The sequence below is a fragment of the Arachis hypogaea genome, chromosome 19 (genome assembly GCF_003086295.3).
Source record: "Arachis hypogaea cultivar Tifrunner chromosome 19, arahy.Tifrunner.gnm2.J5K5, whole genome shotgun sequence".
In the NCBI taxonomy this organism is placed as follows: Eukaryota; Viridiplantae; Streptophyta; class Magnoliopsida; order Fabales; family Fabaceae; genus Arachis; species Arachis hypogaea.
This window is the reverse complement of record NC_092054.1, coordinates 99,426,104-99,498,192: the sequence shown is the minus strand read 5'-3', so window position 1 is coordinate 99,498,192 and position 72,089 is coordinate 99,426,104. Positions and strand designations below refer to the sequence as shown.

At 38.0% G+C, this 72,089-nt stretch overlaps 1 protein-coding gene and 2 non-coding genes across 4 annotated transcripts; all 3 read right to left on the bottom strand.

Moving 5' to 3' along the window:
• Positions 1–12,249: 12,249 nt before the first annotated feature.
• Positions 12,250–19,961, bottom strand: LOC112775248 (uncharacterized). 2 transcript variants are annotated; one of them, XM_025818763.3, is made up of 20 exons: positions 18,678–19,961; positions 18,461–18,505; positions 18,035–18,116; positions 17,832–17,900; positions 17,519–17,689; positions 17,371–17,436; positions 16,922–16,990; positions 16,757–16,825; positions 16,418–16,692; positions 15,393–15,529; positions 15,180–15,274; positions 15,072–15,110; positions 14,908–14,967; positions 14,671–14,772; positions 14,499–14,550; positions 14,359–14,414; positions 13,167–13,231; positions 13,017–13,068; positions 12,758–12,858; positions 12,250–12,621 (listed from the first exon to the last, which is right to left on the bottom strand). In XM_025818763.3, exons 1-19 carry the CDS (start codon positions 19,232–19,234, stop codon positions 12,796–12,798), a joined length of 2,124 nt encoding a protein of 707 aa, XP_025674548.1. In that variant the 5' UTR covers positions 19,235–19,961; the 3' UTR covers positions 12,250–12,621; positions 12,758–12,795. The 2 variants fall into 2 exon arrangements, with proteins under 2 accessions (XP_025674548.1, XP_025674547.1); XM_025818762.3 differs by having other exon boundaries at positions 12,250–12,858; positions 18,678–19,944.
• Positions 19,962–29,825: 9,864 nt separating this feature from the next.
• LOC112780221 (small nucleolar RNA R71) lies at positions 29,826–29,933 on the bottom strand. The gene has a single exon (XR_003191073.1). It is a non-coding gene; the product is annotated as a small nucleolar RNA R71 (small nucleolar RNA).
• Positions 29,934–70,107: 40,174 nt separating this feature from the next.
• Positions 70,108–70,215, bottom strand: LOC112781776 (small nucleolar RNA R71). Its single transcript, XR_003192536.1, has one exon. It is a non-coding gene; the product is annotated as a small nucleolar RNA R71 (small nucleolar RNA).
• Between the last annotated feature and the right edge of the window lie 1,874 nt (positions 70,216–72,089).

Below are 72,089 nucleotides of genomic sequence, written 5' to 3'. Positions count from 1 at the left end.
TTTCTTTTGCTAACTAACTGTTTGTGATATTGCCTCACTGGAAATTTGCTCATCTATGACAAGGGGAATTCCAATCTCTTTTATCTTGGTGATTGTTGTTTGATACAGAGTAATTTGAAGAAAAATAGAGTATAGATCATCTTTTGGTCAATCAAGTTACTTGGGATACTTTTCACCACCACAAAATAATTCATGCTATTATGATAATGGTGGTTGGGAATATCAAGAACATGAAACGGGGTGCTTCCCAGGGTCACAAAATGGTCCATATTTTGATGACTTTGATCACTACTCAAGCTGTGCCTGGAAAGATCAAAACTAAAGAAATTTCACTTATTCACACCCCATTCATCAAGAGCCATCATCCTTTAATTATTCAACCTCACATTCTAGCTTTTCGCATCAAAACCCTTCATCACTTGAGTATAACTGAGCACAAAATTCTGTCCCAAATCCATACAATTCATTTTACCATCCACAAAACTTAATCCACTACCCACAAGAGTCATACCACTTTCAAAACACACAACCAACAAACAACCAATTCCATTCACAAGCCAACCCCAACCAACCATTACAACCTACCCAACCTCCTTTAGATAGACTTGCTAGGATGGAACTCATCATTGAAGAACTCAAAAAAAGTAGAGAAGAAGAGAGACTCGCTATGATAGAACTCCTCCTTGAAGGAATGATAAAGACAAACGAAGAGGAGAAAATAGCAAAAAGGGACCATGAAGAAAAATTGAGACAGAATGCACAACTCTATTCTGAAGAACAATTCATTGAAGAGCTGAGATCACAAAGAGAAACCACTTCACTCTCTCCAAAACAGAGGAGTTCATTCAAAGGTCAAGAACAAGGGAGGAATTAGAAGAACAAGAAAAAAAGGCAGCCATACCAAGTGAGATTCATATGAAGAAGGAGGAGGTTGTGATAGTATATAAGCCCAAAGCTCCATACCCACAGAGGCTACTAAGGGTGACAAAGGAACATGCAAGCTCACTCCCAAAAGGCTCAACGCAACATCATGCAGAAGAAAAGGAGGAAGTCAATCAAGGGAGTCCACACTACTCCAATAAAATAGAGAGTTGCATAAAGGATGAGTTCATTGAACCACCAATTCAAGAAGCTCTTGATGAAGAGGATGCTCCAACCATCATACAACACCCAAGTACTGAAATCAAGGTGGTGGAGGCAATCAACATGAGCACTAAAAAGAGGATGGTGACCAAAAAAAGAAGAACAATATCCATGAAGATGAAAAGGTTAACCAAAAGCCATCCCACCCCTACCCCAACAAGCAAGTTTACTCAAGCTAACAACAAAAGAAAGCTTGCTGGGGAGAGGCACTCAAAACAAGGGCCATTAACTGGCTCCTCTTTCCTCTCGATATCATTCCTCTTAACAAACTGGAAGAAGAGGAAGAAATTCATGAACAACATGTCAAGCTAATGACGTTAAAAGAGCGCTTGTTGGGAGACAATCCAACCGTAGTAACATTTTCTTTCCTTGCTTAGTTTACTTTCAATAATTTGACATATGATTGCATTCTAAGTTTGGTGTTGCCATGCAACAAAATGATTTTCAATCTTCACTAGGTATTTGCATCATTCTAAAATGACAGTGTCACACTAAGTTTGGTGTTGCCACTTAACTTTCATGCAAAGTACCATGCCAACACCACTTATTAATGCCATCATAATGTTTCTATTTTTAGTTCTTGTGCCTTTATTGTGATCCTTAATCTTGCTTGCTGAAATACATGCATACTCACACTTTATTCTAAGACATTCATGATCCATCATAAACCCCATCACCACTGTTTTACTTGTTGCTTGAGGATAAGCAATCATTTTAAGTTTGGTGTGGGAAGGGGAAGAATAGGAGGAAAAGGGCAACAACAATGAAGATGAACTACAAGGTGGTAAAGTTCCTTTTTTCTCTTACTTATTTCCGGCACTTTAAAATTGCATGATTGTCTTCTATTTTCTTTGTATGCATGTGTGATTACTCCTTGTGAATAAGCATAATTTAATATTTGATTTGTAACATGTTGCTATGATATCATGATTATCATCTTGAATTTTACTTGCACCCAATATCTTTAAGAATGCAACAAAGAAATCATTCTTTTGAAAAGAAAATGTTGAAGAATTTTATAAATCTTGGGGCAAGCAAAAGATTAAGAGGAGTGGAGGTTCTGATTGTATAATTGTGTATTGAGGTTGCATGTTTGTGAAAACTTGCATGGAACTCATAGACAGGAAATAAAATTTAGAGAAGTATTATGGAATTTCTCAAACATCTATTGATCCAAGAAGAAGCAACAAAAGAAAACAAAAGAAAAAAAGAAAAACAAAGAACAAGCCCAAGGCTCTGAGCATCAATTACTAGGAAGAAAAAGAAAGAAACAAGAACTCAAAGAGTTATTGTCCTAGTTAAATGCTTGTGGTGGATTTGTGTCAAAGAGAGAGGCTTGAGCAAGTATATCCTAAGGGGTGCTTCAACACCTAATACCTTAGACCAACTGGTTTGGGAGTATTGATTGAAAGCTTATCATAAAAAGCCGCTTTGAGACATGATACCTAGAGTCGAGGCTAAGATACAAAAAAAAAAAGAAAAATGCTAGAAAATAAGTGCTGCTTCAAAGGTGACAATCTATAAAGAGGATTCCATAATATCATTTGAATGAAAATCCTAAGATCTAAGACTTCCAAAATGTAAGGACTAATGAGTACTGGAATCCTTGCATAAGCATACAAATTAGAGTTAACCCCACTGTCACTTATTCACTTCACCCACTAAGGCATCATAAGCAATTCTTCAATGCATTCCAATTAAGAGAATTCTTTGTGCATAGTTCTTTTCTTGCTTGGGGACAAGCAAGATTTAAGTTTGGTGTTGTGATGCCAGGGCATCTTGGCTAGTTTTACTAGCCATTTTTTGTAGGCTTTAGGTTGGTTTCATGAATTTTCTTAGGAAATAAGCAAGTATTTGGTTGAAAATGCATTCATACCATGATTCAAGAAAACATTGTGAATTTTGAATGATTTCATGAGAATTATGCATGAATTGAATGATAAAATGGATGATGCATGATCTCATGATTAAGAACAAGACTTTGATGTACTTTGTTTGATTGATTTCAGGTAACAAGAAGCAGAGAAGAGCCACGTTAGTGGCTACGTTAGTGCCACTAACGTGGCCATTAAAGTGGAAGGAAGGAAAGCTTGGAAAGTTAGTGAGAATGTTAACGCCACTAACGTTAGTGAAGGGCAAGAAGACCCACGTTAGCGACCCCGTTAGCTCCACTAATGTGGGCACTAACGTGGAAGAAAAGAGAAGCCCCAACGTTAGTGAAAAAGTTAATGGCATTAACTTTGAAGAAGGAGCAGCGTTATTGGCAAAAGTGAGTGCCAATAATGCTAGCGAAGCAAGAAGACCCACGTTAGCTTCCACGTTAGTTACATTAACGTGGGAACTAACGTGGAAGGAAAAGAAAACGCCAACGTTAGTGGAAAAAGTGAGTGCCACTAACGTTTGCGAAGCAAAGAAAGACCCACACTAACGTGGACACTAACGTGGACAAAAGTCTCACCTGGCAGCCTGACCATGTCTTCTTCAAACAAGAATAACTTGAGCCACAAAGATCCAAATGAGGTGATTCCAATAGCATTGGAAAGTAGGATTCCAGATCTTTCCAAGAATATATAGCACTACATGGTGGACACTGAATTTGAGGGAGAAAACCTGCCCCGAAAGTGCAAAGATGAACATGGTATCAACCTGTAGTAAGGCCAGCTGACCTCTTTACCTTCCAAGAAGTGTAACTCGAGCTGTAGATCTCCAAATGATGCGCTTTCAAAGGCGTTGGAAAGTAGACATCCAGGGCTTTCCAAAAATATATAATAGTATGGGGTGGACATTTAGTTTGAGCTCCAGAACCTGGCAATATTAAGCCCCTGATCGTTAACGTTATTGTGACTCGCTTTTTCCAGTAATGCTAGCGACTATGCCAGCGACCCTGTCTCGTTCAAAGGAGCATAACTTGAGTTACAGAGATCCAATTGAGGTAATTTCAGTTGAGTTAGAAAGCTGACATTCAGAGCTTTCCAACAATATATAATACTCTATAGTGGGCATGAAATTGGAGCACAAACCAGAGGCATCTTTTAAGCCCCAAAAACACCAACTGGGTAGCAAGTGTGACGTTAGCCATACTAACTTCAGCACTAACGCCACACTTGTAGCGTTAGTGTGGCTAACATTAGCACTGACATTAGCACCTGGACCTCAACTTAATTCACTTACAAAGACCACCCAACCTCAAGGAAGCAAGCCCACAAGTATCAATCAATCACGGCCACAAGAAGCATCTAGAATAGTTAATTTTCATTTCATTGTAATTTGCTTTTAATTTCATTTTGTAATTTAGGAGAGCCTATAAAAAGACCTTAGTTTCTATATTAAATTGATTCTGGAATTCGGGATTGAAGAGGGGTCTTCGGACTCCCTTCCCTCACACACTTTTCCTTCTCTTTCTTTTCTTTGTACTTTTCATTTATGAATTTTGAAGTTTCAATTTTAGTTTTAATCTTCATCTTTACTTTTCTGCACTTTCTTTCTTTTCTATTTTGGTAGAGCAATGATCAACTAACTCTTTTCATTGGGTTAGAGAGCTCTATTGTGATTCAATGGATCAATTGTAGTTCTTATTCTTTTTCTTCTTTCTTTTCTCTTGATTTTACTAGAGAGCTTTCGATCTTCATCCAATTGGGTAATTGTTTCGGAAGAGAAATTGCTCATACTTGGATTTCCTCTTAACCTTGGAAGAGGAATGAGGAAATCATGCTAGAAATGCTCTCTCACATTGGATTAGGTTGGGGGTTGGATGGATATTGTAACATTTAATCCTACTAATACTTTGATCTATGAATGTGTGTGGTATAATCAGTGACCAAACTTCATCTCTTCCCGTGAGCAATTAAATCAAGGAATTGGGAAATTGTTCAAGCTTAGAGAGATTGGATTGCCAAGGAATTGGGATCCAATCACTTAAGATTGCCAAGGAGATCAATGAATGCATTGATTGAGGAAGAGATAAGAATGAACTTGATCCAGAGGATTGCAATATCTCTTGATCCCAATGTTCATTTTATTTTTAGTTCTTACATTTACTTTTCTTGCCATTTTACTTTTCTGCACTTTATTGCTTTCTTTACTTTTATGCCATTTACATTTCCTTGTTGCTTATCACTCCAATCTGATTCGTCTAACTAGGATAAATAATCAACTATTGATTGCTTAATCTGTTAATCTCTGTGGAATTTGACCTCACTCTATTATGAGTTTTTACTTGACGACAATTCGGTATACTTGCCGAGGGAAATCTGTTGAGAGACAAGTTTTCGTGCATCAGCTTGTTAGGAGGCAACCCAACCTTAGGTAACATTTTATTTCTCTGCTTTGTTTATTTTATCTATTTGCTTTGATTTCAATAAATGGGCATATGATTACATTCTAAGTTTGGTGTTGCCCTACAACAATTTGTTTTTAATCTTTATGGATGATTGCATCATTTCTAAATCGAAAGTGTCACACTAAGTTGAGAATGAAGAACAATCTGTGAGTGAGGAAAAGGAAGAAGAGGTCCCTGAGTCGAGTGAAACTTCAACAGAGAAGGAGGTTATGGAGGTATATGAGCCAAGGATTTCATATCCACAGAAGCCACTTGAGATAACAAGGGAACATGAAAACTCACAACCCCTACAAACCTCCCTGAACCAAAGACTCTCAACACTTGAATCTGTGATTGAAAGATATGAAGAGGAGATGAAGAAATCTTAGGAAGAACAACAAACCTCCTCCATGAAAGTGCTATTAAATCAAATGTTGAGTGAAAAAGAGGAAGTGGAAGAACAAGAAAGTGAGGAAGACAATCAAGGACGTCCATACTCAAGCGAAGCAGATAATTGCATAGAGGAAGGGATCATTGAACCATCAATTCAAAAGGCTTTTGATAAAGATAATGCTCCAACCATCACACAACCACCAAGTCTTGAAATTAAAGAAGTGAAGGCAACTGACAACTACACCGAAAAGAGGATTGTGACCAAGATACCAAGGACAACATTCAAGAAAAGGTCAACTGCAAACAATCCTACCCCTGATCCAGCAAGCAAGTTCAATCCAGCAAATAACAAAAGGAAGCTTGCTGAGGAGAGACTAAGACAGGGGACAATAGCTAAATCTTCTCTTCCCTTAAGGTCATTCCTCTTAACAAACTGGAAGAAGAGGAACAAAGTGAAGAACAACATGTCAAGCTAATGATACTAAAAGAGCGCTTGTTGGGAGGCAACCCAACCTTAGATAACATTTCATTTCTCTGCTTTGTTTATTTTATCTCTTTGCTTTGATTTCAATAAATGGTCATATAATTACATTCTAAGTTTGATGTTGCCCTGCAACAATCTGTTTTCAATCTTTATGGATGATTGCATCAATTCTAAATCGAAAGTGTCACACTAAGTTCCTAAGTTTGGTGTGCCACTTAATTTTCAATGCAATGAATCCAGCAACACCACTTGTCCGCATAATCATAATCCCATTACAGTGTTATCTTTCTTTTGTTTTGACACTTTATTATTCTTTGTTTTTAGTCATTTCGTTGTTTTTAATGCTTTCTTTTATTTTGCCCCTTAAACTGTTTTTGTTAAGAACTCACCAAGAAATCCTTATTCATGATAGATTCTTCGCTTGGTGATTGTATTTAACATATAACAATTTCATTTGCTTAGTTTTACTTCAAATAAATTGACATGTGATTGAATTCTAAGTTTGGTGTTGCTATGCAACAAAAATTTGCTTCCAATCTTTACTGGATACTTGCATTAATTCCAAGTGAAAGTGTCACACTAAGTTTGGTGTGCCACTTATCTTTTATGAAATGTATCATGCACACCCTCTTATTTTTGCAATCACAATGTCTCTATTTCTTGTGCCTTCATTGTTATTTTTCATCTTGCTTGCTTAAATACATGTGCTACTGACATTTCATTATGTAAGACACTCATGATCCATCTTAGCCTCATCACCACTGTTCCAATTGTTGCTTGAGGATGAGCAAACACCCTAAGTTGGTATGGGAATGGGAAGAATGGGAGGAAAAGGACAACAACAATGAAGATGAACTACAAGGTGGTAACGTTCCTTTTCCTCCTACTTATTTCCAGTACTTTAAATTGCGTGATTGTCTTTATCTTCTCTATATGCATGTGTGCTATGAATAAGCATAGTTTGATTGCTAAATTGTAACATGTTGCTGTGACATTATGACTACCATCTTGAATTTTGTGAGTTCAAAAGCAATAAAGTATCATGATCATAAACAAACGAGGAATTAAAGAAGAAATTAGCATGAGCTTATAAATGTTGGAAAGCTAGTATGGTTAATTGTTGCTCAATTGTATTAGATTTTATTTAATTGAAGTTTTCATCTAGGACATTTTATGGAATTTTTGAAATCATGAAAATCTTGAAGAAGCAATTGCAAATTAAGGCAAGAAAAGAAAAAGGGAAAGAATGAGAAAGCTAAAGGCTCTTAATACCAATAAAAATTCAATTGTTAAGTACTTGTGGTGTTTGTTATCAACTCATGGGGCAAAGCACCCAATAAAAGAAGCTAAGAAGAGAATGAAAAGCTTGTTTCAAGTAAGAAATATAAGGAAAAGATTTCATAAAATGAGCTAGATAGAAGCATCAATCATTTACATTTCTTTTATGATTGTAGCATGCATAGAAAACTAGCGAACCATAAACATCAACTTGCTATTCTTCTCACCTTGGTTTTTCAAAACTTACTGCATGATTCTTTTCTTACTTGGGGACAAGCAAGGTTTAAGTTTGGTGTTGTGATGACATATCATCTTGTGGATGTTTTCTATGCTTTTTCATACAATAAATTGATGATTAGTGCTTAAATATTGACTGTTTTTAGCTTAAATAGTATATTGTTTTGATCTTTTGATTCTATAAACTTTGTAGGAAATAAGTAGAAAAAGAAACAAAAAAGCACAAAATAAGCTAAAAAGGAGAAAAGAGAAATTCTGGGGCACATTTTGGAGCTTGGGCACACTTTGGAGTCTTAGGCCATGCTTTTAAAAGTGTGGCCCATGATTTAAACAAGGAGAGCGCTCTTGGCGCAAAAACGCTACGGCGCGCACGGGTACAGGACGCTTACGTGTCAAGCAACAAATTTTGAAGACCCACGCGTATGCGTGCATGACGCGTACGCGTGGAAGTGATTGGCGCTCGTTTGGTAAAAGAGCGCTACGATCAATAAATCAGCGTTTTCGGGAAAAATCTAAATTTGCAATGGAAGTTCAGCCATCGACGCGTATGCGTGCATGACGCGTACGCGTGGATGTGACATACCTGAAGAAGCACGCGCAAGCATGGGGTGAGCGGCAGCGTGGAAGTGGCATGTTTAAAGACACACGCGTACGCATGGGGAGTGCTCAATTGAAGAACGCTACGCTCACTTAGAGAACGCTGCAAGGGACGCGCATGCGTACGTGAGGCGCACACGTCGATATGCCAGATTGCCAAAGCACGCGTAAGCGTGAAGGACGCTTACGCGTGGATAGGCGAAAACGCAAAAGCACGCGCAAGCGTATGCGACGCGTACACGTGGTTGAATGAACGCTGCGTTCAATTTGAAAACGCTCCGTTCTCCTGGAAGCTGCAGCTTTGGCTCAATCAATCTGATTCAAAACCCATTGAAAATTCAAAGCACGCGTAAGCGTGAAGGATGCGTACGCGTGGATGGGCGAAAACGCAAAAGCACGCGCAAGCGTATGGGACGCGTACGCGTGGTTGAATGAACGTGGATGGGAGAAAACGCAAAAGCATGCGCAAGCCTATGGGACGCGTACGCGTGGTTGAATGAACGCTGCGCTCAATTTGAAAAAGCTCCGTTCTCCTAGAAGCTGCAGCTCTGGCTCAATCAATCTGATTCAAAGCCCATTGAAAATTCAAAGCAAGTGGAGCCCATTGACATCACTCAAAGGCACAAGACACAGTTAGAATAGGAATTTCATTTGAGTTGTAATTTATTTTTAATTTCAATTTCTTTTGTAATTTAGGAATGCCTATAAAAAGGCTTTAGCTCTGTTAGAAAAAAGGAGGCACTGGAGAGGCTACAGTAGTAGTAGGCAACAGTAGGAGTAGGAGTATGAGTAGAATAGAAGGCTCTCTTGAAACACTTTTATTTTTCTGCATTTTTTACATTTCAGTATTAAATTCAATTTGGCTTATGCAATTTCAGTTTCTGATAATCCTCTTCTACAAATTTTCCTTTCTGAAATTTTACAATTCAGTTTACATTGAGCTTGATTTTAATCTTCTGTTCCCATTGCTTTCAATTTACTTTCATGTAATTTAAATCTTCTGCAATTGTTCTGAGTTCTGATTTACTACTTCATTTAATTTCCCAACACCCAATCCCCTTTACATTTGCTGCAATTTACGTTTCTTGCTCTTTAAGTTTCTGCCAATTTACCTTCTGCACTTTATACCTTCTGCAATTTACATTCTGTCATTACAATTTCACCCAATTCACCACTGTTAGCTTAACTAAACTAATCACCTCACTAAAGTTGCTTGATCCATCAATCCCTGTGGGATCGACCTCACTCTTGTGAGTTATTACTACTTGATGCGACCCGATACACTTGCCAGTGAGTTTGTGTGGAATCGATTTTCCCTCATCAGGGGACACCACCATCTGCCTGCTATCCAAAACTGCAAAAAACACAAAATCCTAAGACAATTCCAGGACCAAACATAACAGTTTCTAAACCACACTAACATAATGGCACCCCCTCCCCCCAATTTTCTCCTACGACAATGCAAAGGAAACCCCAAAAGGGAACAAAAGAACCAAAACAAAAGAGCAAAGTGTAAATAAGCAGGAAGAGAAAAAGAGGCAGCAAACAACGCAGACATAGAAAAATGCAGTACCACATCCCTTCGATAGCAACGGCGGTCAACTAATGGAATAATCACAAGAAAAAGCAGGAACGTTTGAAGAGATAGATGAAAAGAAAAAATTGAGAAGAAATGAAGAAGGCAGTGCGAAGGAGGTAAAAATAAAACCCCCAACGTTTTCAAAATGAAATACGGAGGGATAAGGGGAAAAAATGGAAAAACAAACCTTTCTCTCTCTCACCCATGCGTCACTATAATGTCTCGAAAAGCGCAACGGGCATATCCCATCATTGAGAAACACAATGGACGGATACAGTGGTAACCCCGCATTCTGACCGTGGACTCGCGAGCTCCCGATCTACGGAAATCCAAACTCACCTACGTCAATGATGAGATCAAGCTAGTATGCTCTCATGCTCTAGAGACAACTATTCCAGGCCCAGAATCCAGAACCTTAACGAACCTGAAAGTGACCCGGTCCAAGCACCTTCCGCTATCTTAACTACCCAGAAAAATCGCTAGGCCTAACCACCTTTTAAATCTTAAAGAATGGGCCTCCACAAGATAAGATAACTCCATAACACTATAAAAGGGGAGTTACACTGCTCCCCAAGGTATGATCCAATTTCCACCCTAACATTAAAATCCTACCTCAATAACTCTCTGATTTGGACATCAGAGTATCTTTGCAGGTACCACTTATCGCCGCTCCTGAGGTCCAACCACGCCATCCGCCGAGACCGACAAATTCCTGATACATCCCTTCAACCCGTCTAAGGCCATCCTTGTACAGTATCCACGTTCCAACTTGTAATGTTTGGGTTGAAGAATTTGGATCAAGAAATCTAGCGATGCAAGTTTGACACAAACAGCATACAACCCCGACTTCAACAAATGTTGATTGTTACATCTCTATGAACTATTGGCGAGAACAATAATGATGCATGTAAGACAAAGCATACGTTGTTCCCCTAATATTCACCTTCTTACTATATATATATATATATATATAGAAAGTCTAGCGGACAGCACCTTTATTAAAATTTAGTCGGTATTTAACCAGCAAAAAAAGTAAGTAATCTCACACCATTAGATATAACCTCACACCATTAAAAATATTAATGATGATTAATTGATGGCTATAAATCACAAAATATGCTAACTTCTTAGCACTCTTCATATATATAATTGACTGATTTGTTAGAAAATTGAAAAAAAAAATGTTAGTTATCTACATTTTTCGTAATAACTATATTGTTATATTATAAATTATAATTTTAATATATTTTATTTATCTCATGTAAACGGCATGTGTATAACTTTTTGGGGGTCAATACATCGAGATTATTATTTTGAAGTTTAAAAATATATTTGTAAACATTTTTTTTATGCTCGCTATGGTATTCCTTATTTTAATTGTACTCGTTATTTTAGTAATACTCATTTCAAAATGTAGCGATTTATTTGCCCTTCATAAATGTAATGTATTCTTTGCTAAATCATCGGACTCTCCAACGAATTATACTGCTCCGACTAAATTGTGGTTGCCTCCACCCTCATCCAAGTTAAATCGTGGGAACTAAGCACGATTTGTTTTTATTGTAATATCATTATTGCCCAATACAATATAGACGTTTCCTAGTAACTCGTTGCTCCCTTACATGATTTACATATAAACTTGAAGTCGTTGCAGCCTACAATAATTTATTTAAATTTCAAAGACAGAAAATATAACCAAAATTTATTTGATAATTGAATAATATTATAGTTCAACTACTTATGTAATTTACACTCTTATTAATATAGTATAAGAAATGCAGTGATGATTTGTGAATATTTGTATATTAAAACAATATTTGATAGATCATAGATGTAATAATATTCTTTTTTAGTTTACTTTTTTACTCTTAACGAAAATAGCAGTTATCACCTTCCAAATTAACAAGTAAAAAAAAGGTGGCAGAATCACTAGAATGGTACTGCTGTTATACTACATGACCAAATTATTTTAATAACTAAGTTCAACTCTGCTAATCTAATAGTTTATTGACATAAAAAAAATAATTGAAGAGAAGCGATACATAAGAAGAAAAAAAAATTAGTTAAACTTGATTACAAAAATAATTTATTCACCTAACATTTCAACCAAACGAGGACAAGAAGAAAGTATTTTCAAGGTAAATACAATTGATAAAATATTTGACGAGAGAGTATAACATAATTAAGGTGTTAAATTCAATGCCAAAACAAACTTGAATATTTAGCAGCTGGAAAATATATATTTCACTAAGTTGAGACTGATTTAGTATCAACTCATTATTATTCAGTTAGCAAAATACAATAACAAAACTATACAAAGCTAATATGCAACAATATAGTAATAATAACAGGTCCAATATGTAGGAGGGAATGGTCACATACTCCTCCAGGGGTTGTGTCCCCATAACCTTGCTCTCACTAATTGTCACAGTTCATAGCACTTAGCAAATATGATACAACAGATGAAGACGAAGCAGCAGCTCATTTACATCACAGAATTTTCAATGAACAAATAATAATGAGATTTAACCTTTGGCAGAATATCATTTCGGCATATTTTTGCGCTTGCCGAGCCTTGGAATGCCACAAAACCTTATTGAACACAAGGAGGGTTAGATCAGAGAAGAAGATATCCAATTCAAAATGCAGTGTTCTCCTCAGCAGAAAGAAAGAATGGAGTTTCAATCATCAATGTATGACTTTATAACTCCCTTGGATGTTAATGTACCTCACTATAAAGATAAATCATAACTTATCTCTCTGCTTTCATGCAACTCCTCTTTTTCCATTTTGTTCTTGACTGTAAAGAGCATTTAACTGTTGTTGCAACTGTCCAAAGCAACAAACAAATCCTTCATTAATTTTACTGAAACCTTTAAGACATCAAGTTCGACCGTTTCAGCTGAAAATATATGCTAGGCATATGCAACGTAGGCATGAACCAAACATGTGTAAAGAAAAACATGCAGGCATAAGGAATAACCTACCTGCTGGTATTTTAACCTTTCAGAATTCAATTCATCGGTCAAATTCATCATCCTGTTATACGAGGAGGAATGGGAAGGAGGGAGATACTTAAGCTTCTTGTTTTCAACAAACGAGTGCTCAGAAAGTATTCGCAAACTGGTTTAACTTACCGTGCTTGAAGTTCTGAAACTTTTAGCAGTAGCAGTTGCTCCCTCTCCGAGGCTGTTGTTTCGATCTATAACCGACTCAAATTTTAGCTCAGAAGGGGGAGAAAAAAACTCATAAAAATAAAAATCATTGGATATCTTATTGCAGAATTATTCCACCAAAAATTAGTACGCTAGAGATGAAAGCTATGAAGCACGGACACTTTGCTTAGTTGTAATGTCAACGGATCAGACCTATTTCGGACACGACACTCACCCGACACTCGTTCGGCACACGTGTCTTCTGTGTCCAATCCTGCCTTAATAAAAAAATAAAAATTGCTTTTCTGGACAAGTTTAGACACACTTAAATACTACCATGTGTCAACGTATCCAAATCTTATTCTTAACTTGTACTCTTGAAATGAATTTAGAAATAGTATATACTATTATTTATTAAAACAAAATTATTCTAAATACTTTATATAATTAAAAAAGACATTAAAATGGTTAAAATATTAATTTATATTTTAATATCAATTTAAAATATTAAAATGTTCTTACAAATTATCTAAAAATACTTTATATTTTATATATATGTCGTGTCCCCGTGTCTTATAAAAATTTAAAATTCATGTGCCCACGTGTCCCATGTCAGTGTCAATGTCCGTGCTTCATATGATGAAAGGTTTAGGTTATTTGCATGAGATAATAAGTTATAGACAACAACAACAATAGTAAGAGATGACTGGTCATTAATATAAGGTGAAAACTCAGGTACAGTCATTTCACGTGAAGTTGACTGCACCTAAGTTTTCACCTTAATATAAAAATGTCGTGCTGATAGGTAGAAATGATTAAGCATGCAGGATCAAGATTCTCTAAAGTGAAAAAATTAGTAAAGTGGTAAAGTGAGAAATTAATCACTCTCAACAATAATAGTAGTAAGACATGACTGGTCATTAATATAAAAATGTCATATGCTGATAGGTAGAAATGATTAAGCACGCAGGATCAAGATTCTCTAAAGTGTGAAAATTAGTATAGTGGTAAAGTGAGAAATTAATCACTCTTAAATTATGATAATGAGACACAGATTTAATGGAAGTTATAAAATTAATGATGATTAACCCTTTACTACTTTACCAACTTCTTCACTTTAGAGGATCTAAATTCAAGCATGCAAGTGACAGTAAATTCAAGGAAAAGTACTCACATTCCCATTGTTCTCTGGAGTGCGAGGTAATGGTGGCAACTTTCCATTCTGAGAAGCTGAAAATTTTAACTGTATTCATTACACGCCATTCAACATCATAGATAACAGAATATTTGTCAAACATAATCCATGAAACCCACCATCAACTGCCTCGGCAGGTTGCAAGCTATTCAAAAGATTCATTATGAGATCCTGAAATTAAACAGCTTCCAATAAGATTATAAATTGAATTGCATTTAAGATGAATCAGTTTCTCAACAGACAAATACAATCACATTATAAACTATTTCTTCAAACCTCAGTTTACCTCACCTGTTGAATAGATGTCTGATGAAAAAGGTTTTGAAGGTGAGGTATAAGAGGTGAGGCAGAAACATTGATATTCGCAGAATCTTTTGATGACTGACCAACTGGCTGAAGAGAAAAAAAAATACATTTAGTTAAAGACAGAAAAGCATGATATACCAAATACAAATACAAAATTTTTTTCTTTTTTACTTGGGTAACCAAATAGAGGGAAAATATGCACAAAATGGAAAATCAACAAACCATTTGTTTGGCATCCGGCATCCAATCACCAACACTGGCAGATTTCCTCAGCGGTGATCCCTACGTGTAATGTAACAGAATATCAGCTCCGGAATAATTAAAAAGATAAATTCGAGCAACTGCATAAACAGATATCTGTCATAATCAAAAGGTTATCCACCAACCTGTGAAGATCTGCGTGAAACTGAACTTACGGGGATATCCTGTTCAACATCATGAAGTCAGTTAAAGTTATAGATAGGGACAACTTAATCTATAAGAAAATAGCATACCTTCACCAGATCTAAATTCTCTCTAGTCACTGAGAATCGTCCTTTGATTTGCACTAGATTAGTCTTAGATTTATCATCCAAAGTATCTCTGTATCCTATCAGCATAATGTTAACAAAGTTAATCCCATGTTTAAAATAAAAAAAATGCCTGAGTTCCCAAAATACCATAACTCCCACCAAACACCCTTGTGGCACACACAATAGTCCAAATACCTCCAGAAGATTTTATTGGAGCTGATAAACTATTTGCTGAAGCTCTGTTTGGAAGCATCAATGGACCACTAAAGTTGGGAGCTCGTCGGGAATCACGACTACTTTTGTCACCTGATGACTGATTTTCACTCTCTAACCTAAAATGTAAGAAAGCATTGAGAATTTTTACGAGAAAACGGTCATGCCCATAATAACAAGAAAATCTCCATCACCAAGAAGCATAAGAAATTGGAAGATGCACACAACATTGGCTTTTCCATTCATTTAAACTTCAAATTACACTTAATACAACGTTATATCTAGACATAGAATCAATGATAAAAGTAAAAGTAGGATTCTCCTCCAAACATGTCCTCTGCCTGTAGTTTACCTAACAGTATTTTTCAGACTAAAAAGCCACAAACTTTTTTACTTTTTGCAGCCTCATTCATTAATAATCTTCATTTCATTCGTTAGACATGATGGTGAATCACCAGATTCTTTACTAAATCACAGAGAGCTAGAAGGATACTACGTTCTACAGGCTGTGTAACATAGGCAATAAATGAAAGAAAAAGCAAGATTGAAGAGTGTGTTTCCATCAACAAGTGTTAAATGCAATGGAAAGTAATGATCCTCTCAACAGATAAAAATAGAGCCTAGAGTTAGCTGTTATTACCTCCAATCAGCAAAAACGAAGAATTAAAGGCAAGTATAACTATGAGAAACCTAACCTCAACTTTTATATTATGCCATCATGCTAGTTATTTCAAAATGCTGATAAGGGTTATACTGAAATTGTACAATAATAACTAACACTTTATCACTTTATCAGCTGCTGTGTTCCCTCATTAATCATCCAAACATGAAAAAGTTTATCAATCCATCCCTTGCCTTCCATTTTATCCCATTATTTTCCCTCCATTTCATTCCCTCTAAAACTTCTACTATAGGCTAATATAAGGGAAAGGTAAGATCTAATATAAAAATACTATGGGGAAGAAACGAATATATAATATAATATATACTATGAAAATGCATTGTACCTTTCAAATGTAGACCCTCTATCAGGTAAAGAATGACCAAGAACTGTGCCTGGCACCAGTGGCCCACTCTGGGTTTTACGAATCCTCGTTGATTGAATTTTGGTCTTGCTCAATCCTGTATCCTTATCTAGGGTAGAAGGTGATGCCTCGGCAACCAATCCATTTCTCTTCTCACTTTGTGGTGTGTGATGATAAACACCTACTTCTAGTCCAAACTCATCTTCTTGTGAGTTTTCTGAATTCTTGTCCACATTAAGCTGAAAATCAGTTGTATCCTGCAATGGCAAATAAAATATCAAAGAATTATTTTTATGGATAATTTAAAATAGTTGAACCAACCTTGTACTCGCTAACACTTTTGGGTTCATCTTCTTCCCTCATCTCGGCAAAACCATCATTGTTCTCTACCTAGTAAAATTGGAAGCCAGCACTTCAAAGTCAAATCAAACAAAGGGAAAGAAAAAAAAATAGTCAAGCAAATTAACATCTGAAACATGGTAATACCGATGAAGCCTGAGCTTTCAAATCATCAAGATCAAAGTTCCATGCACTAACTCCTCGCTTATATTCACTCTGCAAAATAAGATTGGACGATTATATTTTAGCAGTAATAGAAGCAATAATATATTTTACAATGTTAACTTAAGCTTTTAAATGTTAAAATCAAAACAGAGAAGTGATTCTCATTTCTACTTTTGTCACTTCAAAACCCCCCTTTCGGGATCAAAAGACCGATTGCATAAATCATCTCCAAGGAAACAGATGAAGGAAAAAAAAAGATAATTGAATAACGGGGAATGAGAGGAGATGCAGAAAAGTTCCTGCCAAAGGGTTACAGTCTAGAAAGCATAACCATGCTACCATAGTGTCATATCCACATTCCATACTATTGTACCAAAATTTGCATGTGACAACTTAATTACATATTTACATATTTTGAAAATCAGACTTACCTGAGATATTGCTTCTTGCTCTGCAGAAGGCATTCTCTTTAGTGCTAGTTGAGCAGCATCTTTAAGCTGTAAGGTTTTTGCAAAGTCAAGCAAAAGCAGAAAGACAAGAAAAAAACGAGCTGTTAGCAAAGCACATGTGAAATCAAACCTGCAGAGCTTTTACGCGATTCCAAAGTGGAGGTAAGTCGGCAAACAATTTCTTTACAGAAAGCTCAGGAGGCTTGGCTTGCTTGAAGAAAGAATGTTTCAGTAACTTCTCCACCGTCGGTCTCTTTGTCGGATCTTTTACCAAGCACATAGCAACCATTTCCTTAAAAGACTGATCACGACTGGAAATTCTTAATTAGACTACTGCTACTACTATCAATAGCATTTTGATAATAAGAAATAAAAATATCATAACAGGCTATATAGCCTTGATACGTGAAACGAATAAAACCAGGCAGAAAGAACACGAATACCTTAGAGAACTTCCTATCCCGATCATAATCAAGGCCCGGAGGGGCATTCTGTATGGTCATTAGAAGCACCTATTTACAAAACAAACGCCAAGTCATTCTCTGATTCCTATGTTATAAATTACACAATGCGAGATCTTGAAATAGGTCCATTTTTAATACATTTCCAGGCGTCTCAAGTCTCAACTCAGACAAATTACAAATACCTTCATGGGAGGATATTTCGAGAAAGGTGCATGACCATGAGCCAGCTCAAGCGCCGTAATCCCAAAAGACCAAATATCAGCCCTGTCAAACATTCCATTCACACGTTTTAAAAGGGGAAAAGATCTTGCAAAGCTTGAAGGCATGTAAGGATAGGTTTAGTAGTGCTCTAACTTATGAAAGAATGAACAAATCTTTTCTATTCGGTAAATAAAAAATTGTGCGTTTTCGCTTCTGGCTTTTAGATGCCAAAGTATGCTCATCATGAACAGCCGCAACAATGCCAAGCCAAGCCAAAGCCAAATTCTTGGCAGTTCAACCACCTTTTCCCACAATTATCCACAAACAGCACAACAAGAATCAAAAGGAGGGAAGGGGGATAAAAATTGTACGATGATGATCAATGATTAATTATTAAAGATACTCACTTGAAATTATAACCAGTTCCAGGCTGCAGCACCTCCGGTGCCATCCTACAAAGATAAACACATACCTATCAATCTCATATCTATATACTCTGAGTAATAATACAGCACCCTAAACACCATCCTAATAACCAGTTGAAATCTTGAAAAGCAATCAATTCTTCCCTAGCTTAAATAAATGAAACAATTAAAAACAGAAAATAGAATTGAGAAATCAAACCAGCAAGGAGTTCCAACAAAAGTGTTCCTGGACCGCTGCCTATCGCCGGCATCAAACATGCAAGCAGAAACACCGAAATCAGCAAGTTTGATATCGCCATTGGAATCCAAAAGTATATTCCCAGCCTTAACATCGCGGTGGATGTGGCCATGGCGGTGGAGGTAGTCAAGAGCCTTGAGTGTCTCCTTGAGTACGGATCCAATGGCATCTTCTTCGAAGCCGTCGGGGTATGCGACCTTCATGAGGTGTAGGCAGGAGCCTTGGTCCATAAACGGCATAACCACCCAGAGACTCCGGTCGACGACGAAGGAGCAGAAGGCGCGGACGACGTTGGGGTGATCGATGAGGCTCATGGTCTGAGCCTCTCGCCGTATGTCGTCGAAGTTGCTGTTGCATCGGTCCAGATCCAGGACCTTCACGGCGACTTGCTCGTTCGAGGGGATGTGAACGGCGTGGTAGACGGTTGCGCTGGCGCCGAATCCGACTTCTTCCAGAAGCTTGTAGTCCCGCGGGTTCGCCGAGAAGCTTCTAGAATAATAGGAAGAAGAAGAGGTCATGTTCGTTTTGTTATTGTTGGTGATGGATGGATGAATGAAATTAGAGAGGAAGAGAGGGGATCTGCTTAGGTTGGTCAGACTGTGGGTTGAGCAGTGTTGACCTGCATCTCGATGAAGATTATTGGAACTCGGAAGAAAGAGAATTGACTTTTGTGGTGTGTTTGGGAGTTTGATATGATTCTTTGTTGCAAGAATGGGTTGGTGCTTGTTCCTGCGATTTAGGGAGCTGTGTGGGAGAGAGAGGGAGAGGAGAGAGGGTGTGTCTGGTGGTGTGCCGGCCTAGGAGAGGGAGAAGAGAGAGAGGAAGTACAACACACGCTCTCATACTATCGACTGGTCTTCTCTAGCTGCTGACGTGTCCCATGTTCCTGCTTTGGGCTTCATCTTGTCCCTCCATGTACTTGTACTGTTCGTTTCACTTCGCACCGGTTCGCTTTCCCTGCCCTCTTCACTTCTGAGTTCTCACTTCTCTCCTCTCCTCTCCGGATTTTTTTTTAAAATAAATAAAAAAAATTATATTTACACTTCTAAATTTTATAAGCGTGGAATCAAATAAGGAAATAATAACGCTTGCTATCATGAGTGAAGGTGTGAGCCGGAGCGAGGGTTCCAGGGCGAAACACAAGAAGATAGATGGTATTGCGGGCGGAAGTGATAAAGGAAAGAGTGGGGTTAGGTTTGCATTAGGAGATTTGGAGAAATTTTTTCATGAAGAAAGTTCAAAGTCGATTAGGGTCTTTTTTAGAGACAAAGTTATGAGTACAAAGACGATTAAAATTTTTGAACTGAGAGGAAGATTTGGCAGACGTGACAAAAAATAAGATAATTCTGTGCTATCTAGTGTTACCTTTATTAAGAAAGTGAAGAGTAGTCTGCAGAATTCTATAAAGTGATTTGACGGATTAAGAGTGGTTTTGAATTATTAGACGTGAGGTCAGATATTTCTTGGTGAAATTCGACTCTTTTGAGAATCGAGACAAAGTCATGCTAGGGTCCTTGGTTGATCGAAGGACATTATGTGGCGGTAAAATCATGGGACGGAGAATTTTGTCTTTGTGAATAATCCTTTGATTTATCTTTGGTATGGATTAGAGTTTCAAGCCTTTTGATTTAGTGTTACTAGAAACAAGCAATGCTTCGTATCGTGGCCGCAATAGGAAATCTGATTAAAGTTGATTTGGCTACCAAAATGGCAGAGAGAGGAAGATATGTCTGTACTTGTGTCCAGATTAATTTGGACTTACTAGTAGTTAAGAAGATCATTGTGAAGTACGAAAGTCTAAATTTAATATGTGAGTCATGTGTAAAGTTTGGCCATGATATGATGGCGTGCAAGGCAAAGAGTAGAAAGGTGACGGAGGTTGGCATGACTAATGTCGACACGGAACAAACTGTTCCACAGCAGCCGACAAGTTCAAATTTAAAAAAATCGGGGCATGTTGAAAAAGAAAATTTTTAATTTGGCAAAAATCTTGGAAGAGAACACGTAACTAAAGCTACCCCGATACTTGAGACAAATGTTATGCATGATAATAATGTGGAAACTTCACAAGCAGAAAAGATGTATGGTTGGACATAAATGTTACGTAAAGGTAAATTTCATGTGGGTCTAAAGCCCAAAAAGCAAGCCCAATCTAAGGGACCCTTCTTTCCATCATCATGATCTCATTCCAAGCCCAAATCCCAACACTCTCGTGTGGATGTGTCCAAGAGCAACGGAACTAGGGGTTTTCATAAAAGGAAATAAGAGAATATGATCCAAGGCCAACTGAGCAATCAAAAATAGGGAGAGGTTGCAAACCATTCCTATCGCGAGCGACAAAGACCACTTTCCTTACAAAATTCACCAGTAGAGAAAGATGGCAGAGAAACGGTGGCTACAATGTCAGAGGCCAGAAAGCGGTGGTTGTGGATGGCCAAGAGAAGGAAACTTTACATGAAAAGCCCAGATTATCAACATGTCCGCCGTTTTAGGAACCCTGTTTAGTTCTTCTTTCTTTTGGAGTTGATTTTTATGGATAGTCTTAATATCATTATTTGAAACATTACGGGTGCATCTAATAAGATAGTTCGGGTGCATTGTAGAGAATTAGTAAGAAAATTTTCTCATACTTTCTTTATTATCGTTAAAATTCATTCTCCTTTTCATAATCTGAAGTTCTTTTGGGAGCATCTTGGATATTCTCCAGTTGGTATAGTGGAGGCTGTGGGTCCCAAGGGAGAGATTTGGTTTCTTTCTTTCTTGTCGAGAACTTGCTGTACCGTAATTGATGTCTTTAATCAGTGTTTAAGTTCAGTTGAAAAATTTGTTTTGGCGGTGTAGTAGAATTTATAGAAGTCCTCAATTTCAAAATAGAGTTATTCTTTGGGATCACTTTATCATGCAGTCTTTAGCATATCAGGGGCCTGGCTTTTGCTTGGAGATTTTAACGAAGTTCTTTTTTTCCATGAGATTAAAGGGGGCCAATTCTCTAGCCAAAGAAGTTAATAGATTTGTAACCACGTTGGGTGATTACGGATTATTTGATCTTAAGATGATTGGGAGGAGATTCTCATGGTATCGTCAAATTCAGAATTATATAGAAGTAGCAAAGAAGCTGGATAGAGTTGTCATAAATCATGATTGACTATTGTTGTTCCGGAGGCTTACTCTGGGATTCTGAATAGGTTTCATTTTGACCACTATTTGATTCTTGTGTGTTGCGAAGGTCGCCTTCAGCCTAAACGTGATAGGCCCTTCAGGTTTTGGCCGTTTGGTTCACTCACCGTGAGTACAATGTGATGATTTTATCTTAGCATAAAGGTAAAAATGGAATCCGTAATAAGTTAAACGAGGTACAGAGGAGTTCTTTAGATTTTAATTGGTTTAATTAATCTGCAAGTCCCTATAATTTTACCAAATTTTCAATTAGGTCCTTATATTTTTTTTCTTTTCAATTGAGTCTTTATATCGTATAATTTTTTTCAATTTAGTCCCTGTTAACATTAAACGTTAAAAAATGTTAGTGAATTATGAATTTAATTATATATTCTTATTTTCTACTTATAATAAATTCATATGAACAGAGATTTTTCTCTTCTCATTTTTTCTCTTGACTTCAATGCTGAAGTTACATATGGATAGATATTTTCCTAGTAGAGCCATTACTGTAATTTCAATACCATTCACAATCCACCAAGTTATAGAAGAAAGCCAGCCACCATACCCAATGCATATAAAGCTATGAACTATGTAGAGTGTAACCGAAAAATCGAAGTATTTCTTTGCCCGTTCAATCACATAAAGCATATACACTGTGCTTAAAAACCAACCTTTGAGCAACTAAAGAGTTCAATTCACAACCCTAAAGTACACAAAACCCAAAACAACTTAATAATCAAAATTAAGTAGATTAAAATATGTGTCTGAAATGGAGGTGAGGATAAAAGAGGCAATGACACACCAACCAGTGAAGGTAGAGGTAATGATTGTAATTAAATCGAAGAAATAAACGAGGATCATTCTTGAGACGTGAGTTCCAATGAGTATGGCCAAGAAGAAGCTAAGAGTGACATAGTACAAGCATTGAAAGTATACAATCTGAGCAAGGATGAGCCCAGGGTCCCATACCACTACACCATAGAATATTATTACTGAACTCCAAACCCTGACTTCCTCCAAACAGAAAAAAAAATTTCCCAATTGAAGACACCCCAATAATATCCCTGAACTATTATTACATTGCACTAACATTCACCATCTCCAATTCTACTAATATGAACAAAAAGGAATAAAATTTAGAAAATCCAGCTATCTGGGTAGCAACTTTCGAGCTCAAACCTCCACGTCATGGGCACTTATATTAGATTGGAAATACAGGCGTTGGGTGCAGTGATGGAAGACGAGCAAAATATAAAGTAGAGGATGACGAGCACGCGAAGGATGCTGAACGAAAGAGACACGGCGAGACAAGACCATGCGGTGGATCCGAAGGGGGCTTAGGGAAGAACTTAAGCTCGGATTTTTTTGGGAACGTGGGATAAAATGACAAGGGTTCTTTTGGAATTTTTGAAATATGGAGGCGTTTTCAATTAGGTCTCCTACCCTAATTGTGAGAATATTCATTTTTTTTAACAGAATATTCTATTATTTTAAATACTTTTGTTATAGTAGAGACTAAATTGAAAAAAATTATATGGTATAAGGACCTAATTTAAAAGAAAAAAAGTATAAGAACGTAATTGAAAATTTGGTAAAACTATAAGGATCTGCAGAGTAATTAAACCATTTTAATTCTAAGGTGTTTGGAAATATTTTTGCACGAAAAAGTGAACTGGAGAGACAAATCAATCATATTCAAAAGCGGCTAGAAATGGTGGATATTTTGGCTTTTAGATTAAAAGAACAAGAATTGCGTGAAGATTACAACAACATTTTATTGCAAGAAGAACTTTGTGGTTTCAAAAATCAAAAGAGCAATGGGTGAGATTTAGTGATAGGAACACAAAGTTTTTCCATCTCCAAACCCTAGTGTGCAAAAAGAAAAAAAAATTAAAGGGCTTTTCCTTAATGATGGAGTGTGGAAAAATGACACAGAGCTACTTAGCCGGAAAGTAGAGAAAATTTACAAATGTTTGTTTTTTCAATGGAAGATATTGACCTGGACAGTTTTAGTAATGTTCCTACACCTATTCTTAATGTTCAAACTTATAATAGTCTTACTGCACTTGTCTCTCGCGAGGAAGCGAAGGCAACTGTTTTTAGTATGCACTCCTTTAAATCTCCGAGACCTAATGGCTTTCAACCATTTTGCTTCAAAGAGTATTGGGAGACTGTTAGTATCGATGTTTGCAACATGGTTCAGTAGGCTTTCTTGGACAGTTCTATAAGTTCTAATATTATGGAGACTTTAATTGTCCTTATTCCTAAGGTGGAAACGGCATCTACTATGAAGGATTTTCGGCCCATCAGTCTTTGTAATGTGGTGTATAAAATTATCATAAAGGTTTTTGTCAATAGGCTTCGCCCCTTCCTTGCTGACATTATTGGGCCACTCTAAGGAGAGTTTATTCCAGGAAGAAGGATGCTAGATAACATCATCATTACGCAAGAATTCCTGCATTTTATGAAACACACCAAGTTAAAGAAAGGTACCCTAGATTTTAAAGTAGATTTAGAGAAGGCATATGATAAGGTTGATTGGATATTTTTAGAACAAACGCTTATTTGTTTTGGGTTTTCTTGCTCAATAGTTCAACTGATCATGAATTGTATGACAACTTTTTCTTTGTCTATTCTATATAATGGAAGTAGATTGGATAATTTTCTCCAAAACATGGACTTAGGCAGGCTGATCCAATATCATCATACCTCTTTATGCTTTGCATGGAGTGTTTGGCCTGTTACATTAATTACCAAAATGAGAAGGGTGAGTGGGATCCAATGGCAGTTTCGAGTGAGACCTAGAATTTCACACTTAATGTTTGTTGGCGACTTACTTCTCTTTTGTAAAGTAAGAAAGAGCCAAGTGTATAATGTAATAGAGGTTATTAATAATGTTTGAAAGGGCTTAGGGATGAGAATTAATGTTGACAAATCAAAGGCATTGTGTTCTAAGAATATTTTTGCGAGAAGACGGGATATTTTCATGGGTGTGTCTTCTATTCGGTTTGTTCAGAACTTAGGAAAGTATCTTGGGGCTAATCTTGGCCACTCTCAGGTAACTAGAGCCCCATTCCATGATGTTCTTGACAAAATTCAAGAAAGATTAGCTAGCTGAAAGGGCAGATTGCTTAATAGGGCAGGAAGACTTTGCTTAATCAATTCAGTGGTTACTTCCATTCCTAACTATTGGATGCAGATCTCTCTTTTTCAAAGGTAGTAACTGATAAAATTTTTTCCGTGATGAGAAACTTTTTTTGGAAAGTCCAAGCAAAGAATAGAGGCATGAATCTTACAAGTTGGAAGGCTTTGGTTACTTCCAAAAAATTTGGTGGACTAAGCATTAGAAATCATTTATGCACAAACATCTCCTTGTTTGGTGGTGTGGCAATCTCTTAAACAACCTGAGAAATTATGGGTTAGAGTGCTGGCAGCTAAGCACCTTCCTCTTCATAGTGATCGATGTTGTTTTACTCCTAGGGCTCTCATGTGTGGAACAGTTTGTGCATAGCTTTTGGTTGGTTGAAAGAGGGCTTTTAGGTGGTGTATTGGCTGGCTTGATCATAGTTTCAGGTTTGGTAATTAGAGAAAAGAAGAGAATCTAGTAAATGAGATGAATTACGTTCATATAACTGATACTGAGCTTTGCATTTCATATAACGCAGTAGTTCTTCTACCTCACGTGCAGTCCCAACATGTTGTGCAGCAGGACCTAGTCAGGTGAGAAGAACTGAATCCCCCAATAAGAATTCGATTTTCTCTCCAAATGGTCAAACCTGAAGCTGATTTATTTTCCAAATAATCTGAGTCAGACAACCAGTGGGTCCAATCAAGTTCTGATAGTGATAGCAATGATGATACAGAGTTTGTCCCAGAAACTCAACTATCATCTTTAATTTCCTGATGAGCGGATAATTTATACGCTTTTTGGCATTGTTTTTGGTATGTTTTTAGTAGGATCTAGTTACTTTTAGGGATGTTTTTATTAGTTTTTATGTTAAATTCATATTTCTGGACTTTACTATGAGTTTGTGTATTTTTCTGTAATTTCAGGTATTTTCTGGCTGAAATTGAGGGACTTGAGCAAAAATCAGATTCAGAGGTTGAAGAAGGACTGCTGATGCTGTTGGATTCTGACCTTACTGCACTCAAAGTGGATTTTCTGGAGCCATAGAACTCAAAATGATGCGTTTCTAATTGCGTTGGAAAGTAGACATCCAGGGCTTTCCAGCAATATATAATAGTCCATACTTTGGCCGAGTTTAGATGACGCAAAAGGGCGTTGAACGCCAGTTCTACGCTGCAGTCTGGAGTTAAACGCCAGAAACACATCACGAACCAGAGTTGAATGCCAAAAACACGTTACAACTTGGTGTTCAACTCCAAAAGAAGCCTCTGCACGTGTAAACTTCAAGCTCATTCCAAGCACACACCAAGTGGGCCCCGGAAGTGGATTTATGCATCAATTACTTACTTCTGTAAACCCTAGTAACTAGTTTAGTATAAATAGGACTTTTTACTATTGTATTTTCATCTTCGGACATCTTTGGATTATCTTTTGATCTATTGATCACGTTTGGGGGCTGGCCATTCGACCATGCCTGAACCTTTCACTTATGTATTTTTCAACGGTAGAGTTTCTGCACTCCATAGATTAAGGTGTGGAGCTCTACTATTCCTCATGATTTAATGTAAAGTACTACTGTTTTTCTATTCAATTCAACTTATTCCGCTTCTAAGATATCCATTCGCACCCAAGAACATGATGAATGTGATGATTATGTGACGCTCAACATCATTCTTACTTATGAACCGTGCCTGACAAACACTTCCGTTCTACATGCAAACAAGCTAGAATGAGTATCTCTTAGATATCTAATACAGGGGACCGAGTCCGAGATATTAGAATCTTCGTGGTATAAGTTAGAACCCATGGATGGCCATTCTTGAGATCTGGAAAGTCTAAACCTTGTCTGTGGTATTCCGAGTAGGATCTGGGAAGGGATGGCTGTGACGAACTTCAAACTCGCGAGTGCTGGGCGTAGTGACAGACGCAAAAGGAGGGTGAACCCTACTCTAGTATGATCGAGAACCTCCAAATGATTAGCCGTGCCGTGACAGAGCATTTGGACCTTTTTCACAGAGAGGATGGGATGTAGCCATTGACAACGGTGATGCCCTATATAAAGCTTGCCATGGAAAGGAGTAGGAAGGATTGGATGAAGATAGCAGGAAAGCAGAGGTTCAGAGGAACGAAAGCATCTCTATACGCTTATCTGAAATTCTCACCAATGAATTACATAAGTATTTCTATCTTTATTTTCTGTTTATTTATTATTATTATTCGAAAACTCCATAACCATTTGATATCCGCCTGACTGAGATTTACAAGATGACCATAGCTTGCTTCATACCAACAATCTCCGTGGGATCGACCCTTACTCACGTAAGGTTTTATTACTTGGACGACCCAGTGCACTTGCTGGTTAGTTGTATCGAAGTTGTGACAACTTATGAATTAAGATTAGAGCACCAAGTTTTTGGAGCCATTACGAGGGATCACAATTTCGTGCACCAAGTTTTTGGCGCCGTTGCTGGGGATTGTTCGAGTTTGGACAACTGACGGTTCATCTTATTGCTCAAATTAGGTAACTTTATTTTAATTTTAACCTTTTTTTTTATTATTCCTATTTTCGAAAAAAATAAAAAAAAATTATTTTCAAAAATACATTTTTCTTCAGAATTTTTAAGAATGAATTCTAGTGTTTCATGAAGCATGTAGATGCCTGGCTGGCTGTAGAGCCACGTCTAAATTCATTTGGAATGAGGCTCCCAAGTCATCATTACAAGAGCAAGCTAGTTGTTGCTAATCAAATTTGTTATTGTATGACTGATTTGTATCTTCTAAAGCTTGGCTGGCTATTAAGCCATGTCTAACCCTCAGATTGGAGCTTTAGACTAAAGAGCACAAGATTCCTGGAATTCATATTAAAACTTTTGAAATCTTTATTTTTCTTCTTCAAATAATTTTCAAAAAAATAAAAATATACAAAAATAAAAAAAATTTATAAAATCATAAAATCAAAAATATTTTGTGTTTCTTGTTTGAGTCTTGAGTCAATTTTTAAGTTTGGTGTCAATTGCATTTTTGGAAATTTCATGCATTCATAGTGTTCTTCATGATCTTCAAGTTGTTCTTGGCCAGTCTTCTTGTTTGATCTTCATATTTTTGTGTTGTGTCTTTTTTTGTTTTTCATATGCATTCTTGCATTCATAGTGTCTATACATGAAAAATTTCTAAGTTTGGTGTCTTGCATGTTTTCTTTTCTTGAAAATTTTTCAAAAATAAGTTCTTGATGTTCATCTTGACATTCATAGTGTTCTTGGTGTTCATCTTGACATTCATAGTGTTCTTGCATGCATCACATGTTTAGATCCAAAATTTTCATGCATTGCATCATTTTTCTTGTTTTTCTCTTTCATCATTAAAAATTCAAAAATAAAAAAAAATATATTTCCTTTTTTCTCTCATAAATTTCGAAAATTTGGATTGACTTTTTCAAAAATTTTTAAAATTCAATTGTTTCTTATGAGTCAAATCAAATTTTCAATTTCAAAATCTTATCTTTTTCAAAATCTTTTTCAAAAATCAAATCTTTTTCATTTTTCTTATTTATTTTCAAAAATTTTAAAAATATTTTTCAAAAATCTTTTTCTTAATTTTATATCATATTTTCGAAAATATCATCAACAATTAATATTTTGGTTCAAAAATTTCAAGTTTGTTACTTACTTGTTAAGAAAGATTCAAACTTTAAGTTCTAGAATCATATCTTGTGATTTCTTGTGAATCAAGTCATTAATTGTGATTTTAAAAATTAAATCTTTTTCAAAACTAATTTCAATCATATCTTTTCAAAAATATCTTTTTATCTTATCTTTTTAAATATCTTTTCTAACTTCTTATCTTCTTATCTTTTCAAAATTGATTTTCAAATCTTTTTCAACTAACTAATTGACTTTTTGTTTGTTTCTTATCTTTTTCAAAACTACCTAACTAACTATCCCTCTCTAATTTTCGAAAATACCTCTCTCTTTTTCAAAAATTCTTTTTAATCAATTAATTGTTTCAATTTTTAATTTTAATTTTAATTTTATCTTAATTTTCGAAAATCATTAACTCTTTTTCAAAATTAATTTTCGAAATTTCCTCTCCCTCATCTTCTTCTATTTATTTAATTACTTACTAACACTTCTCTTCATCTCATATCTCTGCTCTCCTCACCCTTGTGTTTGGATTCTCCTCCCTTCTCTTTCCTTACATTACATTCTTTTCTTCTTCTACTCACACAAAGGAATCTCTATACTGTGACATAGAGGATTCCATATTTTCTTTGTTATTCCCTTCTTTGTCATATGAGCAGGAGCAAGGACAAGAACATTCTTGTTGAAGCAGATCCTGAACCTGAAAGTACTCTGAAAAGAAAACTAAGAGAAGCTAAAATACAACAATCCAGAGACAACCTTACAGGAATTTTCGAACAGGAAGAGGAAATGGCAGCCGAAAATAATAATAATGCAAGGAGGATGCTTGGTGACTTTACTGCACCTAATTCCAATTTACATGGAAGAAGCATCTCCATCCCTACCATTGGAGCAAACAATTTTGAGCTTAAACCTCAATTAGTTTCTCTGATGCAACAAAACTACAAGTTTCATGGACTTCCATCTGAAGATCCCTTTCAGTTCTTAACTGAATTCTTGCAGATATGTGACACTGTTAAGACTAATGGAGTAGATCCTGAAGTCTACAGGCTTATGCTTTTCCCGTTTGCTGTAAGAGACAGAGCTAAAATATGGTTGGACTCTCAACCTAAGGATAGCCTGAACTCTTGGGATAAGCTGGTCAAGGCTTTCTTAGCCAAGTTCTTTCCTCCTCAAAAGCTGAGTAAGCTTAGAGTGGATGTTCAAACCTTCAGACAGAAAGAAGGTGAATCCCTCTATGAAGCTTGGGAGAGATACAAGGAACTGACCAAAAAGTGTCCTTCGGACATGCTTTCAGAATGGACCATCCTGGATATATTCTATGATGGTCTGTCTGAATTAGCTAAGATGTCATCGGATACTTCTGTAGGTGGATCCATTCACCTAAAGAAAACGCCTGCAGAAGCTCAAGAACTCATTGACATGGTTGCTAACAACCAGTTCATGTACACTTCTGAGAGGAATCCTGTGAGTAATGGGACGCCTCAGAAGAAGGGAGTTCTTGAAATTGATACTCTGAATGCCATATTGGCTCAGAATAAAATATTGACTCAGCAAGTCAATATGATTTCTCAGAGTCTGAATGGAATGCAAGCTGCATCCAACAGTACTCAAGAGGCATCTTCTGAAGAAGAAGCTTATGATCCTGAAAACCCTGCAATAGCAGAGGTGAATTACATGGGTGAACCATATGGAAACACCTATAATCCCTCATGGAGAAATCACCCAAATCTCTCATGGAAGGATCAACAAAAGCCTCAACAAGGCTTTAATAATGGTGGAAGAAACAGGTTTAGCAATAGCAAGCCTTTTCCATCATCTACTCAGCAACAGACAGAGAACTCTGAACAAAGTACCTCTAATTTAGCAAACTTAGTCTCTGATCTATCTAAGGCCACTCTGAGTTTCATGAATGAAACAAGGTCCTCCATTAAAAATTTGGAGGCACAAGTGGGCCAGCTGAGTAAGAAGATCACTGAAACCCCTCCTAGTGCTCTCCCAAGCAATACAGAAGAAAATCCAAAAGGAGAGTGCAAGGCCATTGATATAACCATTATGGCCGAATCCAAGAAGGAAGGGGAGGACGTGAATCCCAAGGAGGAAGACCTCCTGGGACGTCCAGTGATCAACAATGAGTTTCCCTCTGAGGAACCAAAGGACTCTGAGGCTCATCTAGAGACCATAGAGATTTCATTAAACCTCCTGACGCCCTTCATGAGCTCTGATGAGTATTCTTCTTCTGAAGAGAATGAGGATGTTACTGAAGAGCAAGTTGCAAAGTTCCTTGGTGCAATCATGAAGCTGAATGCCAATTTATTTGGTAGTGAGACTTGGGGAGATGAACCTCCCCTGTTCACCAATGAACTAAATGCATTGGATCAATTGAGATTGTCTCAAAAGAAGCAAGATCCTGGAAAGTTCCTAATACCTTGCACCATAGGCACCATGACCTTTGAGAAGGCTCTATGTGACCTTGGATCAGGAATAAACCTCATGCCACTCTCTGTAATGGAGAAACTGGGAATCTTTGAGGTGTAAGTTGCCAGAATCTCATTAGAGATGGCAGACAACTCAAGAAAAGAGGCTTATGGACAAGTAGAGGACGTGTTAGTAAAGGTTGAAGGCCTTTACATCCCTGCTGATTTCATAATCCTGGATACTGGGAAGGATGAGGATGAATCCATCATTCTTGGAAGACCCTTCCTAGCCACAGCAAGAGCTGTGATTGATGTAGATAGAGGAGAATTGATCCTTCAACTGAATGAGGACAACCTTGTGTTTAAAACTCAAGAATCTCCTTCTGTAACAATAGAGAGGAAGCATAAAAAGCTTCTCTCAGTACAGATTCAACTAAAGCCCCCACACTCAAACTCTAAGTTTGGTGTTGGGAGGCCTCAGCCAAACTCTAAGTTTGGTGTTGAACTCCCATATCCAAACTCTAAGTTTGGTGTAGGGAAGTCTATAAAATTGACCTGATCAAGCTATTGACATTAAAGAAACGCTTGTTGGGAGGCAACCCAATTTTTATTTATCTAATTTTAATTTTATTTTTATTGTTCTTTCATGTTTTATTAGGTTCATGATCATGTGGAGTCACAAAATAAATAGAAAAATAAAAAAAAGAATCAAAAACAGCAGAAGAAAAATCACACCCTGGAGGAAGGGCTTACTGGCGTTTAAATGCCAGTAAGGAGCATCTGGTTGGCGTTCAACGCCAGAACAGAGCATGGATCTGGCGTTGAACGCCCAAAACAAGCAGCATCCTGGTGTTTAGACACCAGGAATGCACACTGAGAAAAGCTGGCACTGAACACCAAAAACAAGCATAGAACTGGCGTTCAACGCCAGAAACATGCTGCATCTGGGCGCTGAATGCCCAGAACAAGCATCAATTCGGCGTTTAAATGCCAGAATTGCATGCAAAGGCATTTTACATGCCTAATTGGTACAGGGATGTAAATTCTTGACACCTCAGGATCTGTGGACCCCACAGGATCATCTCAGCATCTGTGGATCCCACAGGATCCCCACCTACCTCCACTCATACTCTTCCCTCTTCTCATTCATCCTCTCTTCCCAATAAACACCCTTCGCCAAAATCCTTCACCAATCACATCAAGCTCTCTTCCCTACTACCCCTTCACCACTCACATCCATCCACTCTTTCCCATAAACCTACCTCATAAACCCCACCTACCTTCAAAATTCAAAATCACTTTCCCACCCAAACCCACCCTAAATGGCCGAACCTAACCCCTCTCCCTACACTATATAAACCCCTCCATTCTTCTTCATTTTCACATAACACAACCCTCTCTTCCCCTTCTTGGCCGAAACACAACTCTCTCTCCCTCTCCTCCATTTCTTCTTCTTCTTCTTCTTCTTCTTCTTCTTCTTCTTCTTCTTCTTCTTCTTCTTCTTCTTCTTCTTCTTCTTCTTTTTCTTCTCTTGCTCGAGGGCGAGCAATATTCTAAGTTTGGTGTGGTAAAAGCATAAGCTTTTTGTTTTTCCATTACCATAGATGGCACCTAAGACCGGAGAATCCTCTAGAAAAGGGAAAGAGAAGACAAAAGCTTCCACCTCCGAGTCATGGGAGATGGAAAGATTCATCTCCAAAGCCCATCAAGACCACTTCTATGATGTTGTGGCCAAGAAGAAGGTGATCCCCGAGGTCCCTTTCAAACTCAAGAGAAATGAGTATCTGAAAAACCGACATGAAATCCAAAGAAGAGGTTGGGAAGTTCTTACAAACCCCATCCAACAAGTTAGAATTCTAATGGTTCAAGAGTTATATGCTAATGCATGGATCACTAGGAACCATGATCAAAGTAAGAACCCGAACCCAAAGAATTATCTTACCATGGTTCGGGGGAATCACTTAGATTTTAGTCCGGAAAATGTGAGGTTGGCGTTCAACTTGCCAATGATGGAAGAGAATGCACGCCCCTACACAAGGAGAGTCAACTTTAATCAAAGGTTGGACCAAGTCCTCATGGACATATGTGTAGAAGGAGCTCAATGGAAGATTGACTCAAAAGGCAAACCGGTTCAACTGAGAAGACTGGACCTTAAGCCTGTAGCTAGAGGATGGTTGGAGTTCATTCAACGCTCAATCATTCCCACTAGCAACCGGTCTGAAGTTACTATAGACCGGACCATCATGATCCATAGCATCATGATTGGAGAAAAGGTGGAGGTTCATGAGATTATACCTCAAGAACTCTACAAGGTGGCTGACAAGTCCTCCACTATGGCAAGGTTAGCTTTTCCTCACCTCATTTGCCATCTATGCAATTTAGCTGGGATTGACATAGAGGGAGATATCCTCATTGATGAGGACAAGCCCATCACTAAGAAAAGGATGGAGCAAACAAGAGAGCCTATTCATGGATCTCAAGAGACGCATGAAGAAGCTCATCACCAAGAAATCCCTGAGATGCCTCAAGGGATGCACTTTCCTCCACAGAACTTTTGGGAGCAAATCAACACCTCCCTAGGAGAACTGAGTTCCAACATGGGACAACTAAGGGTGGAACATCAAGAGCACTCAATCATCCTCCATGAAATTAGAGAAGATCAAAGAGCTATGAGGGAGGAGCAACAAAGACAAGGAAGAGACATAGAAGAGCTCAAGGACATCATTGGTTCCTCAAGAAGGAAACGCCACCATCACTAAGGTGGACTTATTCCTTGTTCTTAAATTTTCTATTTTTCGTTTTCTTATGTTAAATGTTTATCTATGTTTGTGTCTTTATTACATGATCATTAGTGTCTAAGTGTTTATGCCTTAAAGTAGTGAATATGAATCCATCACCTCTCTTAAATGAAAAATATTTTTAATTCAAAAGAACAAGAAGTACATGAGTTTTGAATTTATCCTTGAACTTAGTTTAATTATATTGATGTGGTGACAACACTTTTTGTTTTGCGAATGAATGCTTGAACAGTGCATATGTCTTTTGAAGTTGTTATTTATGAATGTTAAATATGTTGGCTCTTGAAAGAATGATGACAAGGAGACATGTTATTTGATAATCTGAAAAATCATAAAAATGATTCTTGAAGCAAGAAAAAGTAGTGAATACAAATAGCTTGCAGAAAAAAAAAAGAAAAAAAATGGCGAAAAAAATTGAAAAGGTTCACCCAGTTATGTGTCTGTGGCATTTATGTATCCGGTGGTAATACTGGAAAACAAAGTGCTTAGGGCCACGGCCAAGACTCATAAAGTAGCTGTGTTCAAGAATCAACATACTGAACTAGGAGAATTAATAACACTATCTGAACTCTGAGTTCCTATAGATGCCAATCATTCTGAACTTTAATGGATAAAGTGAGATGCCAAAACTATTCAAGAGGCAAAAAGCTACAAGTCCTGCTCATCTGATTGGAGCTATGTTTCATTGATAGTTTGGAATTTATAGTATATTCTCTTCTTTTTATCCTATTTGATTTTTAGTTGCTTGGGGACAAGCAACAATTTAAGTTTGGTGTTGTGATGAGCGGATAATTTATACGCTTTTTGGCATTATTTTTGGTATGTTTTTAGTAGGATCTAGTTACTTTTAGGGATGTTTTTATTAGTTTTTGTGTTAAATTCATATTTCTGGACTTCACTATGAGTTTGTGTGTTTTTCTGTGATTTCAGGTATTTTCTGGCTAAAATTGAGGGACTTGAACAAAAATCAGATTCAGAGGTTGAAGAAGGACTGTTGATGCTGTTGGATTCTGACCTCCTTGCACTCAAAGTGGATTTTCTGGAGCTACAGAACTCAAAATGGCGTGCTTCTAATTGCGTTGGAAAGTGGACATCCAGGGCTTTCCAGCAATATATAATAGTCCATACTTTGGCCGAGTTTAGATGACGCAAAAGGGCGTTGAACACCAGTTCTACGCTGTAGTCTGGAGTTAAACACCAGAAACACGTCACGAACCAGAGTTGAACGCCAAAAACACGTTACAACTTGGCGTTCAACTCCAAAAGAAGCCTCTGCACGTGTAAACTTCATGCTCAGCCCAAGCACACACCAAGTGGGCCCCGGAAGTGGATTTATGCATCAATTACTTACTTCTGTAAACCCTAGTAACTAGTTTAGTATAAATAGGACTTTTTACTATTGTATTTTCATCTTCGGACATCTTTGGATTATCTTTTTATCTATTGATCACGTTTGGGGGCTGGCCATTCGGCCATGCCTGAACCTTTCACTTATGTATTTTTCAACGGTAGAGTTTCTGCACTCCATAGATTAAGGTGTGGAGCTCTACTATTCCTCATGATTTAATGCAAAGTACTACTGTTTTTCTATTCAATTCAACTTATTCCGCTTCTAAGATATCCATTCACACCCAAGAACATGATGAATGTGATGATTATGTGACGCTCATCATCATTCTTACTTATGAACGCGTGCCTGACAAACACTTCCGTTCTACATGCAAACAAGCTAGAATGAGTATCTCTTAGATATCTAATACAGGGGACCGAGTCCGAGATATTAGAATCTTCGTGGTATAAGTTAGAAACCATGAATGGCCATTCCTGAGATCCGGAAAGTCTAAATCTTGTCTGTGGTATTCCGAGTAGGATCTGGGAAGGGATGGCTGTGACGAACTTCAAACTCGCGAGTGCTGGGCGTAGTGACAGACGCAAAAGGAGGGTGAACCCTATTCCAGTATGATCGAGAACCTCCAGATGATTAGCCGTGCCATGACAGATCATTTGGACCTTTTTCACAGAGAGGATGGGATGTAGCCATTGACAACGGTGATGCCCTATATAAATCTTGCCATGGAAAGGAGTAGGAAGGATTGGATGAAGACAGCAGGAAAGCAGAGGTTCAGAGGAACGAAAGCATCTCTATACGCTTATCTGAAATTCTCACCAATGAATTACATAAGTATTTCTATCTTTATTTTCTGTTTATTTATTATTATTATTATTCGAAAACTCCATAACCATTTGATATCCGCCTGACTGAGATTTACAAGATGACCATAGCTTGCTTCATACCAACAATCTCCGTGGGATCGACCCTTACTCACGTAAGGTTTTATTACTTGGACGACCCAGTGCACTTGCTGGTTAGTTGTATCGAAGTTGTGACAACTTATGAATTAAGATTAGAGCACCAAGTTTTTGGAGCCATTACGAGGGATCACAATTTCGTGCACCACTTCCTCACGACATATATTGCCTCCATGGTTACCACTTTCTAGCCAAGACCAAGTTCCAAGCTATTATTCAATATTGGACCTAGATGTTATGCAAATGGAGTCAATGCCTTTTGGTCCGGGGTTGCTGATGACTGTAACATAGATGGGAGCACATAAATAAGGGTTGGCCATAGATTCTACAGTAGAGAGTTCGTTCACCTTGCCATCAAGAACTACATCATTTGTCAAAGTGTAGAGTATCAGGTGGTTGAATCAGATTATCTGAAGTATCATTGTTAGTGAAGATATTATGTTGTAGGTTGTCGGTGGAGCATTCAGGTTGCATATTGACAGAATATTAGTTATTGGGAGGTTTATAAATATGAAGCTATGCACACGTGCTTAGTGCCAACACTGTCCCAAGATCATTCAAATCTCGACAGCAACCTGATATGCAAAGTGACCTTTTCCATGATAGAAGGTAAATTTTTTTAATTTTTGCCTCTGTTTTTGAAAAAATGGTTACATGTTATTGTTGTAAGATATCTAAAATTGGTTGATATATTAATCAATTTAGGTCATCCTTCCATTTCAATTAGAGCACTACAAGGGATAGTATAGTAGAGCTATAGATTTAAGCCGTCATACAGGAAGGTTTGGGTGGTGAAGCAAAAAGCAATTATTCAAATCTATGGGGATTGCAAAGAATCATACAACCATTTTTCGAGGTTGCTGAATATGATTGAACAATATTTGCCTGGTAGGATTCATGATATCAGGCTTGTGCCACGTTATGAAGCCTTCAAGTATTGCAAGCCTCTAGTATCTATTGATGGCATACATTTGTATGGGCGATATGAAGGGGTTCTATTATTGGCCATTGCATAAGATAGAAACTCAAGCATTATTCTTATCGCTGTTGTATTGGTTGAGTCGGAGTCAACGGAGTCTTAGTTGTTCTTTATAAAGAATTTGCAGCAACATAGCATGTCACGGTAAGGTATTCTTGCAATATCTAATAGAGCTAGAGTCATACATACTGCAACAGAAGAGAAGAATAGTGGATGACATCCTTTAGAGACATACCATGCTTCTTGTATTCGTCATAATGCTGCTAATTTCATGAGTTGGTTCAAGTGTAAAGAAGAAAAATAACCCCTGATGAATGCAGCATATTCCCCAAATGAGGAGCAATACTTGGGTTATATGAGAGCGCTAAAAGATCTCACTTTGCGACGTGGACAAATACGTTTCGTAAATAGGTTTGGCTGCGACACTGTGATTCTAGTCAAAGATTTGGCTACATGACTACCAATCTATTTAAGAGCATCAATGTTGTGCCAAGGGAGATGTGTAACCTTTCCGTCGAAGTGAAAATCTCTATCTCAAGCTACATAGGTAAAATCAGCCTCCTCTAAATAAGGAAGTAATACAGTAGGCGATCCTTCTACTCCTGAGTCCTTATTCATCCTCGGAAATAGGACCTGCCAACTCTGTGTAATTTTAACATCAAGCTCAATTTAAGTCACCATTAACAATAATACCCATTATGTAAAGCATCTCTAAAACTCTATCAACTATAAATCACCATTCATCTCAATCATAATAAGCTATAACAATACGCTTAAATCCAAATATTTCTACATTAAATACCTCCCAATATCTACCAATAACATCTATTATGTAAAACATCTCTTAAAATCTATCAATTATAAATCAACATTTATCTCATTTCATAATAATCTACAACATGAAGCCTAAATCCAAAGATTTCTACATTAAATTTAGAAGTCTCCTAATTTATATATTATAAATATCTATTCCCTTATATATTAAAGTTATCATAAACTTATAACTATTAACTAATCAATTAACAATAATAATATAATAAACAAAAAATTAATTTAAATTTTAACCTGGTCATCAATGTGGCCTGCCATATATTTGCCTTTATTCAAACGATTGATGTCATTACTCCAAGTCATTATGACAAAATTTTCTTTTCTCTCCTTTCTTTTTTCATTTTCTTCTTCTTTCTCTTTTTGTCTTTCAACTCTAACAACTTGCAATTTTAACAAGTGATTTTAGTATACTGCACAGGCACTGTCTACATTGTTTCATAGTGTGGTCCCTCCTATTTTCGCAAGAAGCAGTTGCACAATAGAGCGAAAATCTCTCTTTTTCTATTGCGCTGGCATGGACTATACTATTATTTTGTTCCTCTACTTTACAGTTAGAGTCTGTGCAATAGGCTTTTGTCTACGAAATTGTTAGTAAATATTTAAAATGGTAAACAATTAGAAAAATATTTAAAAGAGTAAATATGATTTTTTTTTATTTAAAAAAATTCCTCCCCTCTCATCTTCTCTCTATTTTCCTTTTTCATTGCTCATTTATATCTATTTTAAAAAATAAATACTCATTTTTACATAAAATTATTATTTTAATAAAATAGACTCTAAAAATATAAATAACAAAACACCATTTAAATATATGTTTTATTTGATAAATAAATATATAAGTAAATTGGTTAAACATTTGATTCAATTTATTAAAATACAATACATTTTTTGTTCTTAAAATTTACTAAAAAATATAAAATATTTTTAAATTTTATTTTATTTTAATTTTATTTTTAAAACTTAAGATTATTTTTAAAAATGCTAACAAATTTTAAAGACAACAATTATATTTTACTTATTTATTAAATTATTTTTGAAAAGTCATTAATTATATCGTTTTAAGATTTATTTAGTCAAAATCTTAATTTTTTAAACATCAAAATAGTTATTTATTCAATTTCAAACTTTTAAGGTTTATGGCTCTTGTATTCCCAATTTACTAGCATATATATATATATATATATATAGGAGAGTTTTATGGTGGCATTATTTTTGGTGACTAAGAATGATATAAGTTTAATCTACAAATAAAATACTGACACATGGTAAGATAAACTTATGACCAAAATAATTCTCTCTCTTATATATTTTCTTATGATTATTTTTATCAAAATAATTTCTTATAATTATTTTTATGATTATAAATAATAATTAAAAAAAAAACACACTAAAATAATTTTTTAATTATATTTATAATTATTATTTTATTATTATTTTTATTTTTAAAAAATAATTTCTTATAATTATTTTTACTAAAATAAATTTTCATAACTATTTTTAGTTTTTTAATTATTTTTTATTATTATTATTTTAATAATTTCTAAAAATAACACTAAAATTATTTTTTAATTATTTTTATTTTTATTTTTAAAAAATAAATTCTTATAATTATTTTTATTATTATTTTTACTAAATAATTATAAAAAATTATAATAAAAATAATTATAAAAATAATTTTGATATTATTTTTAGAAGTTATTAAATAAAAAATAATTATAAAAAATCATTTTAGTAAAAATAATTATAAAAATAATGATAAGAAATTATTTTTTAAAAATAAAAGTAATAATAAAATAATAATTATAAATATAATTAAAAAATTATTTTGATAAAAGTAATCATAAAAAATTATAAGAGAAAGAGAAAATTATTTTGATCTTAAATTTAATTTTCTTACCATGTGTTAATATTTTATTTATAGATCAAATTTATGTTATAAACTAATCTCACCGTAGAACTCCCATATATATATATTGAGTGGAGGGTAATTTAGATTTAGCTCATCTCGAAAATAGATAGAAACATACATGATGAACTTTACTTGAAAAATAAATAGCCCGATATCACAAAATCATTTTGAGAAGGATCCATTCAATTCAATCGATTACTCTATATCTTAAAGACTTATGCTTTCTTACCAAGTCTTCTCTCACTACAACAATATAGATTATTTTTGAGAGTTATATGTGTAAAAAAGAATTAAAATTTGTCAAAAAATAAATTTTGACACTATTTTAACTATGAAAATATGTTAATAAAAGTTTTGTTAAAAATAGTATTTTAAACATATAAGTAATTGTGAAAAAAGCTTAAATCTTATTTTGATAAATATTGGCTGTCAAAAATAATTTGTTAGAAAAATTTGAGAATATATTTTCTATGTTACTTATTAACCGTAAAAAATATTATTTATTTTGACATTTATTGACCATAAAAAATTCTCAACAAAAAATTTTAATAAAAAATGGGATGAGATCTTGAAACTGAAGAATAAACTGGGATTTTGAAGATAAAAAATGAGTAGTATGATTCCAAATTGAGAGCAGTGTGATGCCGAAATTGATGGAGCCCAGAGAAAAAGAAGAATAGTGGACTAAATTAAAAATAAATGAGTATCAAAATTGAGGAGTAATTTTCTACAGTCAAATTATTCATCAAGAAAACATAGAGAATTTGACATTTGTGATATTTGTCAAAAATATATATTAATTTTTACATTTAATTATGGCTGTTAAAAAAAGTGTTAAAATAGCTCTTTTTTCTTGTAGTCTCTAAAACATAACTGGATTTAGCTCCATTAAGTTATAGATAAATTTTAGAGAAAATGATATTTTTATTTTACAAAATATTTAAATCACATTCTATTCTCTTTAATTTATAAAATATATACTTTTTTCTTTTATTAAAATAATATATTTTTTAGTCCACATAAGAAAAATACCCTTTAATAATATCATTAAAATTATATGTATAACTTAGTGATAATTATTTAGTTAATAATAATAATAGTAATAATGTACAATAATAATATATAGTAGTAGTAATAATAATATATTCATTGTTAATGTAGGAAATTTTTTATGTTAAATAATTTATCATTAATCATGAATATATAAAAAACTTTAAATTAAATATTTGTTATAATTCAAAATATTTTATATTATGTGATTAAATATTAAAAATAAGTAAACCTTATTACAATATATATATATATATATATATATTTTGTAATGTACCCTTAATATCTTGAACAAACTGAACTATACCTCAGCACGATACACATTTAAAAAAAATGGTTCTATCCTAACAAACCATCACCTACGATCTCGCCACGAGGTCGGTCACGAAGATCTCGACTCAAGCCGATGACTCATTCAACATCAACTAGTCTATAAATCGGGCATAAGGCCGACTATAGCCAGCAGATTACCCAACACAACAATATTGATTAAATACTGGCCTTTCTTAAGTAATTCTTCACTGATTTGAGCGTCGAAGTCCTTTTTGCAGGTACCACACTTGGGTCCGAGTTCACGAGGATACCCTGCATCCAGGTCGAGTTACTAGAAGCTCCAGGTTAACAACAGACCGACGTACAACTCGAAGGAGTATCCTTGCCAGAACATTTGGTGTCTACCGTGGGGCCCTGGCCTCGCCTTTGGTTTTGATTTAACGCTACTATACTTGGTTTGCCTTTCCTTTTCTTTGCAGGTCTGAGATCATGACGGATCATTCAGTAACCCCTCAGGCCAATCCAACCAATGCTGAACTCTTGGCCGCTAACACTACTCTACAGGCAGAAAACTAACCAATGGCCAAATTTCTAGCAGCAGCGCAGAACAATCACGATGAAAAGAACCATAAGAAGACCAACCTAACCCCCAAGAAGAATACTAGTCAGAATCAAATGTGAAGACAGGGGAAACACTTCCCAAAACAGAAAGAAGACGGACCTGCCATTTCTTAGAAGAAATAATGAATTTTAAAATGTCTAAAAACTTTACACTTCCAATGACATTGGCACCATACAAAGGGATTGAAGATCCTAAAGTTCATGTTACAAAATTCGAATCCATCATGTTTCTAAATAGTGACTCCGATCCCATCTTGTGCCGATCTTTTCTAACCTTTTTAGATGGAGCAGCTTTATTATGGTTTTCTAGTTTACCTGTAGGTTCTATATCCAGCTTCGACGAGTTTGCCAAATTGTTCATAAATTATTTTGTAGCATCCAAAATCTACGTACGAGACTCAGACTACCTCTGCACAATCAAACAAGGTAAGCATGAGAGCTTGAAGGATTACATGATGCGCTTCACAACAACAACCATGGAAATCCTAGACCTCAATCCAGAAGTGTAGTTACATGCGAGAAAAAGCGGCCTCAGACCTAGAAAGTTCCAAGAAGCAATAGCAGTTGCAAAACCGAAGACATTAGAGGAGTTCAAAGACAAAGTAACCGGACAAATCGAAATAGAAGAGCTGCGTGAAGCTCGGAGAAATGAAAGACCAGCATGGAAGGAGGAAGAAAAGACTACTTGACCTCAAAGCAAGGATCCCAAAAAGCCTTTCAAGTTAACACCCAAATTCGACTCATACACCAAATTTAACACCAAAAGGGAAGACATCATCAAGAAGATTCTACACAACAAATTAATAAAACCACCAAGCAAAGCAGGCACATATCAAAATCAAAAGTATGTGGACAGAAGCAAACATTGCACATTTCACTAGAAATACGACCACACCACCGACAAATGCATAGTAGCCAAAGACTTATTGGAGAGGCTAGCAAGACAGGGCCTCTTGGACAAATATGTAATACCCTAATATTCAAATCCTTATGCTAGAGTCATAAGTCAATGATAATAAGGTGGTACGACTCTCAAGGTGGAGTTTTAATACATAGTTATAAGTGTAATTGAAAGGAGTATTAACCGAGAAGCTTGAAAATAGTAAAAATAAAATCGCGAAGTTGTAACACTCACGTATCGCCAAACAGAAAATAAAGTGTAAATTGAAAACGATATAAAGTTAAAATCGCAAGGAGAATAAGAAAAAGTCAGAATATAGATATATAACATAAGTAATTAGCCACTAGTCACGACTCGCGAAGTTTAGGCCGACTAGGATACAAAATAAAGACAGTTTGATGACAATACTTCCTATCTCTCCCAAAGGATACATAGGGCCTCTATAGGCAAGTTTTCAAAAGGATCAAATACATAACAGAAGTGTTTCTAAACAAAAGTGGAGGATTCTAAACAAAATAAAGCAGGAATATAAAGGTCTTCGCTATCTCTCAGATGAACCACATCTCAATGCTGAGCACCTGGACCTGCATCTGAAAAATAAGAGATATATACAGAATGAGAACCCATGACCCATGGGTTTCCAGTATGGTAAAAGTGCCAAATAAATACAATGCACTATAATAAAAACTCACTAAGCATCCTAATCTTCCTTTCATCAATTATTCATCCTATGTTCTTGCTAATCAATAAATAAGCAACTGTTATAAATGAATGCTAAATCTAATTCATATTTCTCATGCTTCCCAACTTTATAACTCTCCAACAAAATAGAATTAGGATCATAAACAAAACCATCACCAGCTATTCTATCTCAGCAATTCTATATCAATACCTCATATCTCCACCTGGAGCAAGTGAAATCACTTCACTGCGTCTACCCAGGGAGCTCAAATCATCTCATTTAATATTAATCATTATTAATCAATCATCCCATTATTTCCTTCCAACAAGAACATCCCTCAGCGTCAACCGACACCAGCATGAGGGACCTCTCAATTATATAAACACAATCAATACAGACAAGTAATACACAATTAAGGTACAAGTAGAACAAATAGCATATAATCAAGTAACATAGCATATATAATACAGAAATCCAAAACTAATAGGCAAACCCAAACAAATCAAACGTATGCAAATGGATGTATGCCTGCCCTATGGTTGATGATATCATCTGTTGGTTACATAGCCATTCCAACACGTCCTGGTAGCTAACCATTGAACTGTCCCTACAAGCGCGCATCCCAAGCTCAAAATATAATCAATCAAATAAAATATCTATAGGGGAGAGCTCATCCAGAAAAGTCTAAGTGTTTGGCCACATCTTACGACGCAGGGTCAATAGAATCTCGGATCTCAACCTGGAGCAAGTGGAGCCGACCCACTATATCTACCCAAGGAAATCCAAAACTCAAATAGTCTCACAAATCTTAAATCAACCTCGACTGGGAGAAAGTGGGAACTAACCACTGCATCTACCCCAGGAGTCTCAAACTAAACCCGGAGCAAGTGGAATCACTCCACGACATCTACCCAGGCAAGTATATCTCACCATGTCCCGGAGCAAGCAGAATCACTCCACTGCATCTACCTAGGCAGGTATATCTCACCACATCTTGGAGCAAGCGGAATCACTCCACTGAATCTACCCAGGCAGGTATATCTCACCACATTCCGAAGTAGGTGAAAGCGATGCCACTGCATCTACCCAAGTAGGTATATCTCACCACGTCCCAGAGCAAGTGGAATCACTGCTACTGCATCTATCTAGGCAAGTGTATCACAATCAGGAACATATTTAATATCAATCTCTTAATTATTTTCATTCTCTTTATCAGTCTCTTAATAATCATCATTCTCATTAACAATCTTATCATCATCATCACTCTCGCTAACAATCTCATAACCATCATCATTTTCACAATTCATCATAAAATCTCCCCTTACGTCATTCCCAAGTAATCACCTTTCCTAGCTTCTTGTCATTACTAGGCATACTATTCTAATTCAGGACTAAAAGAATGAAACTAGGGGCTTGGAAGTTTAAAATTTGGTTTTAAAAATGCAAAACTCATATTTGCTGAAAACAGGGTCACACGTACGCGTGAGCGCCAAAAATTCCAGGTCACATGTACGCGTGGGTCACGCGTATGCATAGACCTCTTCGCGTACGCATGCGAACTAGGCAGAATCGACTGGTTGCATACGAGGAGTTTTGCGTACATAAAATCCCCGAGCCACGCGTACGCGTGGGTACACATTTTTGGCCATTGCGTGTGCGTGTAGGATGTATGTGTATGCATACAATGCAGCACCACCAAAAAGCTGTTTGGTGCACGAAATTGTGATTCACAATTTTCACAACTCCGCACAACTAACCAGCAAGTGCACTGGGTCGTCCAAGTAATAAACCTTACGTGAGTAAGGGTCGATCCCACGGAGATTGTCGGCTTGAAGCAAGCTATGGTCATCTTGTAAATCTCAGTCAGGCGGATTAATTGGTTATGAGGTTTTGTAATTAAAAGATAAATAAAACATAAAATAAAATAGAGATACTTATGTAATTCATTGGTGGGAATTTTAGATAAGCGTTTGAAGATGCTTTGTTACTTCTGAACCTCTGCTTTCCTATTGTCTTCTTCCAATCATGCGTGCTTCCTTCCATGGCAAGCTGTATGATCCTCTCAAATGAAAAATACCAGGTACGATCTCTGCACGGCTAATCAACTGTCGGATTTATCGTCTCGGATGAAAAATACCAAGTACAGCTACCGCACGGTTAATCATCTGTCGGTTCCCACTAGCGTCGGAATAGGACCCTTGTCCTTTTGAAGCTCATCACAGTCATCCCTTCCCAGATCCTACTCGGAATACCACAGATAAGGTTTAGACTTTCTGGATCTCAAGAATGGCTGCCAATTGATTCTAGCCTATACCACGAAGATACTAATCTCACGGACTCGGTCCGTGTATTAGATATCCAAGAGAATATACTCCAGCTGTCGTCCAATGACAACGTTGAACATCATGTAGACCGCTTGTGGTTGTCAGGCACGCGGATCTTGGCTAAGTGAGTAACGAAGATTGGGTGATTATCACGGGTCACCCCTTCATTCTGACTTAACTGAACTAAGTACGAGAGTATATATTGGAGAAGAAGTAGGCTTGAATTGAAAGAAAAATAATAGTACTTGCATTAATTCATGAAGAACAGCAGAGCTCCACATCTTAATCTATGGGGTGTAGAAACTCCACCGTAGAAAATACATAAGTGAAAATAGTTTAGGCATGGTTGAATGGCCAGCCTCCAAGTCCTAAGATGATAAAGTTGATCCAAAGATTCCAAAGATGTGAATACAATAGTAAAAAGTGCTATTTATACTAAACTAGTTACTAGGGTTTGCATAAATTAAGTAACTAAGTGCAGATAGTGCAGAAATCCACTTCCGGGGCCCACTTGGTGTGTGCTTGGGATAAGCATTGAGCTTTACACGTGCATAGGTGATGAGCGGATATTTTATACGCTTTTTGGGGTTAATTTCATATAGTTTTGGGTATGTTCTAGTTAGTTTTTAGTCTATTTTTATTAGTTTTTAGGACAAATTTATATTTCTGGACTTTACTATGAGTTGTATGTTTTTCTGTAATTTCAGGTATTTTTCTGGCTGAAATTGAAGGAGCTGAGCAAAAATCTGATTCAGGCTGAAAAAGGACTGCTGATGCTGTTGGATTCTGACCTCCCTGCACTCAAAGTGGATTTTCTGGAGCTACAGAACTCGAAATGGCATGCTTCTAATTGCGTTGGAAAGTAGACATCCAGGGCTTTCCAGAAATATATAATAGTCTATACTTTGCGCAAGGATAGACGACGTAAACTGGCGTTCAACGCCAGTTCTCTGCCAAATTCTGGCGTCCAGCGCCAGAAAAGGATCAAAAGCTGGAGTTGAACGCCCAAACTGGCACAAAAACTGGCGTTCAACTCCACAAATGGCCTCTGCACGTGACTTACTTAAATCTCAGCCCCAACACACACCAAGTGGGCCCCAAAAGTGGATCTCTGCATCATCCATCATAGTCCACTTATTTTTTGTAAACCTAGGCTACTAGTTTAGTATTTAAACAACTTTTAGAGACTTATTTTGTATCTCATGACATTTTAGATCTGAACTTTGTATTCTCTAACGGCATGAGTCTCTAAACCCCATTGTTGGGGGTGAGGAGCTCTGTTGTGTCTCGATGAATTAATGCAAGTATTTCTGTTTTCCATTCAAACACGCTTGTTCCTATCTAAGATGTTCATTCGCGCTTAACTATGATGAAGGTGATGATCCGTGACATTCATCACCTTCCTTAAACTATGAACGTGTGCCTGACAACCACCTCTGTTCTATATCCGATTGAATGAGTATCTCTTAGATTCCTTAATCAGAATCTCCGTGGTATAAGCTAGAACTGATGACGGCATTCATGAGAATCCGGAAAGTCTAAACCTTGTCTGTGGTATTCCGAGTAGGATTCAATGATCGAATGGCTGTGACGAGCTTCAAACTCACGAGTGCTGGGCGTAGTGACAGACGCAAAAGGATAGCAGATCCTATTCCGGCATGATTGAGAACCTGCAGATGATTAGCCGTGCGGTGACAGCGCATTGGGAATCTTTTCACTGGAAGGATGGATGGTAGCCATTGACAACGGTGATCCACCTACACACAGCTTGCCATAGGAGGACGTGTGTGCGTGAATTAGAAGACAGAGGAAAGCAGAGATTCAGAAGACAAAGCATCTCCAAAACTCCAACACATTCTCCATTACTGCATAACAAATAACCTTTAATTTATGCTCTCTTGGTTATTCGAAATTCTACTGATAAACATAATTGACTTCCCGACTAAGATTTACAAGATAACCATAGATTGCTTCAAACCAACAATCTCCGTGGGATTCGACCCTTACTCACGTAAGGTATTACTTGGACGACCCAGTGCACTTGCTGGTTAGTGGTACGAGTTGTGAAAAGTGTGATTCATAATTCGTGCACCAAGTTTTTGGCGCCGTTGCCGGGGATTGTTCGTGTTTGAACAACTGACGGATTATTTTGTTGCTTATATTAGGAAAAATTTCTTTTTTTTTTGTTTAGAGTCTCTTATTATTGTCGTGTTAAAATTTTAGAATCCTTATTTTCTTTTTTAAAAAAAAATATAGTTTTCAAAAATAATTTCTCTATTAGATCCTGTGCCAAACTTTAAGTTTGGTGTTTTCTTGTTGATTTTCCTTAAAATTTTCGAAAATTTTGGTTTGGTTTTCGTTTTAAGTTTGGTGTTCTTTCTTCGTGTTCTTGAGTTTTCCTTGTGACTTGATCTTAAAATTTTTAAGTTTGGTGTTCCTTGGTGTTTTCCCTCCAAAATTTTCAAAAATAGGGAGCATTAGATCTAAAAATTTTAAAATCTTGTGCTATCTTATTGTTTTTCTCTTTCCTCTTAAAAATCAAAAATATCTTTTCTCTCTTTTTTAAAAACAAATTTTCGAAATATATTTCTAAAATTCAGATTTTTTATTTCAAAATTTAAAACTTTTTTTTCAAAATCATCATATCCTTTTCAAAACTTCCTAACCACTTTCTCTCTCCTCAGTTTTTCGAAAATCTTCACTCAATTTTTATTTATTCTATTTTAATTTATTTCATTTTCGAAATAAATATATAAATAAATAAATAAAAATATTTTTCCTATTTTACATCATCTCCCTTTCTCCATCATGGATCTAAGTGGAAATGAACAGTCCAGGAGGACTCTGGGGTCATATTCTAACCCCTCTACTGCTTCATATGGGAGTAGTATCTGCATACCCTCCATTGGAGTCAGTAGCTTTGAGTTGAATCCTCAGTTCATTATCATGGTGCAGCAAAGTTGCCAGTATTCCGGTCTTCCACAGGAAGAACCTACAGAGTTTCTGGCACAGTTTTTACAAATTGCTGACACAGTACATGATAAGGAAATAGATCAGGATGTCTACAGACTATTACTGTTTCCATTTGCTGTAAAATATCAAGCTAAGAGGTGGTTAAATAACCAACCTAAGGCCAGCATAAGGACATGGAAACAGCTGACAGAAAAATTCCTGAATCAATATTTCCCTCCAAAAAGGATGACACAGCTAAGGCTGGACATCCAAGGCTTTAAACAAGGAGATAATGAATCTCTTTATGATGCCTGGGAGAGATACAGAGAGATGCTATGAAAATGCCCCTCTGAAATGTTTTCAGAGTGGGTTCAGTTAGACATCTTCTACTATGGGCTTGCAGAAGGAGCTCAGATGTCTCTAGATTACTCAGCTGGTGGATCTATCCACATGAGAAAGACAATTGAAGAGGCTCAAGAGCTCATTGATACAGTTGCCAGGAATCAGCATCTGTACCTAAGCAGCAACCCTTCCATGAATGAAGAGGTTAAAACAGTAACTGCTGAACTCAGTCCTGTAAAACAAGCTGCTGAATTCAATCAGTAATTGGACTTTCTAACAAAGCAGCTAGCCAAATTTAAAGACAGGTTACAAGAGACAAGGATGGCTAATATACATATGGACGAACAGTTTAAGCAAACAAAGCAGCAGCTGTCAAAGCAAATAGCAGAGGAATGCCAAGCAGTTCAACTAAGAAGTGGAAAAACATTAAATACCCCACCTCAAGGCAGCAAAAAGCTAAGAAATGAGCAAACCACCCAAAATTCACCTGAGGACAGTAAGAGCCCAGGGAAAAATAATTCTGGCACTAAAACGCCAGAAAATTGGTGGAAGGCTGGCGCTGAACGCCCAGACCATGGCCAAAACTGGCATTCAACGCCAGAGATACAGTAGGACTGGCGTTCAATGCCAGAAATGGGCAAGGATCTGGCGTTGAACGCCCAAAATGGGCAGGATCTGGCGCTGAACGCCCAAAAATGGCACAGTTCTGGCGTTCAAACGCCAGGAGCAGACAAGGAGCTGGCGTCCAGTTTCACTCCAGCTTCTAACTCTGGCACTCAAGTGCCAGTGAGGGATCATACACACACAAATACTGATAACAACCCCTCTAAAAAGGCTTCTTCAACCACTTCTGTAGGCAATAAACCTGCAGCAACTAAGGTTGAAGAATATAAAGCCAAGATACCTTATCCTCAAAAACTCCAGAAAGAGGAGCAGGATAAGCAATTTGCTCGCTTTGCAGATTACCTCAGGACTCTTGAAATAAATATTCCATTTGCAGAAGCACTTGAGCAAATACCTTCTTATGCCAAGTTCATGAAAGAGATCTTGAGTCATAAGAAGGATTGGAGAGAAACAGAAAGAGTTCTCCTCACTGAAGAATGCAGTGCAGTCATTCTGAAGAGCTTTCCTGAAAAGCTTAAAGACCCTAGGAGCTTTCTGATACCATGCATATTAGAAGATAATTGCACCAAGACAGCTTTATGCGATCTTGGAGCAAGCATCAACCTAATACCTGCATCCATTATCAGGAAGCTTGGCTTAACTGAAGAAGTTAAACCAACCCGGATATGTCTCCAACTTGCTGATGGTTCCACTAAATACCCATCAGGCGTGATTGAGGACATGATTGTCAGAGTTGGTCCATTCGCCTTTCTCACTGACTTTGTTGTGCTGGAAATGGAGGAGCACAAGAGTGCTACTCTCATTCTAGGAAGACCCTTCCTAGCAACTGGACGATCCCTCATTGACATCCAACAGGGGGAAATAACCCTGAGAGTCAACAATGATGAGTTCAAGTTGAACGCTGTCAAAGCCATACATCATCCAGACACATCAACAGACTGCATGAAAGTTGATCTTATTGACTCTTTGGTAGAAGAGATCAACATGGCTGAGAGTCTCGAATCAGAGTTGGAAGACATCTTTAAAGATGTTCAGCCTGATTTGGAGGATTCAAGGGACATGAAAGAGCCTCTAAACTTTCTTCTGAAAGAGGAAAAACCTCCTAAACCCGAGCTCAAGCCACTACCACCATCCTTGAAATATGCATTTCTGGGAGAAGGTGACACCTTTCCAGTGATCATAAGCTCTGCTTTAAATTCACAGGAAGAGGAAGCACTTATTCAAGTGCTAAGGACACACAAGACAGCTCTTGGGTGGTCCATAGGTGACCTTAAAGGCATAAGCCCAGCTAGATGCATGCACAAAATCCTATTGGAGGATAATGCCAAACCAGTGGTTCAACAACAGAGGCGGCTAAATCCAGCCATGAAGGAAGTGGTGCAGAAAGAGGTCACCAAGTTACTAGAGGCTGTGATTATTTATCCTATTTCTGATAGCCCCTGGGTGAGCCCTGTTCAAGTCGTCTCAAAAAAGGGAGGCATGACAGTGATTCATAATGAAAAAAATGAACTGGTTCCTACAAGAACAGTTACGGGGTGGCGCATGTGTATTGACTACAGAAGGCTCAATACAGCCACCAGAAAGGATCATTTTCCTTTACCATTCATAGACCAGATGCTAGAAAGACTAGCAGGTCATGATTATTACTGCTTTTTGGATGGCTACTCAGGCTATAACCAGATTGCAGTAGATCCCCAGGATCTAGAGAAAACAGCATTCACATGTCCATCCTGAGTGTTCGCTTATAGAAGGATGCCATTTGGGCTATGTAATGCGCCTGCAATCTTCCAGAGATGCATGCTCTCTATTTTCTCTGACATGGTGGAAAAATTTCTGGAAGTCTTCATGGATGACTTCTCAGTATATGGAGACTCATTCAGCTCCTGTCTTGATCCCCTGAAACTTGTTCTGAAAAGATGCCAAGAAACCAACCTAGTTTTAAACTGGGAAAAGTGTCACTTCATAGTGACTGAAGGAATTGTTCTTGGGCATAAAATCTCAAACAAGGGAATAGAGGTGGATCAAGCAAAAATAGAGGTAATTGAAAAATTACCACCACCTGCCAATGTTAAGGCAATCAGAAGCTTTCTGGGGCATGCAGGATTCTATAGGAGGTTTATAAAGGATTTTTCAAAAATCACAAAACCTCTAAGCAATCTGCTAGCTGCTGACACGCCATTTGTGTTTGACACAAAGTGCCTGCAGGCGTTTGAAACGCTGAAAGCTAAGCTGGTCACAGCACCAGTCATTTCTGCACCAGACTGGACATTACCATTTGAGCTAATGTGTGATGCCAGTGATCATGCCATTGGTGCAGTATTGGGACAGAGGCATGACAAGCTTCTACATGTCATTTATTATGCCAGTCGCGTTCTAAATGATGCCCAGAAAAATTACACAACCACAGAAAAAGAACTACTTGCAGTGGTTTACGCCATTGACAAGTTTAGATCATACTTAGTAGGATCAAAAGTGATTGTGTATACTGATCATGCTGCTCTTAAATATCTACTCACAAAGCAGGATTCAAAACCCAGGCTCATCAGATGGGTATTGCTTCTGCAAGAGTTTGATATAGAAATAAGAGACAGAAAAGGGACAGAGAACCAAGTGGCTGATCATCTGTCCCGGATAGAGCCAGTGGAAGGGACGTCCCTCCCTTCTCTTGAGATCTCTGAGACGTTTCCTGATGAGCATTTATTCGCCATTCAGGAAGCACCATGGTTTGCCGATATTGCAAACTATAAAGCTGCAAGGTTCATACCCAAGGAGTACAACAGGATACAAAAGAAGAAATTAATTACTGATGTAAAGTACTACTTGTGGGATGAACCTTATCTCTTTAAGAGATGTGCAGACGGAATTATCCGTAGGTGTGTGCCTAGAGAAGAAGCACAGAGGATCCTGTGGCATTGCCACGGATCTCAATATGGAGGCCATTTCGGAGGTGAGCGAACAGCCACCAAGGTCCTCCAATGTGGCTTCTATTGGCCCACACTCTATAAAGATTCCCGAGAGTTTGTACGTAATTGTGACAGTTGCCAAAGAGCTGGTAACCTGCCTCATGGTTACGCCATGCCTCAACAAGGAATCTTGGAAATTGAGTTGTTTGACGTATGGGGAATTTACTTCATGGGACCTTTCCCACCATCATACTCAAACACTTATATTCTGGTGGCAGTTGACTATGTATCAAAATGGGTTGAGGCTATTGCCACACCCACCAATGATACTAAAACAGTGCTGAAGTTCCTCCAGAAACATATCTTTAGCAGGTTTGGTGTCCCTAGAGTACTAATCAGTGATGGGGGCACTCACTTCTGCAATAAACAGCTTTACTCTGCCATGGTTCGGTATGGAATTTGCCACAAGGTGGCCACTCCATATCACCCACAAACCAATGGGCAAGCTGAAGTCTCTAACAGAGAATTAAAGAGAATCCTGGAACGGACAGTAAATACCCGTAGAAAGGATTGGGCACGGAGCCTGGATGATGCTCTGTGGGCTTACAGGACAGCATTCAAGACCCCTATAGGGACCTCTCCATACCAACTCGTGTATGGTAAGGCATGTCACCTGCCCGTGGAACTGGAACATAAGGCCTACTGGGCAACCAGATTCCTAAACTTTGATGCCAAATTAGCAGGAGAAAAATGATTGCTCCAGCTAAATGAGCTAGAGGAATTCAGATTCACAGCTTTCGAAAATGCCAAGCTTTATAAAGAAAAATAAAAAAAATGGCATGACAGAAAGCTGTCATCTAGAATCTTTGAACCAGGACAGAAGGTCCTGTTGTTTAACTCTAGACTCAGGCTATTCCCCGGGAAACTGAAATCCCGGTGGAGGGGACCATACATGATTACAAGTGTGTCACCATATGGTTATGTGGAGCTTCAAGATATTGATTCTGATAAGAAGTTCATTGTCAATGGACAGAGAATCAAGCATTATCTTGAAGGCAACATTGAGCAAGAATGCTCAAGGCTGAAGCTAGATTAAAAGCTCAGCAAGGTCCAGCTAAAGACAATAAAGAAGCGCTTGCTGGGAGGCAACCCAGCCATGGGGCAACAATCCTCTAAGCATTTTGCCCTATTTCTATCTTTATTCTTATTTGTTTATATAGAGTTCATTGGCAACAAGGTAAATAATCATTTACAGAAGACCTCGTCACACAAAACAGAGAAAAAGAGCTCACTGGCAAGAAAACGCCAGTAAAAGTATATTTTGGGCGTTCAACGCCCAAAATGGGCATCCACTGGGCGTTGAACGCCAGTGATGGTAGCAATCTGGGCGTTCAACGCCAGAAAGGGGCACCCACTGGGCGTTGAACGCCAGTAATGGCAGCAGCTGGGCGTTGAACGCCCAGGAGAGCAGCATTTGGGCGATGAACGCCCAAAACAGGCAGTGTTTGGGCGTTCAAACGCCAGGACAGCAGGGAGGAGCCAAATTCATTTTTTCCACACGTATTTCCATTTTAATTTCAAATTTTATGCTTCAATGCATGATTTTTACATGAACATGTCAAGAACCTTGATTTCTAAAATCCTTAATTTCTAAAAATCCATCTTTCCAAATTCAATCCAACTCTTTTCAAATCTTTTCTGAAAACAAATCTATCTTTTTCACTCTAAAATCTTTTCAACTAATCCATATCTTTTTCAAATCTCCATATTATCTTTTTCAAAATTCAGATTTATCTTTTTCAAAAATCTATCATATCTCTTCAAAATTAAACTATATCTTCTATCTTATCTTTTTCAACTCAATCTTCTTATCTTATCTTTTCCAATTTTTCGAAAACCCACCCCCCCATCCCTTTAAATTTGGGTTCGGCCTCCCTCCTCCTCCATCAACAATTGCACTTAGCTCTCCTTCTACCCCTCTTCTTTCTTTTCTTTTGCTTGAGGACAAGCAAACCTCTAAGTTTGGTGTGTTTATCCGAGATCACTAAGATCATGGCTCCTAAAGGAAAACAACCCACTCCAAGAGGCAAGAAAGAGAGCGTTCCAAAACCACTTTGGAATCAAGGGAAGTTCTTATCTAAAGAACATTCAGACCATTATCTTAAAGTAATGGGTCTGAGATCAGTGATCCCGGAAGTTAGATTCGATCTGAAAGAAGATGAATATCCGGAGATCCAGGAGCAAATTCGAATCAAGAACTGGGAAGTCCTAGCTAATCCTGAAACGAAAGTGGGAAGGAACATGGTCCAGGAGTTCTATGCTAATATGTGGCAAACTGACAAGCAAAAACTATCTGGAACTGCATTCTATGAATTTCGGACCATGGTCAGAGGAAAGATTGTTCATACCACCCCTGACAAGATCAGGGAGATCTTAAAGCTACCTCAGCTAAAGGATGATCCAGACTCCTTCAACAGGAGGATGATGAGAGCAGACATTGACCTGGATAAGATTCTAGAGGACATATGTATCCCTGGAGCCAGGTGGACCACCAACACTAAGGGTGTCCCAAATCAACTCAAGAGAGAGGATCTCAAACCAGTCGCCAGAGGATGGCTGGATTTCATTGGGCGTTCTCTGTTGCCCACTAGCAACCGTTCTGAAGTCACAGTTAAAAGAGCAGTGATGATCCATTGCATCATGATGGGAAAGGAAGTGGAGGTTCATCAGCTGATCTCAACTGAACTCTACAAGATTGCTAACAAAAATTCAAAAGAGGCCAGGTTGGCTTATTCAAACGTGATTTCTCTGCTCTACAAGGACGCTGGAGTAAGGATGGGAATAACTGAGTATATCCTAATTGAAAAGCCAATCACCAAAGCATCAATGGAAAAACAACAAGCACAGGAGGATCCCATCAAGAAGAGAGCACAGGAATTCCTCCCAGAGATCCCTCAATCTGAATACTGGGAGTATCTTGAGACATCTGTTACCAAGATACGGGAAGCTATGGAGCAAATAATAAAAGAACAGAAGGAACACAGTCAAATGCTGACCTATATGTTTAAAGAACAAGAGGAGCAGGGGCGTGACTTAAGGGAATTGAAGTGCCAAAAGTCTTCTCTTGTAGGACCAAGCACCCCAAGGATCAGAGGAACCCCCGTTCCCCCAGAATAAAGGTTGTTAATTTCCAATTTCTGCCTTAACTTTGTGACAGTGTCCTTATAGAAGTTTACCTTAGGAGTCATATAGTAGTAATTAGTATCTATTTTGATTTTATCTCCAATTAAGCTATAGTTTATTTTTCTCATCATCAGCAAACATGAATAAAGTAGTAGATCTTTTAAATAAGAGGCAATAAAAGTTCGAGTTTTAATAAGAGAAATTCTAATTAGTTAAACGTGGTGGCAATGCTTTCTGTCTTCTGAATGAATGCTTGAACAGTGCATATGTCTTTTAAATTTGTTGCTTAAGACTGTTAAATATGTTGGCTCTTGAAAGAATGATGAACATGAGACATGTTACTGATAATCTGAAAAATCATAAAAATGATTCTTGAAGCAAGAAAAAGCAGCAAAGAACAAAGCTTGCAGAAAAAAAAAGCGAAAATTGAGAGTTAAGGCCTCTGTCACGCATCCGCGTGGGTCACGCGGTCGCGTCATTCGGAGCATTTCCTTGCCCCGCGGTCTCGTCAGTCATGCGACCGCGTCATGTGCGTTCTGCTTAAGGCGCGCGGTCGCGTCAGCCATGCGGCCGCGTCGCTGCTGATTCGCGCTTGGCACGCGATCGCTTCGTCCATGCGATCGCGTGGATGCCATTTTCTTCAGAAGCTCCGTTTTGTGCTTTCCTTCCATTTTTGTATGTTTCCTTTCCATCCTTTAAGTCATTCCTACCTTAGAAGATCTGAAACTACTCAACACACTAATCACGGCATCGAATGGAAATAAAGGTAATTAAGATAATTAATATTAAAGCATAGAAAACATGTTTTTCACATACATCACATAATAAGGAAGGGAAAGTAAAACCATGCAATTAATATGAATAAGTGGGTGAAGGATTGAATAAATCACTCAAATTAAGCACAAAATATATCATAAAATATGGGTTTATCAACCTCTCCACACTTAAACAATAGCATGTCCTCATGCTAAATCCAAAGTAAAAAGTAATGTTAAAGTGGTGGAATGTTATGCAATGCAACCTATTCTAAATGTATCTACCTAAATGAGTCATGCAATTCCAATTTATCCACTCATATATAAAGCTTACATGTAGTCAAATTAATTTACATCCTCAAGGAGTCATATATATATATATATATATAGCCAACCCTTAAATAATAAAGCATTTTAGCAAATGAGATGGGAAATAAAAATATTGTACAAACTTGCAAAACAATTAGTAAATTAAGCACAGATATATGTTGATGAGTTATTGAACCCTCACTGGAATTTGTGTTTACCCTCTAGTCACTCAGTGTTTATTGGGTTTATTCACTCTATTTTTCTTTTTATTCTTAGTTCCTATAACTTTGTTCTTCATCTAACCAATCAACAATTATAGAGTACAGTCATACCAAAAGTCATGAGGTCTTTAATTAAGGTTGTAATGGGGCCAAGGTAAAGGTAGGGATATATGTATAAGGTTAAGTGAGCTAATAAGTGAATCCTTAATTAGACTAAGATCTCACCTAACATACATATTTAGTAGAACAAGCTTCTTTACCAATTTTCCCATATTATCCCACTTATTGTTACATGCTCATGTTTCAATTTTTATTTTTATCCCATGTGCATTGCTTTTATTTTGCATTGGGGAATTCTTTTGTATCCCCTTTTATTAAATGCTGAAAAATAACTTTTTTTTAATGCACATGGTAATTGATCACTTTGATTTCTCATGAGCATGCTTCCCAAATTTTTCTGAGTATTTCTTTCAAATTTTCTACCTTTTGTTTCTATCATCCATGTTCCCAATAGGTTTCCCACATTTTAATCTATTCATAATTTTCTATCTTAAGCTAACCAAGGATTCAACTTGGGATTTTATTTTATTTTTCTGCTTAAGGCTAGTAGTGTGGCTAAATAGAATAAAAGGAATTTTAAAGGCTCAAGGGGGCTAACAAGGGTGATGTGAAAGGTAGGTTATTTTGGGGTAAGTGAGCTAAAATCAAATAATTGCCTTAATCATTCTTTTGGCATGTATCTATATTCTATAATTGGACATATAGATTAAAGCAAAGTAAAGAACATCAGAATAAAAAGAAGTGAAACACACAGGAATGAAATTATGGTTTGAATGCAACCATACAATTAAGCTCAAAACTCACAGGCTGTGTGTTCTCTAACTCAAGCATCATATATCATTCATATATGTTATGCAGGTTTAGTTAAAAATTCCCATTATTCTCATAAAAAAATTATTTAGGGTAGCCTTTAAAGTTTTAATGTTCCTCCTTGATGAAATATTGTCAACTTAACTATATGATGTAATGCTATATATACAAGGTTTATGGATTTAAATCTGTTATGTTCAATTTCCTAGCTTACTTCCTTTTTATATTTTTCAATTTAACTATGCTATCTTATGCTAAAAAGAGTAAACTATACTAATTAATCCACTAATAAGTCAGAATTACAAACTAAACTAAATAACTAAAAATATGAACTAAAAATGCAAAATGCAAAAATAGAGTAAAAATACATAAAAGCAACAATGTATAAGTACTCAGAAAAAAAGAAAAATACAGAAAAATATCCAAAATAAAAGAAAAAGAGATGTAGTGGTTCACCAAAATAAAACGCCAGAGATGGCGACCTCCCCACACTTAAAATGAAGCATCGTCCCTGATGCTCAGTCAAGCCGGGTGTGAAGGGGTGTAATCACTGGTAGGGATGGTAGCTGGAGGCTCTGTGGTGGTGGTAGGCTAAGCGTCTGGCTGCTGTAGAGGCGGTGCTGACTGGATCAGGATCTCCGGATCTGCAGCCTCGATCTGATGTGTAACCTCCTGATGTGGTGCAGCCTGCTCTGTGTCTGCCTGCTGATGGGTCTCCTCCTGAAAATGAGTCTCCTCCTCGGGCTCATCCTCCTCCTCCTCGGATGGCTCTGATGGTGTGTCGGGCTCGGAGGGGATGTCACCACCCTGTCTGATCATCAGCTTCAGATGCGAATAGCGTCGCTGGCTGCGACGCTCCAATCTCTCATACAGCGCCGGTTATGGCACTCCATCTGATCGAGCTGTCGGAATAGGCGGTGCACGAGGCGGTATACGGGCTCAGAGGCAGGTGGATGTGCAGTGGTGGCAGTAGGGGCAGCAGGGGCAGCTGTGGATGAGGAGGGTCCAGCAGACGGTGGGGATGTCTCATCAGTAGCAGTGAAGGGTGGTGGTCTGTAGCCCAAAGCTAGGAAGTTCCTGCTGTGAGGAATGATCTTCCTACAGTCCGCTGCTGATGGTCTCTCATCGGCATCCTCCCATGGCACGTCAGCTCGACGGCCTAGCTGTGTAACCAGATACGGGAAAGGGAGGGTGCCTCGGACGTGGACCCTGGCCATATAATGCCGGATAAAGCGTGGTAGATAAAGGTCCTTACCCTCTAGCACACACCATAGGAGGGTGATCATAGCAGCTGGGATCTCTGTCTCATGAGTACTCGGCATGACATAATTGCTCAAGATCTGGTGCCATAACCGAGCCTCATCATTTAAGTACGCCCTCTTGATCCCTCTAGGCATGGTGGTGTCCTGACCCATCTCCCAAGGAACAGTCGGGTCGAGAGCTATCCGTGCCTTTACAACATCCCAATCAAACTGCATCAGGCGCATGTCCTCCTCAGCCTTTGAATAACCATCAGGCTGATCGGACTTGGCTGGGAGCTGGAGAATGTCCTCTATGGCCTCCTCAGTGACCAGAATCTACTTTCCTCTCAGGTTTACTGCATCTAGGGTGGTGATGTATTAGTTGCAGTAGAATTCCCGGACCCAAGATGCATTGACCTCTGTTAGTGTTCTCTCCAGAAAGAACCAGCCTCTTTGCTTGATTTGCTCAGTGGTGTACTGCTGGAGTGCTTCTGAAATCTTCAGAGTTCTCTCCAGGTATAGATTCCTGGAGTTTGCAAATGCCAGATACATCAGCTCACAGTACCGGTTTGTAAATTTTATTGAATCATTTGCAGGGAGCAGCTGGTCAGCTTTTTCCTGCTATGTAAAGTTCTTCTCCCTCCATGAGGAATCATGCATGAGGGCAATGATGGACTGGGAGGAATCTCCTCTCTTGCGCTTGCCAGTAGCCTTGCCTTTTCCTTTCCTTTGTGAGGCAGACATCCTGAAAAACGGGAAACCAGGATATGGATAAAAATAGGGAAGCAAATAGGCAATTTAAACAAAGAAAACTCAAAGCGGCAAAGGAGAATTAGCATGAGGTAAATGAGTCAAGTAAATGTGCATGAAGGATTGTTTAGTAGTTTAAAATTTGGAAAGGAAGAATTTACAATCCAAAATGTATCAGAATTCAAGTTAAATAGAAAAAATAGTCATTATGCCATGGTTAGAAAGTTAGAGGAAATTGAAAAAAAATCAGAAAAGAGATTTTGAAAAGGTTGGTAATGTTAGAATTTGAAAAAGAAGTTATTAAATTAAAATTAGTGAGTCAGTAAAATGTGGGTTAAGGTAAATGGCATAAAGAAAATATTCCATATAACGAGGATTCACAATTATGACTAAAATTAACTCACAACCGAACAAGGAAAACAGGGTGATGTTGATTCTAATAGATATAAAGAAAGCAAGAACTGGAATCAGAATATCACAAATGCAGTTTATAAACCAGGAAATCAAAGAGGATAAGAAAGTCTGCCATCGCATTCATGAAACGGTTTGGTTAAAGCAGAGGACAACAGAGTTCAGATTGTCAAAGCAAAACATGAATGAAAACAATTTACAAAAAATTTGGGCAGCATTCCGGCTAAAATTGGATTGTCCCAGAAAATAAACAGCAAACAAGGCAGTTCATATGAATTAAAAAAACTTGCTGTAGTTATCTATAATTAATAGAAACATGAAAATTCAGAGTAACAAGCAGCAAATGCAGGAAATCACAGCATATGAACAAGGTCACAGGAATAGCAGAATTGCAGTTTTGATAAAACAGAAGCATGAACAGTGCAAGTAAACAGACCTAAATCCACTAACCACAGCCTAAGCTACCTAACAACCTAAAAATCCACTACAGCATGCATATCTATCTATCCTAATTATGAACAGAAACAGAAAAAATTGTAAAATAACTGCAAAGGACAGGAAGGCGGCATTCATCGGAACCTGGTAGGCGTGAGTAGTAGAACGGGGTAAGAAAGCGGCTGGGTTGTGGCTGCGGTGGCGTCCGGCACGGTGGCGGGCACGGCGGCGCGGTGGCTGCTTGCAGTTTGGTCAGGGGAAAGAGAGGGGGTGATGGGTGAAATAGGGGAGAGGGGGTGGCGCGGCTGGGATGGCCGGCGGTCGTGGGTGGTGGTCTGCGGAGAGGAGGGGAAGAGAGGAAGAAAGAAGAAGAAAGAAGGGGAGGGAGGAAGGGGGCAGGTGGCGGCAGCGTCTGGACGGCGGCGGCGTCTGGGTGGGGGTCGGGGTGGCGGCAATGGTGGCTGGGTGGTGGTTGAGAGAAGAAGAGGAAGAGAGGGAGAAGAGGGTTGGGGGGGCTGCGCGACTGATAGGGTTCGCGTGGCTGGGGGGGGTTATATTTTCAAATCCACGCAATCGCGTGGGGGACGCGGTCGCATGGTGGGGTGAAAATGGGAGTGACGCGATCGCGTGGGGCACGCGATCGCATGAGAGGGGTGGAAGAGGGGATGACGCGATCGCGTGGGTCGCGCGACCGCATCGCTGGAAATTGTGCTAAACGCACGACTCCAGCACCGTTTCAGCGCAACTCTCTGTCTCGTCCTAGGGTTTTGTGCAATCCATGCGACGCGATTGCGTCGCTCACGCGGTCGCGTGTGATTAGTTTTGTGCAAGTGACGCGATCACATGGGGCATGCGATCGCGTGGGCCAATTTGTGCAAAACGCACAAGGGCCGCACGATTCCAGCTTAACTCTCTGGACGTTGGATTTTTTTGACGCCGATCTCCAAGGCACGCGGCCGCGTGGATGACGCGGTCGCGTGGATAGTGTATTCGCAGTACGACGCGATCGCATGGGGCATGTGGTCGCGTCGTGCATCCCTTTTTTTTGAATGCTGAATGCAGTATGAAGAATGCAATGATTAATATGAATGCTATGCATGATTCCAGGTTCAATAAAATGAAATAAAATTCGAAAACAAACAAAACTAAATAAAATTAAAATTGCAAAAAGAATGATCATATCATGGTGGGTTGTCTCCCACCTAGCACTTTTAGTTAAAGTCCTTAAGTTGGACATTGGGGAGCTTCCTGCTATGGCGGCTTATGTTTAAATTCATCCAAAAATCTCCACCAGTGCTTGGAATGCCAATAGCCTCCGGGGTCCCATACTAGGCATGTAAAGCTTCTGAGCAGCTTCAGACAAATTTTCAGGCTTCCGGGGTGACGAATGTCAGAATAGATTCCAGGATCCCAAGCTTTGCTATTAAATCCGCCTCCGTCTTGATCTATATGTTTCCATCCGGGCGGTTTAAAAAGTAGAATCTCACCATGGTGACCAAACGTTCTCCGTGATCCATGCAATGGAGCATGATACCAATCCGTGTACTTCGAGGTGAAGCGTGGAACCTTATTGAACCTTGTGCACCAACTCTGAGTACGAGCCATTTCCCTCTTACTTTTAAAGCCGCAAAGAGCTCTAAGCTGGCCATCTGTTTCAAGTAAACCATATTCAAGTGAATAAGTAAAGTTAAAGGTTAAGGATTGTACCTACTTGAAGCTTGTATTAGGTGGTAATGGCCTTGGGATATATGTTTCTGGTGGTTCTGTAAGTTCTACTCCCTTGTGCTCTTCTGTGAATTCCTCCACTTCCTTGCAAGGTTCTACAATTGTATCTGTGTCCTGGTCAAAGTCTTCTATGTCTTCCTCATCACTTGAGTCATAGATTGGAGGTTGAGAGATATCTACCTCCGCATCATCTTCATATTCACTTGGGGAAGATTCTTCGATCTCAGAGAATTCACTTGCGGATGCAAGTTCATTACTAAGAGAATTTGACTTGTGACTATCATCATCAAGGGAATTTGTGTCCTGGGTTATTCCATCTGATTCTTCATAAACAACTTGCCTTGGAGGTTGTACAATATCCTCCTTAGAATCAACTGTAGCATCCTTGTCGGAGTTCTCCTCAGTTCTGGATTCCCATGGAGGTTCAGCATCTCCTAGATCTTCAACCAACTCTTCTTCTTGAACAATGACAGCTTCTTCTACCTGTTCTAGTACGAATTCATTCTCTGTCTTATCCACTGGAGTTTCTAGTATCTCCTTCATACTACGCTCTTCGTTAGACTGTTCACATGGGGCTGTGGCTGATCCTTGTGTATTTGAGCGCCTAGAAACCTATTGAATTACTACTTGCTCCAATTGTCGAATGGTTGTTTGAAATTTATTTACTGTTTCCTTTAGGCGAACCTCTGCTTCTCGGGTTGCCGGACTTGGACATGATACAAAGGAAAGTGGTGGTGACTGGGAGTGATTGGATCGGTACTGGGGTAAGGAAGGATCATATGGTGACGAATGGTGAAGAGAAGCTTGTGAGTGTGGTGGTTCGAGGTTATGTTGAAAGGATGGTTTATATGCACGGGGTGGGGCTTGTTGGTAGTTACAAGGTTGTCCACCATATCTTTCAGCTGGGTATGCACAATAGAATGGTCTTTGTCTAGGATATCTCGGAGGGTGTTGCTGCCTAAAGGGTTGATTAGATCCTCTTGGCTCCATCCATCCTTGATTGGTCCGACCTTGATGCATATTCCTGCTGTAACTTCTATTTCCTTCAACAAAGTTAGAACCAAACTCAAAGCGAGAGGGCTGAGAATTCATGGTAGCAAATAAAGATGAAAAGGAAAAACAAAAATAAATAAACAAGCAAAAGAAAAATATTTACAATAACCAATAATAAGGCACACGTTAGCAGTTCCCCGGCAACGGCGCCATTTTGACGTCGGTGGTTTTTGCCAGTAAAGAAGTTCATAAAAACAGTCGCGTTGTAGATATAGTCTCTAAACCAACAAAAATCCCTTCGTACAAACGTTTTGGTTGTCACAAGTAACAAATCCCTTAAAAATTGTTAACCGAGTATTCAAACCTCGGGTCGTCTTCTCAAGGAACTGCAGGGAAGTATGTTCTTATTATTGGTTGTGGAGGTTGTAAAATCGGGGTTGAGAGTGAAGAGTAGATATGACAAATAGTTTAAATGGCAATTAAAATAAATAAATACGGTAAAGCAATCTTTTGGCAAGGTAACAGAAATTGGAAGTCCAACTTAGTTATCTCTCTCAACAATAATGAAAGTTGAATCTAAATTCCACTTAGTTAACCTTTACTAAAGTAAAGGAAAGTCAAGGGACTAATTAGTTTGACCTTCGAATCCTATTTATTGGGATTATTGAAGTTCAATTCAATTAGCAAGATAATGATTATCAATTATGCTGAGTTTAATAATGTTGAGTTACTGATTTCTTAACCAAGACCAAAAGGAAAAAAGTAAAATTGTTGGAATAAAAAATGTCCTTAGATGGTAAGCAATGGTAACACAAATTAAGGAGAAAGCAATCAATAACTGAAATACCTCAAATAATCATTAATCCAAATCATAACATGGAAAGGGTTCATAAGTCAAGTTGGCAACATTTATAGGTACGAATAAAAGCATTAAAGTAAATATTAAACCGGGATCGAGAGTCACTCTTACAAACTAAGAGAAGTCCTAAATCCTAATCCTAATCCTAATCCTAAGAGAGAGAGGAGAGAACCTCTCTCAAACTAAATCTAAATCATGGAAAGTGAAAATTGGCGAGCTCCCTCTGAATGGATGCATTCCCTCACTTTGTAACCTCTGGTCTATGCCTTCTGGACTTGGATTTGGGCCAAAAAGGGCTTCAGAATTCACTATGAGTATTTTCTGCAATTTCTGGTGCGTGGCCTCTGTCACGCATCCGCGTGGGTCACGCGGTCGCGTCATTCGGGGCATTTCCTTGCCCCGCGGTCGCGTCAGTCATGCGACCGCGTCATGTGCGTTCTGCTTAAGGCGCACGGTCGCGTCAGCCATGCGGCCGCGTCGCTGCTGATTCGCGCTTGGCACGCGATCGCTTTGTCCATGCGATCGCGTGGATGCCATTTTCTTCAGAAGCTCCGTTTTGTGCTTTCCTTCCATTTTTGTATGTTTCCTTTCCATCCTTTAAGTCATTCCTACCTTAGAAGATCTGAAACTACTCAACACACTAATCACAGCATCGAATGGAAATAAAGGTAATTAAGATAATTAATATTAAAGCATAGGAAACATGTTTTTCACATACATCACATAATAAGGAAGGGAAAGTAAAACCATGCAATTAATATGAATAAGTGGGTGAAGGATTGAATAAATCACTTAAATTAATCACAAAATATATCATAAAATATGGGTTTATCAAATACTCACCACAATAACTAGATAGAATCAAAGAGGACGAGAAAAGCGACGCGTGACCGCAAACGGCTCGTCGATTAGAGCTCCGTAGCTCAAGTTATGGTGGTTTGAAGATCAAGAGGGGTTATGGTTTTAGTTTCCTTTTCCTCTCTTCTCTCCCACCGTGAATATCCCAAAAAAAGGGTTTGTGGCATCTGAATGGCCTTAATAAGGCCATATATATGTTGGGTCTTGGGCTCACTTGGGCCCGGGTCACTTGGTTTAACTCGTTGGCCCAATTTTGGGCCAAAACCTTTACGATTAGCATTTTAAATTGTATTTTAAATATTTCTATCTTCCCAAATTATAAATTCTTATTTCTTAACCTTATTCACTTCAAATTAATTTCCTCAGCTGTAGTACCGGACAGATCTCAGTCGGTATTGCCAATCAAATTTTTACTGTGCATTTTGACGTAGAAAACTATATTTTTCGACTCAGAAAAATCTACTGAGTCCAAATATCATATTTAAATGATCAAATTTTAATTGTTAAATTTTCTAATCATATTCTCTCATATTTAATTTATTATTTAATTAATTACGGTTTGACAAGATTTTACAAAATATATCACTTCTAGAAGCCAAAGAGAAACAAGGGATGCCGACAGGCTGGGGTATAGCTCCGACCAAAAAGAAAAAGGAACTTGGTATGGGCCAGTCAAAACCCCTACATCCAAAGGAATAATAAACTATATTTCAGGTGGCTTTGCAGGAGGCGTAGCAACTAATACTGCTAGGAAGAGAAGTTTCAGGGCCATGATGACAATGGAAGGATCTCAACAAAAGACTCAAACTCCCACTACAGCTGCCAAGATTACCATCGACGCATCTGACTTCAAGTCACAGTGTCCAAATTTAGACGACCTAGTAGTAATTTCTTTGCATATGGGAGAGCTCACAGTAAAAAAAGTCCTACTCGACCTAGACAGTAGCACCGATGTCTTATTCTACTCTACCTTCAAGAAGATGTAACTCAGTGATAAAGCACTGCAACTGTCACCTGGAGAATTGGTAGGGTTCTCTGGAGAAAGAGTCCCTGTTTCAAGTTATGTATGGCTAAGAACAACACTAGGGGAGCCTCGAAGCTCAAAAACCCTAGATATTCAACTTTTAGTAGTCGATTGTACTAGCCCCTACAAAGTTATTTTGGGGCCCCCGCCACTTAACTCCTTTGGAGCCATCATCTCCACAATTCACCTGTGTGTCAAGTTTTCTGCGTAGGATAACATCATAGCAACAGTCCATGCAAACCACAAAGAGGCCAGACAATGGTATAATGCGAGTTTGAAGCTAACACCAAAGGAGACTATCCCAAGAATCTATACTGTTTACAACTCGGAGAGCATTCCAATGTTGGCCGAGCTAGATCAAGGAACAACAACAGCCGTCCTGCTCCCATGGACAACCTAGAACAGGTACAATTTGGGAAAACAGACCAATTTACTAACATCGGTTCCGCTTTCTCTACAAGGACAAAACAAAGGCTGATCAACACACTAAAGTCAAACTTCGACCTCTTTGTGTGGACACCCACAGACATGCCAGGGATCGATCCGAACTTCATATGCCACAAGTTGGCAGTTAACCCCAACACCTGACCTATAAGGCAAAAGAAACAGAATATGGGCACAGAAAGAAGAAATACAGCGGCGACAGTAGAAACACAAAAGTTACTTTATGCGGGTTTCATCTGAGAACTTCGCTTTTCATCTTTGTTAGAAAACGTGGTGATGGTCAAAAAGAGCTCGGAAAAGTGGCGCATATGTGTAGATTTTACAGATTTGAACGAGGCTTGCCTGAAGCACTCTTATCCGCTGTCGAACATTGACAGACTAGTAGATAATACCTCAAGATACCAAGTGTTGAGCTTCATGGACGCATATTTCAACTATAATCAAATACAAATGCACCCAGACGACAAAAATAAGACAGCATTTGTAACTGACCAAGGTAACTGTTGCTATAAGGTAATGCCTTTCGAACTAAAAAATGTAGGAGCAACTTATCAAAGACTGATGGACAAAATCTTCAAAAACCAAATCGGATGAAACATTGAAATATACGTCGACGACATGGTTGTCAAGTCAGGCTCGGAGCAACAGCACGAGGCTGACCTTGATGAAATTTTTCAACAACTCCGAAAATACAATATGAGGTTAAATCCAGAAAAATGTGCATTCGGAGTACAGGGGAAAAAATTCCTCGAATTCCTACTTACAAATAGGGGAATAGAAGCTAACCCCAACAAGTGTCAGGTCGTAATAAGCATGTAGTCACCTCGGTCCATCAAAGAAGTGCAATAACTCACAGGTCGCCTAGCAGCCCTGTCCCGATTCTTACCAGCAGCAGCTGCTCAATCACACCACTTTTTCAATACCTTGAAGAAGGCCGAGAAGTTCGTCTGGATGGACGACTGTGAAAAAGCCTTTGCCGAATTCAAAAACCTTTTAGGCTTACCACCTATACTCAAAAAATCAGAACAAGGTAAATTACTTTTCATATTTCTTTCAATTTCCACTAACACGGTTAGTTCCGTGCTTGTAACAGAAACAGAGAAAAGAAAACATTCAGAGAAGGAAATTTTCCAAAAAAATCCATCAAACATTCATAGGTGCGCAAAAACACCCAGGAATTAGGATGCAATTGCGAGGGGGCACAATTAAATTGAGTTAAGACTTGGCATTCGAAATCAGAAAAGGGGAACTTCACATGCAACTCAGTAAAACAAGGAGTGTACATGAGAAAATACCCCCAATCCCCCTCCTCTCGTAAACTCTCTCCTCACTAGTAAAGGAGAGGAGTTCAGCATGAACACCTGATAAACCACTATTTTATGGTTTATAATGTGTTTAATTGTGTGGTTTTATCATGATCTTTACCCACTTATTCATATGATTAGCATGCATTTATATTTCCTTCCTAAAATTATTACATGATTGAAAACTTGCTTCATAGAGACTTTTAATTATGTATTTTAATTCTTCTTTATTCCATTCGATGCCGTGATCTGTGTGTTAAGTGTTTTAGGCTTTATAGGGCATGAATGAGTTGGAGATTGGAAAGGAAGTTTGCAAAAATGGAAGGAACACAAGAAATTGAGGAGATGACCAGCGAGAAGTGACGCAGCCGCATGGCTCACGCGACCGTGCGGATTGTAATAGCACAAGTGACGCGGAGGCGTGGATGACGCGCTCGCGTGGCAGGGCAAAACGCCGAATGACGCGGCCGCATGAATGACATGATCGCGTGATGTGCGCGATCTGCATAATCTGCAGAATTCGCTGGGGGCGATTTTGGGCCCTGTTTTGACCCAGTTTTCGGCCCAGAAAAGCAGACTAGAGCTAGAGAACATGCAGAGACCGAGAACAACATTGATTTTACACAATTTTTAGTTTTTAGATATAGTTTTACTCCTCCTCTAGGTTTTCTCTGTACACATTCAAAGTTCTTAGGATTTTATTTCTATTGCTTTTTGCATTGGGATATTGAGAAGAGTTATTAGCTCATCAAGACTTCGTCATTCTAGTTCATTTTCTTTACTTGTCTCTTACTCTTCCATGTCCTTTAATTTACTCAATTTTACTATTGAATTATTTTTAGAATTTATTAATACAAGAATTACTTTTATTTTTAATTGATTTCTTTGATTTTTATTTATCATGTCGTTCTTTAATTCCTTTTCCTATGTTATGAATTCTACATTCACAATAAGCGAGTAGTTCCCTAACTTGATGGGGAGTTGATTGAAAGGAACCCTTGAGTTGGAATGCTCAAAAAGAAAAATTGTAATTGGGTTTATTGTTGGATTGTCCTCTAGTCACTGACACCAATCCCTTTTAATTGGGTGGGTTAGAACTTGTGAATAGAAGTAGCATTCCAACTTGTTTGACTTTTCCTTACCTAGTAAGGGATAACTAAACATGACAACCTTCAATTGTCAATTAATCTTGAGAGTACTCCAACAAGAATAGGGCTTCCAACTAATCTACTCCCAGTCAAGGCTTTTATTTAAATTACATAAATTCTCTAATTTAATTTCCTGTTATTCAATTGAAACCATTTTGAAAACATCTGATTAATAAAATAGCACACCTTTCTGCAACTCATTGGGAGACGACCTGGGATTCATACTCCCAGTATTTTAATTTTAATTTTTGTGACACCCTTCTAAATTGATAAGCGGATTTCTGGTTGGTTAAGAACTATACTTGCAACACATATCTTATAACAATTCTTGACTCGCCAATTTCTGCCACGTCAATTTTTGGCGCCGTTGCTGGGGAGTTGCAATAGAGTGCTAAAGTTATTAATTGGAATTTATTTATTTGCATTTTATTTTATCCTGCTACTATGAGCTGCTTGTTTCTTTCGTTAGATGACACGTTCACTTCCTGATCCAAGCTTGCCAGTATTCGATCCTGAGATTGAAAGAACTATTTCATGAATAAGGCATGCTTGGCGTCGGTTAGTCTTCTTTGAGGGCGGATTCGAAACATCACTTGAGAAAGAAACCAGCTCCCGTTCTACTGATTCGGTTGATTTACGTGTAGGTAACATGGCAGCAGCTAGAAGAGTTACTATCCAGGAGGCTGGAGCCCCTGATTTTTCAATGCAACCATTTCAAGCGCATCACCCAGCGGTGGCTACAGATTTTGAAATAAAGACTGCACTGCTCAATTTGATGCCCAAGTTTCATGGCTTACCTGCTCAAGAGCCTATCAAGCACCTGAGATATTTTCAAGCAGCCTGTTCTACTGTCAGGCGTGATGGTGCAAATGAAACTTCAATTTTGTTGAAAGCTTTCCCGTTTTCTCTTGAGGAAAAGGCAAGAGAGTGGTACTACACTCAACCCGTAGCAACTGTATCCGACTGGGATACACTTAGAAGAGAATTTTTGGAAAAGTTCTTTCCAGCTGAAGTTACTGATAAACTGAGGAAAGACATTTCCATGATTGTTCAGGACGAATCCGAGACTCTCTATGAATATTGGGAGCGCTTCAATAATCTTCTGGAAGCATGCCCCCACCATATGATTGACAAGATAGTGTTACTCGTTTACATCACACAGGGCATGAGGCCCAAAGATAAGACCACATTGGAAAGTGCTAGCAATGGGTCTATGAAAAAGTACAAGACCACTGATGAGGCATGGTAATTGATCAGCAACTTAGCTGAATCTACTCGGAATCACAGGCAGAAACAAGGCTGTTCAAAAGCCGTTGCAGAAGTATCCTCTAGCAGAGAGACTAATGCTCTAACTCAGAGTATCTGTGAAATGACCAACTTGCTGAAGCAGATGCAATTGAATCAACAACAAGTTTAACAAGCTCAACCTTCTCCACCACAGCAAAGCCAACAGTTAGTCCCACAGAGAGTTTGCGGAGTCTATGCTGATTATAGCCATTATACTGATGAATGTCCGCAGCTCTAGCAGGAAGACAACACCGTGGCAGCAACTCATAACTTCTATGACTGCCCCAACCAAGGGCACAATCAAGGTGGCAATTACAGCCATGGGTGGCAGGACAATTCTAACCAGAATTGGAGGGACAACAACAACAGAGGAGGCAGAGACAATCAGAGAAATCAGAGGTGGAATAATAACAACAATAGGCAGCAGAACCAGAACCAGCCTTAATGCCATCACCCCAAGGTCCGGAACCACACTGCAGGAGAGGAATCAGGAGCAGCCAAGCCCACCAGAACACGCCTCAGCTGAAGAGGTAGTGGAAATAGAAGATGTTGAAGAGGAAGAGGACATACAGGACATGGCTGAAAAAGAAGAAGTTCAACCACAGGAGGAAGCACCAAAGGGCGCAGATACTGCAGAAGACACCACTCCCATTCTATTTCCACAACTTGCAAGGAAGCCCAGGAAGCAGCTAGAACCTGATCCCAAAATGGTAGAGATATTCAAAAAGGTTGAGGTAACTGTTCCTCTTTTTGATGTTATTCAACAGGTACCTAAATATGCAAAGTTTCTAAAAGATTTATGTATACATAAAGACAAAATTAATGAATTAGAAACTATTCCTTTAGGTAGTTTCATATCTGCTTTAATGGGAGGTTTACCTGAAAAGTGTAGTGACCCAGGTCCATGTATGGTTAATTGTACTATTGGTGGTGTAGTATTTTCTGACTGCATGTGTGAGTATAATGCCTTTGTCTATATATGATATTTTGAGGCTCCCTCCCTTAAAAAGGTCGGCAACTCGTTTTGTGTTAGCAGATAAAAGTATTATTACAGTGGCTGGAGTTGCTGAAGATGTATTAGTAGGTATTAAGGGGCTCACATTTTCCATTGATTTTTATATCCTGGAGATGCCCCAAAATGACTCAGAGAAGCCATCATCAATCCTACTCAGAAGACCATTCCTGAAGACTTCGAAGTTCAAATTAGATGCTTTTTCAGGAACATACTTTTTTGAAATAGATGGCCGAGTAGTAATCTTCAATCTGAATGGAGTTATGAAGCATCATCCAGAGGAACATTCTATCCTCTAGTGTGACATCATAGATGAAACCGTGGCTGAAGTTCACCAGGAGGAATTTGAAGAGAAGTACATAGGACAAGGTCCAAGTGTGGGGACATTCTCAGAGGACAATGACAGTGCTTTACCATTGTTACCAGCTCCAGACAACCCAGAGCCTGACCATGATCAGAAGTTAGAATTAAAACCCCTTCCTCCACACCTCAAATATGCTTACCTGGAAGACGAGCATAAGTTTCCAGTTATTATTGCAAGGGAACTCACTTCTCAACAGGAAGAGCAGTTACTTAGTGTGCTGAGGAGGCACAAGAAGGCAATTGGTTGGAGTTTGGCAGACATAGTAGGCATCAACCCTCAAGTCTGTGAGCATAGGATATTTTTAGAAGAGGGAGCAAGACCTGTCCGTCAACCCCAGAGA

Coding starts and splice junctions, on each gene's coding strand:
- LOC112775248 (XM_025818763.3), bottom strand. CDS start 19,234: ATGACCTCTTCTTCTTCCTATTATTCTAGAAGCTTCTCGGCGAACCCG. Junction 18,117..18,460: donor GGAACTGGTTATAATTTCAA/GTGAGTATCTTT, acceptor AATGTTTGACAG/GGCTGATATTTGGTCTTTTG. Junction 14,415..14,498: donor ACCTGCCGAGGCAGTTGATG/GTGGGTTTCATG, acceptor TAAAATTTTCAG/CTTCTCAGAATGGAAAGTTG.